Genomic DNA, 72,089 nt, shown 5'->3' with positions numbered 1-72,089 from the left:
TTGTTTGTTCTCTCTGTGTTTGTGTGGGTTTCCTCCAGGTGCTCCGGTTTCCTCCCACATTCCAAAGGTGTATGGGTTAGGAAGGTGTGGGCATGCTATGTTGGTGCCGGAAGTGTGGCGACACTTGCGGGCCTCCCCCCCCCCCCCGCCCCGCCAATTACTCTACACAAAAAGAAGCATTTCAATGTGTGTTTCGATATACATGTGACTAATAAAGATATTTTATCTTCTCAGTCAGCTGAATTTTCCACTTCCCTTGCATCTTCTGATGTTGTCCTGAAGAGTCAGTCTTCAGTGGTCCCAGCCCTAGCATCCATATCCCAACCATCTTTAATATCTTGTTCACAGTGGTCCTTGTAGCAGAGGTATGGACATCAGGCAGGTCGTAACTCAGTGACCAATTCCCTCTACAGAATATCCTTGGGAGTACAGACCTTATCCATTCAATGAGTGTGGCCACAGCATTGTTAGTTTAGTTATGAATGTAGGACTTAATATGGTCAAGGGTCTCTGGGTTGGTAACCTTGACTGGCTTGGGTAAGATAAGATATCTTTATTAGTCATATGTACATTGAAACCCACAATGAAATGCATCTTTTGGGTAGAGTGTTCTGGGGCAGCCCGCAAGTGTCGCCATGCTTCCGGAGCCAACATAGCATGCCCACAACTTTCTATGTCTTTCTGGAGATGCCCAAGATGTATTTGAGGTGACGATGGTGAAAATATTGAGTCTTTTTTAATGCCTTATATCTGTTGTCCAGACTTTGGTATTGTACAAAGGACACAAGAGTTTGTTGCGTTCTGTCAGTTTGAAGAGATCACACTTCGTCAGTCTATGGAAAGGTTTGGTAAGTTTGAGGAAAGCAATGTATTATGGACTTCTGTCTTTACAGCATTTCTCTTGCAACTGAGAAGATTATATCCAATTGTATATCTCCCAATTCCAGAACCACTCTGGAATACAAGATGAATGAACTCAGCCAGGATCTGCATCCTAACCAGGACAACGTGGACAATACTTTCTTCACTATACTCAGCAGGAAGATTCCTTGGTGGTTGTTACAATTGCATGGTCACCATTGTTATTCAAACCTCGCCACCTCTTTTTCTCTCTATCTCGCCTTTAAATCTTTCCCTTTCATCAGCTTTTTTGATCATCCATTCTAAAACCTCCTTACCTGGCCTGGAGTCAAATTCTGGAGACACAAGAGACTGCAGATGCTGGAATCCGGAGCAACAAACAATCTGCTGGAAGATCTCAGAGATCAAGCTGCATCTGTGAAGGGAAAGGAATTTTCAACATTTTGGGTTGAAGCCCTGCATCAGGTCCTGACGTGCTGTTCTGATGCAAAGTTTTGACCCAAAATTTCAACAATTCCTTTCCCCTCACAGTTGCTGCTCTACCCGTTGAGTTCCTCCAGCAGATAGTTTGTTTTCTGGAATCAGATTTTGTTTGTTAGCTTTGCAGTTGCGTATGCTATGTGCACTACACAAATACAATGGCTGATGTCTATCACTTTTCATACTTATAGGATCAGATCCAAAATCTGATTTAATAATGTCCAGAATTTCCTGGAGAATATTGGTAATTCCTTTGGAAGTGCTGGAATTTCCCTGCGTAGATGGGAGCAGCTCTGGGATTTCTAGGGGAACGTGGTAGTTATGATCAGTGAGTTTGTCTACGTTACTCATACTGTGCTCAGATGCTGCTTAACGACTTCATCTAGTGAGTGTGAAATTGCAGTGATTCATCCCAGTGTTTATACTGGGGAATCTGCACAATAATCTGCACCAGGTTGAACCGGTCACATGGAGAGCTTCTCTAGTCATTTCAGTGGAGACAAACAAATGCATCACAGTGGCACAGCTTGTGGAACCACTGACTCACAGCACCGGAGACCTGCATTCAATCCTGACCTTGGGTCTGTCTGTGTGGAGTTTGTTTGTTCTCACTGTGACCATGTGGGTTTCCTCCTGGTGTTCCAGTTTCCTCTCTCATCCCAAACACATGCAGGGTAGCAGATTAATTGTCCCTAATCTGCAAGTGAGAGGTAGAATCTAGGGGGAAGTTGATGAGAATGTGGAGACTGCAATGTATTGATGAAAAAAAATGGGATTACTGTAGAATTAGTGTAAATGGCTGGTTGATGTTCGGCACAGCTGAAGAGCCTATCTCCATGCTGTATCTCCCTATGATTGTATGAGATATTTAGGACTTAGTTGATTCAAAACCCTTTTAATTGTTTGAGCGTACTTAAGTGTTTTGAAATTTTAAACCTTTATTATTTTTGTTTAGAAAATATTTTTATAATAATTTTTTTTTGCATGTTAGAAACATTAATTGTTTTTCTCATCTTTGACAACTGGCTAAGCTTTTTTTGAGGGTGGGTTTATTCTGACCCAACACATGATTCTAGTGTATACTAGAAGGGCTTGTTATTGCAGAAGGCTTCACCTGGAGAGATCAAACTGTCTTTTCTTCACGGGTAGCTGCTTTCTAGATCACATATTAGATTGCATTTATATTTGAAGGATTTAATAATGGGCCTACTGGAACTATCAATGGACATGTTATTAGGGAAGTGGATAAGACAGAAGAGGATAGTGATGAGCAATATGATACAATTACAATTATTCAGCTTCAAGCAGATAGGGTCAATGCTGGAACATGCAGGACTTCAACTTCTCCTGTGGAAGGTTTGGTTTTACAGTTTATTAATGGAATCACGTGACATTAACACCAGCAATCACAGCTTGACAGGACTTTTCCTTCCAGAAGCACCTTCAAGTCTAAAGTATTTTAATGCCATATGTTGCCCTGTTAAAGGTGTCAGTGTTGACAGGTTTATTCTCAAACAGGATCCGCGATCATGCTCCCACAGTTCATGCTGCTTGTTTGTAGAAATGTAGTATAGCATACTTAACAAAGAGAACATTTTATGCTTTGTTTGGCAATAATTGGAAGTTTTCCTGAATTGAGGGGAATTTTTTTTGGTACATGGTTATGACATATTTGCATTCTTACAATCAAAATGTTTCATCAATGGAATTGCTGCCATTTTCCAGTAGCTATCAGGAAACTCTGGAATTCCACACAAAAATGGCATTTCTCAGAGATTCTCAATGATGATATCTTAATTTCACTTTGTCACTGGCATTCTCAGGGATCCAGTGATGGAATGCTAACATTCTAAAGTTTCCAATGTTTTTCCTGTCCTGTTCTAATGTTATTCCATGCAGAGGAAACACTGAAAGGAAGAGATGTAAATATCAGGTCATTTGCACTTTTGAAATTAATTAGGTTAATTTAATTGTATTTAATTGACAAAGTATATTATTATTAAATTATGAAAGGATGAAATGTACGGTATCCAAATTTGTTGATGATACAGCAATAGTGGGCAGGATGGACTTGGCAAAGGATGCAGGGAGGATTTTGAGGGATACCGGGAATGGGTGAGGACATGACAGATGGAATGAAATGTGGAAAAATGTGAGAGCTTGCACTTTGGTAGGAAGTATCAAATGCAGAGTATGTTTTAAATGATGAGAGACTGTAATGTATTGGTGTGCAGAGACTCCTGAGTATTCTTGTGCATGAACCACTGGAAGTTAACATTAAGGTACAACAAGCAATTAGAAAGGTAAATGAAGATTTGAGTGCAAGAGTAAACATATCTTGATTCAATCTTTTACACACCTGGAATATAGTGCACAGGTGTTGTTTCCTCTTCTTTAGGAAGGCCATACTTGGGATAGTGGGAGTGTAGTGAAGGTAAATCAGGTTTGTAATCTGAGGTGAGAGTAAACAGATTAGGTTTATACTTTCAAGAATTTTGAAGAACTGAGAGGTAATCTCATTGAACTATACAAAACTCTTATGGAACTTGGCAGGTTAAATGCAGGGATAATATTTCCCTGGCATGGGATACCTAGAACCTGGGATCACAGTCGCAAAATAAGAGGTCACTCATTCAGTACAGAGAAGAGTAGAAACTTGCTCGGCGAGAGAGCAGTGAATCCTTGTTGTTCTCTACCCAAGAGGGATCTGGAGGCTCAGTTTTTAAGCCAAACGTTTAAGACTAAGGTCAGTAGATGTTTAGATTTGAGGGAATATTGTGTACAGGTATTTCTCTATTTAAGGAAGGATATACTTAGGTTAGATGGATTTGGGTTAATGCTGGAAAGTGGTGCTGAGATAAAAGATAAGTCAGAATCTTATTGAATGCCCTCTCCTGTTGCTGTTTTGTGTTACTCTTGACTGCAGTTCATTTGTAATACTTTTGGCATGTAATGGATTTTTTTGTGACTGTTAAGAATGTCAAATTTTGACAGTTTGCTGACTGTTGAGATTTTTCTATGGGTGACACTTGCCATTTACAGCCAGAAGGCCCTGGACTAATCGCAGCCTCACAGGTCAGGCTGGGATTGTCTTCAGTCAGGAAGTTCCCACTGGTAGACTTGCTCCAGGTAAGTACAGACTGCCTGATGGGACAACAACAGATGCAGGCAGCTGATTGGTTTTGGGAATTCTAGACCATTATTTTTTCATATGGATAATTTTCAACATGGGCACTGACACGTGTGGAAATCGTCTGATATTAATTGTTACACAATAAAAATGGGCTTTTTGTTATAAAGTGCATAGGAGGTCATTCAGTCTATTGAGTCTATGCCAGTTGACAGAACAATCTCATTCCCCCACTAATTTCCTTACAGCCTATTCTCTCCACATTCCCATCAACTTCCACCCCAGCCCCCGCCAAGAATTGACCACTCTCCTGCATATTAGGGACAATTAACCTCCCAGCCCTCATGCCTTTGGGTTGTGGGAGGAAAGTGGAGCATGCGGAGGAAACCCATGCTGTCACAGGGAGAGTGTTTAAATTCCACACAGACAGCACTGGAGGTCTGGATTGAACCTGGGTCACTGGAGCTGTGAAGCAGTAATTCTGTTGGCTGTGCCACTCTATGAAGTGGCTGTAGATAAAATGATCTCATCAGAGTGCATGCTGGCTGAAGTTGTAAATGCGACTCTGAGGCTTTGGAATGAGGCATCTGTTAGGACACAGATTTGCAATCAAGTCAGCAATGCCAGCTAACCTACACACTGGAACTCCAACTGGATTCAAGAGTGAGAGGGCAAATATTTCTGATCTCACCATTTGGTGATCACCCAATCCTTGCCCCATCTGTATTAATTTACAAATAAATCAATCTGATGGCAAATTTAAACTCAAATGTGATGCTTCATATAGTGGTATAGTTCACTGGCACACATGTACCCCATATGGTGGTCACAAACAGGTGTTTGCTCTACATAGAATTACTCAAAGATTGATGACAGAATTTAGACCTCGCTATGGTTCCCTGAAGAGTAAACAAACAAGTTGCCAGAGGAGGTAGTAGAGGCAGATACAATTACAATGTTTAAAAGGCATTTGGACAGGTACTTAGACAGGGAAGGCATAAAGGGAAACAGGCCTAATGCATTCACGTGGAACTCGTGTAGACATTTATCACAGTTGGCATGGACTAGGTGAGCCAAAACGGCCTGTTTCTGCACCGTAGGACTCTATAAAATGTTTGTTTTAGTTTTCAGTTTTGACATACAACATATTCAACATGTGGATTCAGCAAAGCCCAAACCATAAATTCAGCACAAGGTGAAAGCTCTCATTCAGTCATTGAAACTTTCCACTACCTTTTGCTGATTGGGCAACTTCAATCTTTTTTTCCAAAATACAACTAGACATCAATTTATTATTCAATTGTGTAATGTGTTTTGCTGATGTACTGTTTAATGAGAATGTTATCGACTTGTGGAATTGTGTAGAACTGGGCAGAACCTGAGAGAGAGAGAGAGAGAGAAAAGCATTTTTCACCTCCGTACCTGTTCCACACAGGCAAGTTGATTCTGATCTACACAGAGAAAGCTGCAACTCTTAAAGAAGTGCACACCCAATATTACCAAAATTGCTGGAAACACCCAGCAGGTCAGGCAGCATCTGTGGAAAGGGAAAGGGAGTTCATATTTCAGACGAAAGACTCTTCAACAGAACATGAAGTCCCTGTATTGCATAAGCTACATACGTCTCAGATCTGTGTTCCATTTTAATTTGAGCAAAACTTGCCATTTTTATGATTTTTAGTTTTCTCTTTGTCTTATTCGCTTGTAGGATTAATTTGCCTCTGAGTCAGAACTGATATCCTATAAAGAGCTTCAGCAGAATTACTTCAAGACTTCGTGCAGTACTGCAGGAGCATAAATTGTTGGAAATACTGCCCTTTAGATCGCTTACAGGACTGAACAGATCAAGGTCTGGCATGACTAATCAAGGAGACATAAAAGATTCTACCGAGATTGGATTCCTAACCTACATTGCTCCCACAAGCAAACCAAAAATAAAAAATGATTTACCTGAATTTCTGCTGTTTGATATCAACTGCTGCACTGGTTTCCAAAGTACAGCCATCCCTTCATTTATGAAAAGGGCTACGTTCCTGGAAAACCTTTCATATGAAATTTTGTAAACTGAAATTGTGAGATGAAATGCATTGTATTTCAGTAATGTTTACTCCTTTTGATAGAGACTGGCATAGTATTTATTCTCGCAAAATATAGCTTTGTAAATCAAAGCTACCCATCCCAAAGAGACAATGCAACTTTAACAGAAATTCACAAGTTGAATGTAAATCAAGGAATTATTGTGACTGGACTTCCAAGATATTGTAACAGTCATGAACATTTTAGGGTCAGCTAAGAATATAAAAGCCACAAATTTTGCTCATCTTCACAGCAAATCCAGCCCTATTTTAGCCAGAATTTATTGCTGGCTGAGGAATGGAACGGTGAGTTAACGTAATGGGTTTGCACACAATGAACAAGTTTTCTCAGCACAACAGTAGAAGAAATTTGTGTCTCTTACATCGCGAGTTAAATCAACAGAGTAGGTGAGGGAGCAGTTTTGAAAGGGTGCTGTCAACTCTCCCACTCTCCTCTTTCTTCCTCTTTTCCTGCATGCAGTGAAGGATTACTATGTGCTGTTTGTCTTTGAGAAAATGAGGAACCACTTTCATTTCTAGACATGACACACAAGATGGTCTTTATTTATTACAGTCAAAATCTGCAAGTATTGCCAGCAAGATATCTATTTGATCAGCTGTGGTAGAGAATTCTAATGGCTTTATTGCTGACTATCTTGGCGTGTTCAATAATAGGGAAATACAGCATTGAAGCAGGCTCTTCGGCCCACCGAATCCATGCTGGCCATCAGCCACACATTTACCCTAATCCTACATGAATCCCATTTTATTCTCCCCACTTTCTCAAAAACTCCTCCCAGATTCCACCACTCACCTACCTACTAGGGGCAATTTACAGTGGCTAAGTAACCTATCTACCCACACGCCTTTAAGACGTCAGAGGAAACTGGAGTACCGAGAGGAAACTCTCATGGCCACACGGAAAAGGTGAAAATTCCACATAGACTGAGGTCAGGATTGAACCGGGGTCACTGGCGCTGTGAAGCAACATCTCCACCAGTTGCTCCACTGTGTCACCATTCCTACAGACCACATGGCTGCCTGCTTTCATTGTGGATGTGGAGTGCTCTCCATTGCCTGTGACAAAATGCCAGCTTTAGCCTACTTTTAGCGGTAGTACTTATGTCTTTGGGACAATGTTTTGTAGATTGAAGAATCGTTACAGAAATATGAATGAATAATCCAGGCTGCTGCTCAGCATTGAAAAAGTGCTGCACCATTGGAGGTGTCATTCTTGATCTCAAATGTGAAATCACATCCCTAATATGTATATACAAGAATATGAACCAGAGCAAGAATAGGTCACTTGATCCCTCGAGACTGATCCATCATTCAGTAAGATCAGGGTTGATCTGATTGCAGCCTTTGTTCTTCATTCCCATGTACCCACAGCAACTTTTTATCCCTTTACATACCAATATCTTTCTACCTCTGCCTTAACACTATTCAAAGACTCAGCTTCCACTGCCCTTTGAGGAAAAAGTCCCAAAGACTCACAAACTTCCGAGAGAAAAAAGTTTGCCTCACCCCTGTCTGAAGTGGTCTATCCATTATTTTAAACAATGACTCTTAGTTCTCGATTCTCCCAAAGTGGAAACATCTTCTCCATATCCACCCTGTCAAAACTCCTCAGGATCTTATTTATTTTAGTCAGTCCCACTCTTCCAATCTCCAGTAGATAGAAGCCTACCTGTTCAACCTTTCCTCTTAAGAAAAACTGCCCATTCCAGGTATCAGGTGAGTAAAGGTTTTTAGAGACACTCGAGACTGCGGATGCTGGAATCTGGAGCAACACACAAAATGCTGGAGGAACTCAGCAGGTCAGGCAGGGTCTATGGAGGGAAATGGACTGTTGATGTTTCGGGTCGAGATCCTTCCTCTGGGGTAAAGGTTTTTGAACTGTTTCCAACACATTCTTCCTTTAATATGGAGACCAATCCTCTTCACCAGTGCTTTTCAAATGCTTTTTTCAGATGAACCCCTTTAACCAAATGATATTGGTATTGGTATTGGTTTATTATTGTCACTTGTACTGAGGTACAGTGAAAAACTTGTCTTACAAACCGATCGTAAAGGTCAATTCATTACACAGTGCAGCTACATTAAGCTAGTACAAAGTGCATTGATGTAGTACAGGTAAAAACAGTAACAGTACAAAGTAAAGTGTCACAGCTACAGAGAAAGTGCAGTGCAATAAGGTGCAAGGTCACAACAAGGTAGGTCGTGAGGTCATAGTCCATCTCATTGTATAAGGGAACCGTTCAATAGTCTTATCACTGTGAGGTAGAAGCCGTCCTTAAGTCTGGTGGTACGTGCCCTCAGGCACCTGTATCTTCTACCCGATGGAAGAGGAGAGAAGAGCGAATGTCCCGGGTGGGTGGGGTCTTTGATTATGCTGGCTGCTACACCAAGACAACGAGAGGTAAAGACAGAGTCCAAGGAGGGGAGGCTGGTATCCGTGATGTGCTGGGCTGTGTCCACAACTCTCTGCAGCTTCTTGCGGTGCCGGGCAGAGCAGTTGCCGTACCAAGCTGTGATACATCCAGATAGGCTGCTTTCTATGGTGCGTCGGTAAAAGTTGGTGAGAGTCAAAGGGGACAAACCAAATTTCTTTAGCCTCCTGAGGAAGTAGAAGCGCTGGTGAGCTTTCTTGGCCGTGGCATCTACGTGATTTACCAGGACAGGCTGTTGGTGATGTTCACACCCAGGAACTTGAAGCTGTCAACCCTCTCGACCTCAGTACCGTTGATGTAGACAGGTGCATGTACACTGCCCCCTTTCCTGAAGTCAATGACCAGCTCTTTTGTTTTGTTGACATTGAGGGAAAGGTTGTTGTCATGACACCATTCCACTAAGCTCTCTATCTCCTTCCTGTACTCTGACTCATCGCTGTTTGAGATACGGCCTACAATGGTGGTATCATCTGCAAACTTGGAGATGGAGTTAGAGCAGAATCTGGCCACACAGTCATGAGTGTATAGGGAGTAGAGTAGAGGGCTGAGGACGCAGCCTTGTGGGGCACCAGTGTTGAGAATAATCATGCTGGAGGTATTGCTGCATATTCTCACCGATTGTGGTCTGTTTGTTAGAAAGTCAGGGACCCAGTTACAGAGGGAGGTGTTGAGTCCTAGGTCTCGGAGTTTGGTGTCTTTACTGTCCAGATGCTCCAGAGCTGAGTGTAGGGCCAGGGAGATGGCACCCGCTGTAGACCTGTTTCGCCGATAGGCGAATTGCAATGGGTCCAGGTTGTCTGGGAGGCTGGAGTTGATGCGTGCCATGACCAACCTCTCAAAGCACTTCATGATGGTGGATGTCAGAGCCACTGGCCGGTAGTCATTGAGGCATGTTACCTTGCTTTTCTTTGGTACAGGGATGATAGTGGTCTTCCTAAAACAGGAGGGAACCTGAGATTGAAGCAGGGAGAGGTTGAATATGTCCGCAAATACTTCTGCCAGCAGATCAGCACAAGATCTGAGCACGTGGCCCAGGACACCATCTGGGCCAGGTGCTTTCCTCGTGTTCACTCTCCAGAAGACTGATCTTATGTCCTCCACTGTAATCACAGGTTCAGCTGTGTTGGTGGCTGTCAGGGTCAACCCCTGACAGGTTGACAGGGTCAACCGCACAACCTAGTAATAATAATGTACACTGGTCTGTGGACAGGTTTTGAGTTAAAGAGGCAGAGACAGCAAATTTTTTTAACATCCTGCAACCCACATGAGGGTTGCAGCCCTGACTTTGAAAACCACTATTCCACACAGTCCTCCAGATGTAGTCTCACTAATGTCCTTTATAACTAAAGCATAACTTTCCTAATTTTGTATTCATTTCTCCTTGCAATAAGCGTTAGCTTTCTGTTAGCCTTCAATGAGTTGTTCTGTCTGTTTACAAGTCTTTTGCAAATCATCCACTCAGACATGCTGATCCTTCTGCAGCTCAAAGCTCCGTAATCTCTTACCATTTAAATAATATGCTTATTTTCCTTCATGCAAAGATGAACAATTTCAATTTTTGTCACATTATACGACATTTAGCAGATCTTTGGCCTCTTACTTAAGCTCTCCATAAACTTTTGAAGCCTCTTTATCTCCACATATCACCTATCCTTGTATCATCAGCAAATTTAACAACCATATATTCGGTGCCTTCATCTGAATCATTGGTGTGTTTTGTAAAAGATTGAGGCCCCAACATCAGTTTCTGTTGCACCCCACTCATCAGATGTTACCAATCAGAAAAGTACTCATGAATTCCTCCTCTCTGTTCCTTGTTAGCCAGCCGATCTTCAATCCATTACCAATGTTACTTCCTACACAATGAGCTTTTATTTTCTGTAATAACCTTTGATGCAGCACCTTATCAAATGCCTTCTGGAAATTTTAGTTCCCCTTCATCCACAGCATATGTTATTTCTTCAAAGAACTCCAATAAATTGTCCTTTGACTTGGATGTAAAAGAGCCCTTAGGACTCTTGAAAATTCAGTTTCTTGTAAAATATTTAACTTTAAGAATCAAACTCCACCACTAAAACAAATACTTCTGGTAAAATTTTGCTGTGCACAATGGGGCCATCATATATCCCTGCAGTACAAGAATGTATACATGCAGCATCAGATAAATGTCAAATAACAAAGCAATGTATCCGCTGCCCTTACTGACCCCTCATTCATGATGCACCTTCCTCCAGCCTTACAGTTCTTTGGTTGCATCTCATCTTAGGTAGCCATACAAAATACAAGTTTGCTTTAAAAAGGTTGACACACTCACTCATATTTTTTAGTGATTTGAACACACGATAGTGACTAGTGACCTTTTATAGTTTGCTTTAACTGATAATCTGTTTCAGAGATGGCGCACTTGCTTCCACATCAGAAGGTTGTGGAGTGGTTCCAGAGAATGCAGGCTACACTACCGAGGGAATAAAGCATTAAACAAATATCCCATATTCCCTCTCGGAGGGAGATAAATGAGTGCATGGCATCATTTCAAAATAAAACAGCAGAAGAGTTCACAGCAGCCTGACTAATACTTAACCTTTGAATAATATCACTAAAGCAACATATCTGACCATTTTTATGGTGCTATTCATGAACTTCCCCAAACTACACTTTAAGGGTTATTTATTTGACTCCAAAACATTTTGAGATATCCGAAGAGGTGCCATGTATTTACTTTGATCAATTATATGTGAAATGTTAGGTATGACCAATCTATCATCACAATTACTGGGTTCCTGCTGATCCTGTGTTGTATCACCAATGTTATGGTAGTCCTTCCTGCAAATGGACAAATCTTTGTCCTGGTAACCAATGCCAAGCTGAGCTAGTTGCCTTAGGTCCTCAGTTAAAATGTGAACTCATGTCTGAGAATGGGCTTGGATCTGTTGAATTCCCAGGTGATCTCCTTGTAGAAACACAGGAGAATTGTGATTGCTGCTCATTAAATAATGTTGCATTGAACCTTGTATCATATCAATGTGATTCAGTTGCTTTGCAAAAGGTTACACTTTAGTTAACTATAGTGAACAAAGGTTGAGACAGATTAGACTTAGTAAATTACCACAGGTCAACTTAAAGAGAAATGACATTAAAACAAAGTTTTAATGCTTTAAATTCATAAGGACTTTATTCAAATCCAAGTATTTAAAAGGCTGTGGATTTTGAGTCCATTGAAACTTCTGAGAATGAGATCAACGGATTATGACGAAGTAAAATATTCAAGAATAAGTGAAGAAACAGCAAGCAGGTAAATTCAACAGAGGTACAGAGCAGCCTTGATTTAATAAGATAGTGGAATAGGCCAAGAAGCTGACTGTTATTCGGGTAGAAGAAAGAAAGCAATGAGCGTTTGACAAAGAATACCTTTGGGGAATTTTGAATGGCAGGTCCCAAGTTACATACTTGTTGCGAAGCCTTCGTTGTATGTGTAATGTCTGTTTATGTTATAAAAACATAAGGACAGAAGATAATAGGAGCATAAATAGGCTCCTCAACTCTGGCTCAACATTCAGTATGAACATGGCTCATCTGCCCAAGACCTCAACTCTTCTTCTGTGCCAGTTCCCCATAGCTCACAATTCCCTGATCTCTCAAAATATTTATGATCCTAATTGATTAGAAACAGACAATTTTAATTTAGTGTTCAGGAAGCGATATTGATACTGAACCAGGATCAATGTCACAATACTGGCAGTAACTTGGTAGCACTCAGATTTCAACACTTCCTCCATCGACTGACCACTCTAACTCTGCCACAAGTGTTAATAAAGGCTGCATATAATTGTTGGAAGGATCCTGTTCTGGAATAATACGGTTGCAGTGAACTTTGTGACATATTCGATTGAGCTAGTTATGAATCACAAATAAACAGTGATGAGTAAATATTAACCTCAAATAAGGCTATTAGAAATAGAAATAGTTTTATGTAGCAAGAACATGTCTTTGGATAGGCAGTTGAAAGGCTGTTCCAAATTACTACATTTGAATTACTGAATTTACATAACAACATTAGGATAGTTCTGTGAATTGTTCATGATTAACTTGATTTGATAGATTAACAATGAAATCCGTGAGCTCAGATTGTAAGCTAATTCTGGGAGTAAGACACAATTAAAACAGTTGCTTAGGAAATACTATTCTTTTCATCAAATTCCAAATAATAATCGATGGGAGATATAGAAAGAGCCAAGACTGATACATCTGATTATTTCTAACCAAACCATGTACTGCGGAAAGGTGCACGAGAGACAGCAGCTATAAAGTTTCATTCCAGTGATAGATAGAGATGTAAGGCCAATTAGACCCATCCTAAGACAAGAATTCAGAGGCTCCTTAAATTATTCAGGACCTGTTTACAGTATTCCCTGCAGCATCTGCGTGTGAGGAAATTCAACGCTTCATGAATATAAAACATTGAAATTGTCTTTTAATGCAATTTTTAAAAAGGCAGATCCTATGTGGTAATTTATTAAGGTTTTAACCACCTGTCAATAGATTCCTCTGTATTGCCAGTTGAGGAATAAACTTGTGCAAATTTAAATGGGTGACAGTCACCTTGTCGGCAATGTTCCCAGAGAATTTCAGAAGACTGATGTATGATTCATGGAAGATTTTTGTAAATAGTTCATTGTAGCTGTAGCAGGGACCTAACCAGGGAATGATAAATTCTTTCCTGGAGACACGTGCTGAACTGGGACTCAATCAAGCAGGAGGACTTTATTCAAAAGCAAAGGAATTAGGGATTTATTTTATTAATAATGTAAGAGTGCCATCTAAGAGTGCTATGAGGTGTCTTGTAAACAAGCAATTTATTTCTAATTGCATTTTGTCTTAATTGATGTGTACATAATATGCATGATTTTTATTTTGTTTCACCTGTCAAATGTTTGACCTCTGTGTTTTAACTTCTTGTGAGGGCGTTCATGAGATGCATTCATGAACATTTTCTGTTTGCATTAAAAGTCTCTGCACATCAAAAGTAATTCTTTGTGAGGAATACTTTGAGACATTCAGATATTACAGCCTGTTGAATAAATACATATGTCAATAACATTCTTAATATTTTAAAAGCTATCTCCCTGGTAATTATTAACTATGGAAGAAGCTCCTGGTGTGAATTATGTTATATAATGTCCCACTCAACTGAATCGTGTACTGCTTTGAATAAGAATAGGATCTTTAGAAATGTTTCTGGAGTGTCTATGTTCTTGCCAATCAGAGTAGAAAACAGATGAAATGGCAGGATGCTTGTGAAGCAGAGAAAATCTAAAATTCATTCAATTAAAGTCCACTGTTCTGAGGTCCAAACTCTATCCATTTAGCACCCAATATGTATTTTGTACATTGCCTTTACTATCACATTTGGCAGACTGTTTTGAGAGAGCAGAGGTGTCTTGATCTCCTGGACCTCAGTTATTATTTATTTTTATTCCGTCATGGAGTGTAGGAATCATTGGCAGGACTGATATTTTTTTCTCCGTCCCTAACTGCCCTTGCAAAGGTGGGAGTGAGCCATCTTCATGAGCAGTTCTTGTCTTATACTGCCACAGTGGTTTTGGGTTAGGAGTTCCCAGCCAACAAGGAAGGAACTGTGATCGATTCCAAGTCAGGAGTGACTTGTGTGAGTTGGGAAAGTGCAGCCCTTTGCACTTTCCATCCTTGTCCTAAGTAGTAGAGGTGATAGGTCTGGCAGTTACTGTTTTAGAGGCCTTGGTGAGTTGTTGCAGTATAATGTGTAGTGTACCTGTGCATCCTCTCTGGAAGGATTGAGTGTTTAAGGAGGTGGATTGCCAATTATGCACTCTAATTTATCTTGGAGGTTGCAGACTTCTTGAGTGTTGTTGGGGCTGCTCTCATTCAGGCAATTAGAGAATTCTGTCACAGCCTGATGTGCATTATAGTTGGTGGAAAGGTTTTGGAGAGTCAGGAGATGAGTCATAAACACAGAAATACCAAGCCTTTGACTTGCTTTTGTATCCACAGTTACTTATGAGCTTGATTCAGTTAATGATAACCTCCAGGATATTGATGCCAAGGGAATATGTTGAATGCAATACTGTTGGATGTCAAGAGTGGTTAGCTGGACAGACATTGCTTGGCAATTTGTTGAGCAAATGTTACCTGTCACGTGTCAGCCCTTCTCTGAACACTGTCCAGATCTTCTGGCTTGCAGCTGGAGGATGCTTCATTAACTGACAGTTTGCAACTGGAGTTTAACGTTATGAAACGTCCCTGCCTTTGTCGAGAGGGAAGATCACTAATGAAACAGATAAACATAAAGGTGTTTTGCCTTAGAACTTTACCCTGAAAATCTCCTGCAGTGAAGTCCCAAAGCTGAGCTGATTGATCTCGAACAACCCACAGTCCTGTGCTTAGACTGGAACCAGTCAAGAGTATTCGCCAGGTTTCCATTACCTTCAGTTTTATTGTCTGCCTTCATGTCAGACTCATTCAAAATGTGCCTTGATATGAGAGGTGGTCACTCCTCAACTCACTGCTTGAATTCACTGCCTTTGTGCAGGATCAAAGCCATAATGAAATATGGAAATGAATGGGTCCAATGGAACTAAAATTAAACAGTGTTGAGGAAGTTATGAGAGTAACATGTTCATGGGATCATCCCTATTATTGATAGTGATTCAGAGAAAACATTTCAAACAGTAATTGGCCATGTTAGATTTGGCCTACTTTTTGTGGATGCAACCTCACTGGGCAGTTTCACTTTGTTGGGTAGAAGCCGGCCTTGAAGCTATACTAGAACTAGAACTACAGCTTTGTGGAGAATGTCTTCAGTATGACAGTCAAAAGTTTGATGGATCCCATAACCTGCTCTTATCTTCATCCTATCCTGAGTTTCCATCCTGTGCAGCATGAACTGAACGTTTAACAAATTTGCTTTTCTTGTGAAGAGCCAACAAGTATGCTATTTAAGACGAAAATGAGGAGAAAGTTTTTCACTCAAAAGTCAGTGAATTTTTGCAATTCTCATCTGAGAGGGCTGTGGAGTGTCAGTCATTGATGGCATTCAAAATGGAGATGATAGTTTTCTGTATATTACAGAAATGGAGGAAATATGGTGACAGGGCAGGAAAATGGTGTTTGAGGTAGAAGATCAACCATGACCTTGTTGAAAGATGAAGCAGACTCAAAGGGCCAAATTTCTCCTCTTATTTTTTATTTTCACTGGAAGCATCTGAATTTAGATGGAATTCAAATTTCTAATAACTGTTCCTCATGGCTGAAGCTTTTATATTTCCACCCAACATATTGTAAGTGATTTCATGCAATTGTTCTGACAAGATGTATAATTATTATCCCTAGGGCCATAAAGAAAGTAAGATGTATATATTTGCAAAGCTGAGGCTATTCTGAAGTGCTTTGCAGTCAATTAACTTTGACGTTTGTGCTCAACTGCTCACAGGGAGAGAGGTGGAACCTCAGAAATTAATGGATTCCTCTCAGCATCCCCTTAATTCTCTGCTTCCTATCCGACAGTGGGAGATTGATAGTTTGGTTGGGTATTGGGTGAGATGACCAATGGTACTTGGAGACGACTTTCAGAAATCAAGGGTTAGTGGGAAGGAAAGGGTGGGGGTGGAGGGGGGACTGGCAGGTTTGCAGAGTTACACTGGTGAATTGAAAGGGAGATGATGGTTATAAGATCGGAGTTCAGAAGGTCTAGAACTAAAAGTTGAAGGAGCTATGATCAGAAGATCCCAGCAGTAATGACAGACAGGAATAGACAGACTGAAGGTTGACTGAGGTACAAAGACAACTCAGTAAATCACTCTCATCTGTTGCTAGTTCCCCTGCACCTCTCCCCTTTATTTTGTTGCAGATTTTGCAGAGAAAAATGCAGAGAAATCCATCTGGATTTTTTTTCCCCTTCACAGTGAAGTATCGTTCTTCTCCAAAGGAAGCACAATCACACCTAGCTCTGTAAAGATGGTGTAAGGAATGAGGCAGTTAGTTTGCTTACAGCAAGGTCACACAAATAGAACTTAGGTAAAAAAATCCCCCAAGTCTGCTGTCAGTCTGCCTTTGTCTGGATACTGATACAGTTTAATATTTCATTTGAAAGAAGGTACCTCTGTCAGCCTAATGCTCTTCAGCACTGAACAGGATTGTCACTCTTGAAATTATACTCATGCTTGGAGTCAAATGCATTGTGTGAGTTCAGAGGCAGGTTTTGCTGATACAGTTCCACAGAGAAGCAGATCTAATAAATTTGATCTTGCAATTTATGTTGGTACAGCGCCAGAACCTTAGATCTATCAGACCTTGTTTAGGAATAACCAGTAGACTGTTAAAACTGCCAAAGATTAACCTCCCTTGGCTATGGTTTACTATCCTTCATTCTGTTTGGTTTACAGACATTTGTCATATTGTGATGTATTCAATATTCCAAACCTCCTTAGGACATAGAAAAAGCCATTTAGCCCATTTTCTCTCTGCAAATGTGTAGAGCATTCCCATTTCCCCATTATTTTTTGCTATAATCTGTTCTCCCTATATTCACATCAACTGCCCCAGATCCTACCACTTACCTGCACACAGGGAGACAACTTACAGTGGCCAATTTACCTACCAACCCAATATCTTTGGGACATGAGAGGAAACCAAAGCACTTGGGGGAAACTTATGCGGTCAAAGGGAGAGGGAGAATGTGCAAACTCCACACAAACAGCATCAGAGGTCAGGACTGAACCCAGACGATTGGCATTGTAAGGCAACAGATCGACTAACTTTGCCGTGGGTACGTTAAAGTGTTCCCCACATTGCTTGTTCTACGTAGCAAATTTATCCTATTTTCACAGGGAGAAAGAAGGATATATAATTAAGAAAATAACAGCCCTTGGTCATTTTAGAAGAGTTTTCTCATGATCACTGCAAGACAGATCAGACTGAATGCTGGGAGCAAGCACCCTTCGGACTCCCTGAATCTAGTTGATGAACTTGTGATCAATCAATTATGATGGAGAATATAATGACATCTCAAAAGTACGATGAGGAAAAGAAATATGCTGTGATTTTCTCATAAATTTCTGATAAAAATAATGAACTGAAGGAGCCACAGATCAGCAAGTCGTTAAGGGTTACTACCTCTTTGGTTTGGACCCTGAAAAATCTGACTTACAGTTTCAACTACAGTTCAATAAGAATACAAATTATGAAAGTAATAAATCGGAAATTGGAAGTCAAATGTCAGAAAAGACTTCAAATCTATTACACAGCTAAAAATAAACTAACTGTCGATGAGTAATTAGCTTTGGAGAATGATGCATGCTGAGTCAATTCCCACCGACACATTTATGACTCTAAATCCAACCTAAGCAAGGCCTTAGAAAAATCTTCCAACAAACCAATAGTTATGAATCTAACTTGACCATAAGAGAGGCTTATGGTTTGTTTCTATATTTTAAATCAAAGCCTCAGCTCAAATAATCAAAAGAATAGCACAGTGTTAGACCATAAGTTATAGGAGCAGAATTAGACCATTCGGCCCATCCAGTCTGCCTTGCCATTCAATCTTGGCTGATTTTTTTTCTCAACCCCATTGTCCCGCCTTCTCCACATAACCCTTAACCCCCTTAACAATCAAGAACCTATCAGTCTCTGCCTTAAATACACCCAATGACTTGGTCTCCACAGCCCTCTGTGGCAACAAATTCCACAGATTCACCACCCTCTGGCTGAAGAAATTTCTCCTCATCTCAGTTTTAAAGGGACATCCCTTTATTCTGAGGCTGTGCCCTCAGATCCTAGACTCTCCTACTAATGGAAACATCTCTCCACATCCATTATATCCAGGCCTTCCAGTATTCGGTGTTATAAGATCTTTTGACACAGGATAATGGATGAACTTAACAGACAATACACTGAAGCAGCTCACGTAATAACTCACTGACAAGGAACCTTGGGAGGGCTTTCCTGACTGAAATCTGGGTGGGGCACAGCAGCAAACTAGGCCAGCACAAGTGATGTACAGGATGAATCAAAAGATTCCCATTCTCTCATGGATACCCTTCTAATCTCATTCCACATGCCAAAGTCAGATTATTCCCACGTTTTTGATAGATGGCACAAAATTCATGCCCAAATCAAAGAGAGAGTGAGGGGACTGAGTTCAGGAATATTGCAGCGCCACTTCATCACTGCATAAATGCACCGACTGGCTGTGGTGCTGAAATTTTAAAAAGTAAAACTTTTAAAAGTTATAAACTTGAATTTGTTTCAAAACCACTGCAGTGGGAAAGCTGATGGAAATGTCAGTAGTTGCAGCTCTGCCAGGGTCAGGTTATTCTAATCAGGTATGGTCGCGCAGTGCATGATTAGGGTTCAAGTTGGCAGCCCTGGGGCAATTGCATTGTTATCTTATAAGAATCTTTGTTTTATTTCACTGGCAGCTGGACTTTTATTCATCTCCAGCTTTCCATTGCTTTTTATGTCCAGTTTTACGCACTATTATCTATCACTGACTGAGGTTATCCAGGGAACTGGCTTTCAAGGCATATGTCCAATTCCCCAAAAAAATCATATGTATATTTTAAAGAGTAGCTGTGATGAAGATCTGTGATTCATGATGACGATTCTGTCTGAATGCATTTTCAGGTGAGGGTGAAGATTAGGGGTTAAGGGTCGGTGTTGCAACAGAGATATCACAGATAGGAGTTTCAGTGAAAAGCACTCAATCCTGCTCCTGCAAAATTTTTAAGATCGACAACAAAAATACCAATAATTGGTGCACTGCGTTTCCAAAATTTCTCTCCATCCAATCAAAAGGCACAAATTATTTTTCCACACAATAGAGGAATTTCTGGACTGGAGCATCAACATAAATATTCAGTAAGGAATGGAATTGGTAATGTATCGCCAAATGCTCCAGATCATGTTGATTCTTGTGCCTCATATTCTTCTCATGTTTTCTCACTGCATAGAATGAGGCCTTTTGGCCCATTGCATCTATCGCAGCTCTCAGAGTATTCCAATCAGGGGCAATAGAAATGTTCTCTCAACTGCAACTAGCTGGCTTAATCATTGTGTTTTGCAAGTTTTTGTTTTAACCAACATTCTTGCAGTTCTTTAATTTATATTCAGGACCCTGAATATATTTTTGATTGGTTCTCATGGGGATATGATTGAAGCAAACACTGGCCTTTTCTCATTCCAAACTTCCTATAGACATTCTAATAAACTGTAGATATGAATTGTCTGTCAAAGACAAATATGATGAATGTGATAAGTAGGCTTGATGAGATGACTCAGAAGACAAAAAAACCGTAGGTGGATAGTAATCAACTTAAAAATGGCCATTTTACTTTGAAACCTCATGCAAGCTTTCAATGAAAGAGTGAATTTCTAATGAATGCTACTCTAGATTCTTCACTTAAATAAGAGGAACCCCATTGGTTCACTTGCAAATGTCACTCTCCTGTTAATTTTACTTTCACATCTGATTATCTATGCACAAGTGCAATTTTTGTGAACGTTTTTATTCAGAAATGATTCTCCAACCATATTACTCCTTTACTAGTAGTTTATCCTTGGACAGCAGGATTGATGTTAACTGTTGAATTATTAATTTATTGATGCTAATCACGTTTGAGGTGACACAAGGGTATAATTTATTCTGTACCAGTGTTGAAAACAAAGCACCATTCTTACCTGAAATATTTGCATATAATGAATTCTTTTTTTTGTGTATTAAAGATGGTTAATTAGCTACAATTTCCTTGCGTTTTGCCTGGAAGGATTTTTGCAGCAGGTGATAAACAGTTGCTCCTTCAGCTGCTTATCAAATTGACAGCATGTTTCTAAATGATCAGGCCGGCAGTATGCGGGACTGAACATCGACAGGAGTGGGGAAGGGGGATTTGGAGAGGTGAGGGGTGTCTACATAAAGGTGCTGCATGAATGTACTTTGTTGCTTCAGAACGATCATCATTAAGCTCATTGAGCACAGTTTAGAAATGCTTTGAGACAGGACAGGGTCTGGATAATGTCTTCAAACTATTATTAGGGTACAATTCCATGTGCTTTCAGGAAACAAATGGCCCAAGTTGCAGTCTGGGACAAGGTCATATAGCTACCAGGGACAAGCATAAAGCCATACGACATAATTATTTGCCACAAGTGACACATTGGCACTCCTATCAGGTAGTAATATGCAGTGAATTATAATGGATCTAGCTGTTGAGTGTTTATGCATGCTGCTTCATCCCAGTATACCTCCAAGGGGAATGTATTTGGTGCACATGATACCTTGATAAAAGTGTGACTAGTGCAGAGAGTTTTGAATATAAATTATTGAAGTTCGTAAAGAAAGGAGGCATCACGGATGGAGGATAACCAAATAGACTGAGATATTCTTTTTAAATGTAGGCATATCATTAGGCAAACATTTTGTCTGCATCACTAAAGTACAAAAATATCTGTAATTTCATAAATTAATGCTTAACAAAAGAAACCCAGGCAGAAATGTGATTGGGCAAAAATTGGACATCTCTATTCATATACAGTACAATGGTAAATGACTGAAGCTGCTCCTGCCTCTCATCTTCCACAATGAACATTTTTTTCTGGGATAAGGATGCTCATGGTGCACTGACATGCCTGAATTCTTCACCAGCTGTGGAAGAACTGAAGACTGAGAACCATGATGATGCTGGAGGAACTCAGCAGGCCAGGCAGCATCAGTGGAGAAAAACAAGCGGTCAACGTTTCAGGTCAGAACCCTTCTTCAGGACAAAAGATAGGAAAAGGGGAAGCCCAATATATAGGAGGGAAAAGCCAAGCAGTGATAGGTGAACAAAAGAGGGGAGGCGGGGTGGGCACAGGATGGTGATAGGTAGATGCAGCTAAGAGATAGTGATGGGCAGGTGTGGGGGAAGAGGGGAGAGCAGATCCACTGGGGGATGGGTCACAGGTAAGGAGAGAAAGGAAAAAAAAGTTAGAAAAAAGGCTAGAAAAGGGAAGAAGGGGGTGAAGTTGTGGGGAAGGGGTTTGGGGATTACTTAAAGTGGGAGAATTCAATGTTCATGCTGTTATAAGATATCCTTATTAGTCACATGTACATCGAAACACACAGTGAAATACATCTTTGCCTAGAATGTGCTGGGGACAGCCCACAAGCGTCGCCACTCTTCCGGCACCAACATAGCACGCCCACAACTTCTTAACCCGTACGTCTTTGGAATGTGGGAGGAAACCGGAGCACCCGGAGGAAACCCACGCAGACACGGGTAGAACGTTAGGACTCTTTACAGACAGCAGTGGGAATTGAACCTGGGTCGCTGGCACTGTAATAAGGTTACACTAACAGCTAGACTACCATGCCTGCAAGGTTCTAAGATGGAAACTGAGGTGTTGTTCCTCCAGTTTGCGCTTGGAATTCTCCTAGCAGTGGAGGAGGCTGAGGACTGATATATCAGTGATAGTGTGGGAGGGGGAGTTGAAGTGACTGGCAACGGGGAGATGTAGATCACGGTTACATTGAATCCAGCAGGCATGGATAACCGAGGACCTCAGCACAGCTACATAGCTGGGAGGCTATCAGATTTGCTTTTGCTGTTGTGTCTCCCATCAGTGGGCCCTGCCAGTACTGAGGCAGCCCCGGGGACACGCAAGTGCCCAGGACAGGACATTGCTGCAGGACTCCTCCTCACTGACCATCAACTCAGACGCACCTCAGGGCTGCATGTTTAGCCCCTTGCTCTACTCTCTCTATACCTACGACTGCAAGGCTAAGCATAGTTCCAACACCATCTACAAATTCTCCGACGATACTATTGTTGTTGGCAGGATCACGGATGGTGACGAGGAGGCATACAAGAGTGAGATAGGTCAGCTGGTTGAGTGGTGTTGTGACAACAACCTCGCACTCGACGTCAGCAAATCCAAGGAACTGATTGTCAACTTTAGGAAGAGGAAGCCAGGTGAACTAGAACCAGACCTCTTTGAAAGGTTTGAGGTGGAAAAGGTGATCAGCTTCAAGTTCATGGGTGTCAACATCTCGGAGGATCTACTCTGGGCCCAGCACATGGATGAAACCATAAAGAAGGCACGCCAACATCTCTACTTTTTTAGAAGTTTAAGGAGACTTGGCATGTAATTGAAGACTCTGACAAACTTCAACAGATGTACAGTGGAAAGCATTCCAACTGGTTGTATCACAGCCTGGTATGGAAGCTCTAATGCACAGGAATGCAAGAGTCTACAGAGAGTGGTGGCCTTGGCCAGTTCCATCACTGGTACAGCTCTCTCCACCATAGAGGACATCGACAAGAGGCGATGTCTCAGGAAGGCAACATCCATCATCAAGGACCCTCAACATTCGGCCATGTCCTCTTCTCGTTGATGCCATCAGGCGGGAGGTACAGGAGCCTGAAGATCCACACCTCAAGGTTCAATAACAGCTTCTTCCCCACTGCCATCAGGTTCTTGAACCAAGCTGAAAAACCCTAATTCTACCTTACGCTATATTTCCTTCAACTTGCACTAACGTTGTTACGTTATTTTTTTGGTTATTGTGTAGTGTAAGTTATGTATAATTTATTTTAATTTAAGGTTATGCAATTTATGTTTGTGATATCTGTAATGTACTCTGCTGCTGCTGCAAAAAGCTAATTTTCATGACATTTATTCCCTGGGTATGTATGCCCATGACAACAAACTTGGATTTCAACTTGAACTTGAACCGAATGAATTTGCTAGTACCAGAGGAGATGGGAGTCATTGAGGAAGAGAGGAGAAATATCTGACCCACTGAAGAAACATCTTTGTCCCAAAGAATCTTCATAAATTAGAAAACTACTATTTCACTGTAGATTTTTTTGGATTGAAAACAGGAAATTGTGGAGATGTTTGTCAGCTCAGGCAGCATCGGTAAGCAGACATGGTCAAAAACCTTTTGTCAGAAAGGGAGAAAAACACAAAGGTCAATAAGCTTCAGGTAAGAAGTAAATGGAAGGGGAGAAGGCAAAAGATATTTCTGTGGACTTCCCTTTTGCGCATTCCTTTCTCACCTTTCACCCTCCTCTCTACTTACTAGAAAACTGCGAAATTCCAGATTCACAGACTAATGATATCTGAATATTATTCTGTGAACTCAATGTGTATGTCATTGTTCTAAACAAAAAATTACTGAAGTTATTTCTCTCTCCACAGTTGTTGCTTGAACTGCTCTATATTCAGTGTGTTTTTTATTTTCATTTCAGATTACCAACTTCACTGCATTTTGCTTTTGCTTAGCTGTCCTGGATGGGACAGTTGACAATGGCATTGTGCAATGGTCCATACAGACAGGATGGTCCTGGGTTTGTTTGGTGGGCTGGGGTTTCGCTTGGCTTGACAGTCAGGAGATACTTCAATACCCTGCTGGAGAGAGGCAGAAATCAGTCAAGATTCCTCTACTTGACCATTATTCAGTGAACTCCATGTGTATGGGGATCAGTTAACCATAAGATTACGTCATTTCTAATGCGAGTCACATTCTATTTATTTGTCAATGTTCTCTGTACTCACTTGATCAAGAGAACCAGTGCTCATTGGGATAAATCCCTATTGAGGTTATCATTTTTGGGACAGAGGGAGGAATATTTAAGAAAATAAAACAAAGTGTACAATTTAGATGTCAGAAGCATTCATGTCAATGTTCATATAGTTTCCATTTCCTCCCCACAGGTTGCAGGCAATCAGGGTGCTTCCAACGGCAATGGTAATAGTTCATCTAAAGGAAAAGTGTGGAAAACTGGAGAGGAAGTGCAGGAATGTGGGAATAATCATTAGCTCTTTTTGGAGAGCTAGTGCAGGTATGATGGACCAAACAGTCTGCAGAGATCTCATATAACAGCTAAATATTTACAGAAACGAAGAGTTTTATATTTTCATCCAGCACACAGATAGTAAACTGTGTTCCAAGAAGATAACAATTGATATTTTACTTCATCTAATTGCATCCAGGTAGGCTGTGACATTACGATTCTGAACTGTTATGTCTCTTAAACTGAACACTGCTAATTGGTTATTGTAATTCCTGAACTAAGTTATTCCTCTGTTCTTGACTAAAATTAATAATTCTCTTTTCCATTATAATGCAGAGTTAATTTTGTAGAGTAACTTTTAACCATGCAGAGAACTACAATATTGAGTCGGGTAAAACCAAGAGTTAAAAGGGCTCATATAACTGAGTTTGATTAAATGGGATGATTTAATAGCAAGCCAAATTAGGTATTACAATAGATGTAAACGTAAATCATAATCCATTATTCCTACAAGTCATAACTCCCTCAGGCATTTTTTTATAGCTGCCTCAACTTAATAATTTGTCTAATCAGTCATCTTGAATCCTCCTTGCTTTTCTAATAGTCTACCACTGATCAAACAATTAACAGACTTCTGTTAAATTGTTATAGGAGCAGGCAGCTCTTACCAGGCCATGGCTACAAATTGTTGCCTCAATACAACAACAGTTTGTAGCCATGTGTAATGGGAGTGAGATCGGTAGTGGATTGCAATCAACTGATGAATTCTTATCAAGCAAACATTGAGTAATTGGAAGAACTGCTGTCTAGTTCTTAGATTTCTGTAAACTACTTGGGGAAATGTTTATAAATGTTATTGTTGAAATACGTAATGAGTATCGTAAAAGGAAATTGGAAACAAAGAACTAAATGTTCATAATGGCAAGAATAAACTTCATTTTTGGCAGCGCAGAGTCTGTGTCATCTGCAACGTGGCATTTTGGTGATCAAATGGAAATATATGCAAATATTGACATCCTTGACTCATAAATTCCATCCAGTTACCTGTTAGTTGGGATTGTCACTTAGAGCTATGAACAGGTCCCTGTTACTCCTGGCCCACCCTTCCTGACATTGACCCTCTCCTTGAGATTTTCTCCTTGTTTCTATCAACTGAATTAGTCCGCTGGCTATGATTGCACTGATGTTTGTGCTGTTGAAGCTTCTTTGCATTTTAATATTTCTGCCACCGTTGCTTTAAATGGAGAGTCAATGGGGTAGATTATATTTAGCTATTGTTGAGGCATTTTGAATATTTTGTGGAAGGCCCCACAAGCTTTATAGTGCATTTTTAATGCTACGTATGCAATTAACATATATTATAATCTCATTTGTATCATATCTGCATGTCACACACAATTGGAAATACATATGTATACCAAACAGTAACACAAGCAATTAACATGTGCACTCCACTAATTCTGTACAAAATTTATTCCTTTGAAGTTACAAAATGTGTCAAAGTTCTATATCAGTGCATAGATTTGATTAAATCTCTGAAATTTTCCGTTGTTAAATAAAGATTCATCTTTTTAAAATATATCCCAACATCACTCACATGCAGCAGTGACAAGTAAAATAATCAAAATCCCTTAAATAATGGAAGCATCTCAGCCATTCATTACAGCAGTCTACCCTTAAAAAAATCTATTAGTTCTTAGCAACGGAGCAACTGAGTGACACAATGCCACATGGACATGGTTGATGATCTATCTATCCACAGGGATTCTTTCCGTATTTTAATAGCCTGATCTGTGGGGTTGTTGAGCTTCATATACAGTCCTCTGGTGAGAATATTGAGAGTGATTTCTATCAAGAACAAACAAAAGGATTAAAATCCTAATCCCTTGATTGGGGTGTTTCTTTTGCGTACAAAGAGAAAACTCACATTGTAGCTCCAGGGTTCCAGTTTGATCAAATAGCTGTCATCGTTCTGGAAAGTCCATCATTATCATAGTCATCATAAATCCTTTAACCAACACTACCAAAAATAAAATCCAGTGGTCATTTACATTATTGCTACTCTTGGAATTTGCCGTCAGAAAAATTGGCTCCCATATTAAAAGATATTCTACACATTGTAGTGTACTTTCGTTGGCCCCGTTTGAGCAAAACAATTCCAATCAACTGATTCATGTAGAATATGTACAGTATATCTGCTGGTGTTGTGACCTTAAATTGTAAAAGATCGCTGTATACTTCTCTGCAGCTAATAGTGAGTGGAGAAGCCTCTAAGAAGCGTTAAATGCCTAACTTGGAAAGCCAGTGGGATGTTACGATAAATTTCATCTGCCTTCCCAATACTCTTCCTCCATTCCTCTCTGCCTCATGATTTCTTTTCCTCCTTTCCTTCTTTCATTCTTTTCTCCCTGTCAGACATTATCGAATGAGCAGGGAAGTTTTCCTGCTCTGCTGACAATACTTATCATTTAACTAACACCATCAGAAATTGGAGTTTCTTGTCACTTGCTCCTTTCCTATTCTCCAGCCTTGTTATTAATCATAGTATTAGCCATTGCACAGCATCTATAACGCCATTTAGCTGTGAGGTCTTATGAGATGCTCTGTCAGTACAGAGCATCCACTCCAGTTCACGTTCTCCATTCTCACCCGGTTTGCAGCCAAGCCTCTGTAACATTTTGTGGTGCAGTTATTTTTAATCATCTCCATTTATCTCCCACATTATATAATGTGCATAACATTTTAATGATTTATTTAAATAAAACTCTTTCCCTTGTGTTTTATTCATCAATGGGATCACCCAGGCTGCTGAATTTCCAAAAATTTATTCCTTGTCAGTCCAATAATCTCAATGAAGGATGATTGAAGTTGTTCAACAATGGTACTTACACCAAAATAAAGATTGGCATTGACCACTTGATTTCTCAGCTTATATCGAATTAACTTCAACCTTCTATCCCTTCATTCTTTCTGCATATGTTTTCCTAAAATCTAAGCATTGCTTTGGTAAATTGTGTGTGCTTGATGTTTTCTACTATATCCTATTGTGTTTCATCTGCAGTTGAGATAAATGCAGAATCCTCACAGTTTCATTGTGAGTTGTCTTAGCAAAATACAAACAGAAACAGAGCTTAATTTTAATATCATCCCTGTAAAACATATTTTTGTATTTTGAAGATAGTTTTAAAAAGATAGAGCAAAATGCATCAACTTGGAATGGTTTCAGAACAAAAAAAATAAATACTACACTAGAATTCCTCTATCATTTTTCTGATTTCCCCTTATCTTTCCCTTTCCCTTAAATCCTACAAAGTAGAGCTCTGGGATCTAGAATCATCCCTGTTGTCATTAAGTAAATCTACAATGTGACAATGCTCATTTGTTTACATGTAAACAATAATTATGTTTCTCAGTATTAAGAATGAACCAAAATTTGGTTTTCTTCAAAAAATCATCATCATCCTCTGTTTTATTCATGATAACAAGTAAACTTGGACTATGGATCTACTACAAGCCCAGTCACTGATGGTGTCAAACAGGATTGGGCCAACATTCTTCTCAATCTTCCTCACTGCAATCCTTCACCTTACATTCAATAACTCCTGGACAGAATGAACTTAATCTACAGGTTGAACTGAAGTTTTTAAACCTTCATCATTTCCATCCCAGAATCAAGATCATCCCATCTCAGGCACTGAGTCATGATCAGCAGACAAAGCTTGCACTCGTGTACATTCAGAGGCCAAACTCCAAACACTCGCTGATACCTTCATTGAAGCTCATGAGAAAATGGGCCTAGCATTAAATACCGCAAAGATTGATGTCCTTTACCAGCCTGTCCTTGCTACACCATGACCCGAACATCAAAAGCCGTGACAAGATGTTGGTCAATGTGTTTGGGTTTGAGTATCTTATCTGCAAATGTTCCCTTTACATTATGAAGATTTACGTAGTGATCAGATACCCTTGGGACACCTTGAAATGCATTCCAGGATGAGATTAGCCTTATTCTGCAGAGGCAAGCAGCACATTAGCATCTGAGACAGGCAGAAAATACACTAAAGTAATAAAACATATTCAGAGCAAACATTCAGTGAAGGCAGGCATTGACAACAAAATCCACCACTGCCTGCAGAAAAGTCTGTTTCCAAAGCCCAAGACAATCAGCATCAAGTCCTGGTCTATAGGCAACTGTGATCTGCCCGCTTACATAGGTGTAGATGTGGACAACCCACCACAGAAATCTCAAAACACTGGAGAGTGCTAGTTCCTTCCACAAACTCCCTCCAAATCCAATGTCAACATCTTTTCCCAGTCCGTCCAGTCCCCAACTCAACCCGTTCTGATGGACGGGTCACCTCATCACCAGACTCCTGAAGCAAACACTCTACTCTGAACTCCATCATGGCAAGACATTTCCAGGAGGACAGAGAAGTGCTTCATCCCAAACGTGTGTGGGTTACTGGGTTAATTGGCCACTGCAAATTACTCATTGTGTTAGGTGAGTGGAAGAAACTTGGGGAAGAAAACAAAGGATTAGTGTGGTATTGGTGTGAAAGGATACTTGATGGTTCAACATGGAGCACTACCATGGACTGTTTCTAATTATGTTTTTTGCACTTATGTCTTGTTTTGACACAGTCTTTTTCTTCACTGTCTTGTATAATTTATGCATAATTTATGTTCTGTGTGAATCTACGTGCCTGTGATGCTGTTGCAAGCAAGTTTTGCATTGTACCTGTTCCTCACCATCGTTGTGCATATGACAATAAACTTGACTTGACTCGATTTGATTCAGTGGGATGAAGGGCCTGTTTCCATGCTGTTTGACCTATGACCTCCTCGAATTACTGAATTGTTGGGAAATCCTTGTGTGTAACTGCTTAAACTGACATGGGAACATCTTTGAGTCCCTCTCATGAAAGAGGCCAAGATCATACAACAATCCCAACAACCAGCCCATCCACCTCATTGAACTCCACCTACCTCATCCGCGGCAGGGTCTGCAGATCCTGCACAGGATTCATCTGTCAACTCAGAACCTACTGAACTGCGGTGGAAGCAAGTGTTCCCTAAGGGTCTGCTGAAAAAGAGTTAAAGTGAGCACATGCTAAGGAAATTTCCGAGCCCATTGTTTCACTGTGTAATTTAATGAAATCCTCTTGTTTCCAATTTGGTCAAATAAAAGACAAAGGGATTTCATTAATTCACTTGTGCTACTAAAATCACACAGTGTAATTTTACTTCAATTGTGTTTGGGTTTGAGTATCTTATCTGCAAATGTTCCCTTTACAAATGAAGATTTACATGGTGATCAGATACCCTTGGGACACCCTTGAAATGCATTCCAGAATGAGATTAGCCTTATTCTGCAGAGACAAGCAGCACATTAGCATCTGAGACAGGCATAAAATGTACTAAAGTAATAAAACAGAATTCAAGAACCTGACAATCTAGAAGAAATTCACTGTTTACACTGACCCCACATGCAGAAAATCGATGTATTTTGCATATAAATGATCCAGTCAAACAGTAGCTCTAAAATGCAACCGGTTAGAATGCTTAATATGCATGAATGTACCGGATCCCTAATTAATACATTCAGCACATAAGAATTGTTTCTAATTTTGTATGAATTCCTTTCATGTCAGTATATGTTTGGACCTGTGGTGGCTTTTAATGTGTTGAATGACTCTTTGCTTTTTCAGCTTGTCACAACAAACCCAAAAATAATAAACGCTATTGACCTCCATCATTTTGTAATGTAGGAGGATCACAGGAGAGAATGCAGGGAAACAAGAGGAGTTAAGGTTTAAGCCGTCTCCTCAGTATATCCTTTCTGTTGGAAATAGTCACTCTTTCCCCACAGTCATCTGCAGCTGGGAACAGTCTGGACTCCCAGAGGATTTTCCTTCTGCCTATTCCACTTGGGAAGGTGGCTATGGGCCAGAAAGGATGACAGGAGTGGCCCAGGGTGTTGGGGGGAGGGCACTTGAACAAACTACTCTCTCCTCTGGGCTTCATCGAGAAAGAGCAGTAAAGAGAACTAATCCATTTTGGACCATTTCTCCACTGTTTCTCACAATGTTGTTGCAGGAATCACACTGCAGAGCCACTGAGATTCCACTGATGAGAACTGTTTCCTACTGGGATCTGGCAGTGTCAGTGCTCATGTCCCAGCACAGCTGTGAGCACAATCCCAGCAAGAACTTTGCCGTGAGTATTCATGGGATTGACAATATGCTACACTGACCTAACTTCGTGATATAGTCCACTCAGAAATCTCTACAATATATTTGTGAAAAGCAGGCTTTAAGATCAGAATCAGGTTTATTATCACTGACATATGTCGTGAAATTTGTTGTTTTGCGGCAGTAGTACAATGCAAGACATAAAAATTACAATAAGTTACCAAAAATAAATAAGTGAATAGTGCAAAAGAAGAATAACAAGGTAGTGTCGATGGGTTCATGGACCATTCAGAAATCTGATAGCGGAGGGAAAGAAGCTGTTCCTAAAATGTTGAGTGTGGGTCTTCAGGCTCCTGTACCTCCTCCCAATGGTAGTAATGCAGAGGGGGCATGTCCCGGATGGTGAGGTCCTTAATGATGGATGCCATCTTCTTGAAGCATCGCCTCTTGAAGAGTCCTCGATGGTTGTGCCTGTGATAGGGCTGGCTGAGTCTACAACCTTCTGCAGCCTTTGTCGATCCTGCCCATTAGAGCCTCCATACCAGGTGGTGAATCCAGTCAAAAGGCTCTCCACTTTACAACAGCAGAAATTTGCAAGGGTGGTGACATACCAAATCTCCTTAGACTCCTGATGAAGTAGAGCCACTGGTGTGCCTTCTACATGATGGCATCAATGTGTTGGACCCAGGATAGATCCTCTGAGATGTTGACACCCAGGGACTTGAAGCATCTCACCCTTTCCACCACTGACCCCTCAATGAGGACTGGTGTGTGTTTCTCCCGACTTCCCCTTCCTGAAGTCCGCAGTCAATTTCTTGGTCTCGCTGACATTGAGTGCAAGGTTGTTGTGACACCATTCAACTCGATACTGTCTCACTCTTGTATGTCTCCCATCCCCATCTGATATTCTGTCGACAACATGGTGTCATCTGCGAATTTATAGATGGCGCTTGAGCTGTGCTTAGCCACACAGTCATGAGTGTAGAGAGAGTGGGGCAGTGCGCTAAATACGCATCCTTGAGGTGTGCCTGTGTTGATTGTCAATGAGGAGGAGGTGTTATTGTCAATCAGGACTGACGGTGAAAGTACAAAACTAAGGAAAGTCTAAGCAATGCAGAATAAACAAGGATCTAAATCCTGGATTCTCTGCCCTTCTAGCGTCTGCAGGTTCCTGTTTTTATTTTAGATTCCCAATATCTGCAGTTTCTTTTTCATTCTCTGCCCTTCATTTTATTCTGCCTCTGAACTGCAGCCTCATTGAATATGAAATCAAAATGATATCAATGCAGAAAATGCAGTACAACAGTCCAGTTACATAACAGATTCAACTAATCTGAATGACTACCCTATACCAAGACAATAGCACGGATTGACAGAAAGAGACACTGAGATATATGAGCAGTTGACATTTCTTTATGTGAATAGCATACAATTCATGTTCTAACTCCAGGATATTATGCAAAAAACATCAAGTGTGTTAATTCAGAGTGTTGTTCAAGATTCACTCATTTCCCTTCAATTCTGAAATGATTTGAACCATATGATTCGATTCTGTTTTTAAACTAGATAGCTTGGACTAGTTCCCTGTAATATTCACTGGAGTTTCCATCATGCAGAACAATGCTATTTTCCATTTTAAATCGTATGTTTGAATCATGGGAGTTCAGCAATTGGTATTGCTTACAGTGACACCCAACTACTTAAAGTGGACTACAACCACTTCCTGTGGGACTTCATTTGAAGGAACAAGGACTAAGAAATTCATTTACACAGTGCACATTTTTAAGTACCACATGATGATTTCTGGTATAAATTCAATTGAAAACCATAATGATAACATTATACCATTCCAGGGTTTAAACAAGATTTTTGATCCATATTTTGTATGTGTGATATGCTTACACATTTACCCTGCGGAGCGCTCATGGATTGTTATCAATCCACATGCAACAACTAACTGGTGACTCCCCTATGAAATTGGAACATTAGGATATAGTTAACACAGAGTGTGGGCTACACAAAGAAAAGGAAGTCTTAACACCAGGGCCATACTCTACCCCTCACAGTTAAATGTATCATCAATTGCATGTGGGTTGGTTGGGAGCGAAGTTGGATGAAGGTTCGTTTTATTCCATGCAGCTGAAGAGTGCAGGTTGAAATTGTGTTACCAATCTGGCAGAGCTCTGAAGTCTTAGAAGCCTTTAAATTACCGCTAATTGCAGTTGGTTTACTTGTAGTCGTTTAACAGCATGGAATATATTTCATCCCTGTTCTCCACCCTGTTCTCACTTTCACATGGTCCATCTTCCCTTCTCTTTGTGGATTTCTCTGTTATCACCTCAGGGGAGAGCTAGCGACCAATATCCATTACAAGCCCACAGACTCTCAACTATGCTTCCTCCCACCCTGCTGTCTACAAGCACTTCATTCCATTCTCCCACTTCCTCCGTTCTGCTCTGATAATGACACTTTCCACTCATTTGCAGTGAATCAGCCATTTACTTGCCTTTCTTCCAATCTAGTTTATTGCATTTGGTGCTCATGATATGGCCTCCTGCACACTGGAGAAACCTAACCCAGATTGGGTGATGGCTTTGAGGAGCATTTCCCTTCAGTACTCAGGAGCATTCCCGAGCTTCTGGGTGTCCTTCACTTTGATTCTCTATCCCATTCCCAGTCTGATCTATCAGTCTGTGGCCTTCTGCACAGTGCCTTCCTCGTGCAAGGCCCAATGTAAGCTTGAGGAACAGCATGTTGCAGCCTTTGGAAGTCAATACTAAATCCAACAGTTTCAAGTAACTCACTTTTTCTGTTGACCAGTTCGACTATAAGGTTATCTATCTTTAACATTAAAACAATATTTCCTGCCATAGAAACAACCTGATGTGCTGAGCATTTCTAACATTCTTCTTTAAGAAATAGTGCTCAAGGGGATAAAGGCTGATAAATCTCCAGAGCCTGATAATGTACATCACAGAGTACGAAAGGAAGTGTGCCGATATATTGTGGACGCATTGGTGCTGATCTTCCTTAATCTCTGAAGCAATTCCTACAGAACAGAAGGTGGCAAGCAGACCCCCACTATATAAAAATGAGGAAAAATGGGGAATCACAGACCAGTAAGTTTAACACCAGTGGTGGGAAATGTGAGAATCAATAGCAAAAGATGTATAACAGACCATTTGGAAAGTATTAATTGAATTGGGCAAAATCAGCATGGATTGAAGAAAGAAATCATGGTTAAAATATCTGTGGGAGTTTTTTGAGCATTTAACTAGTGGAATAGATAAGTGAGAACCAGGGGACGTGGCATTTTTGGACTTCGGGGGCTTTTGATAAGGTTTCACATGAGATGTTAGTGTGTAAGATGAAAGCACATGGGATTGGGGATAGAAAAATAGGGTGCTATGTGGGAGGGAAGGGTTAGATAGATCTTAGAGCAGGACAAAATGTTGGCAAAACATTGTGGGCTGAAGGGCCTGTACAGTGCTGTAGTGTTCTATGTTCTATGTAAGGAGTGAGAATTGGTTGGTGGACAGGAAACAGAGTAGGTGATGGCTAGTCAGATACAGTCAGGGTCGGTGTTTGGAGGGCATCAGCTATTCACAACATATATCAATGATATGAATGGGGGGGCAAAATGTTATATCTCTGAGTTTGCAGCTGACACAAAGCTAGGGGGCAGGAGTGAGGAATGTGAGCTGTGAGGAGGATACAGGTGCTCCAGTGTGATTTAGACAAGTTGAGTGATCACATGCATGGCAGATGCGATATAGTTTAGATAAATGTGAGGTTGACCATCTTGGCTCTATTATTATCTGAATGGTGATTGAATAGGAAAAGTGTAGCTGCAATGAGACCTGGATGTCCTTGTACACCAGTCACTGATAGCAAGCATTCAGCTGCAGCAAGCATTCATGAAAGCTAATGGCATGTTTGTTTATTGTAAGAGGACTTGAGCACAGAAGAAGGATGTCTTGGCACAGCTGTACAGAGCCACCTGGAGTTTTGTGTGCATTGTTGGTCTCCTTATGCGAAGAGGAATGTTCTTGAAATGGAGGGAATGCAACAGATGTTCACCAGATTGTTTCCTGGATTGCCAGGACTGACATCTAAGGAGAGATTGAATACACTAGGAGGACAGAAGCTCACAGAAAACTATGAAATTCTAACAGGATGCAGGGAGGACATTCCCAGTGGCTGGAGTGCCCAGAACCAGAGGTCAGAGGTGTGCCTTTTAGAACCAAGATCAGGAGCAATTCTTTCACCCAGAAGGTGATGAAACTGTAGAATCCTCTCCCAACATGGTGGTGGCCAAATCATCAAATATACCCAAGAAGGAGATAGATCTATTTCTTAATGCTAAAGGATCAAGAGGCATGAGGAATAGGGGCAGCGATGAATGATCAGACATTATTGTATTGAATAGTGGAGCAGGCAGAAGGGCCAAATGGCCTAATCCTGTTCCGATTTTCCATATGTCATGTTCCTCTGTTAATTTCTGGTTTCAGTCATAGCTCACAACTTTAACACATCCCTTTGTTTTCTATCTAACCTTCCTCATTAACCTGTTAACTAGTCAGCTGCATAAACATCGGATCATCCAGGCAACCGTGGCCTCACCAATCAGAAATATTCCCTTTGACATAAGCATCCCAGCCCCACTCTTTCTGCAACTTAAATCTACCGCTTTAGCTCTTTCCTAGTTCTGATAAGGGTCTGCAACTGGAAACATTAACTCTGTTTCGCTTTCCACAGATACTGACCGACCAACTGATCTGGAGACACAAGAGACTGCCGATGTTGGGATCTGGAGAAACAACAAGCTGCTGGAGGAACTCAGAGGGTCAGGCTGCATCTGTGGAAGCAAAGAGATAGTTGATTTTTCAGTCCTGATGCAAGGTCTTGACCCCAAATGTCGACTATCCCTTTGCCTCCACAGATGCTGCCTAACCTGCTGAGTTTCTCCAGCAGCTTGTTGTTTGATCTCCAGCATTTTTGTTTTTCTTTTTCTTTTATTTCAGACTTCAAGTATCTGTACTTTTATTTGATTTTTTTCCCTGCTTCTGTGTTCAACTTCTCTGTTGTTAAGCAACAAACAATAGCATTGTGTTAGTTTTCCAAAGAGAATTTTAGGCTAAGGGTTCTCCTGCATGTAGTTTAGAAAATCTGTGCCCTATATATCATCAAAGATGCCTTCCGAGTAACCCCTCGTCCTCACTTTGGGAAATCAGACCACAAGGCTGTGCTCCTTCTCCCTACATACAAACAGAAAATGAAATGGGAGGATCTGGTACGGAGAGCCGTGCAGTGCTGTTCTGAGGAAGCAGATGAGGTCCTATGTGACTGCTTTGAGACAGTGGACTGGTCCATGTTCAAAGACTCAGCTGACAGCCTTGATGAGTATGTCACCACCATCACGGACTTGATCAGCAAGTGCGTGGAGGACTGTGTACCAAAGAAGACAATATGGGTGTTCCCAAACAGGAAACCATGGATGAACCAGGAGATCCACTCCTTACCGAAGGAGAGGACTGCTGCACACAAATCTGGTGATCCTGATCTGTACAAGAAATCGAGGTATGACCTTCGTAAAGCTATCAGGGATGCCAAGAGGCAATACCAACTCAAAATAGAGTCCCTGAGCAGCCGCCAGTTATGGCAGGGCTTACATGCCATAACAGGCTACAAGACAAAGTAGGGCTGCATAGCTAACAACAGCACATCCCTTCCTGATAAACTTAACGCATTCTATGCGCGTTTTGAACAAAAGGGAAGTGGATTGTCACCATCCACCCTGACTGCCACCAACGCAGCTGAACCTGTGATCACAGTGGAGGACGTAAGATCAGTCGCCCAGAGAGTGAACACGAGGAAAGCACCTGGCCCAGATGGTGTCCCGGGCCGCGTGCTCAGATCTTGTGCTGATCAGCTGGCAGAAGTATTTGCGGACATATTCAACCTCTCCCTGCTTCAATCTCAGGTTCCCTCCTGTTTTAAGAAGACCACTATCATCCCGGTACCAAAGAAAAGCAAGGTAATATGCCTCAATGACTACTGACCAGTGGCTTTGGCATCCACCATCATGAAGTGCTTTGAGAGGTTGGTCATGGCACGCATCAACTCCAGCCTCCCAGACAACCTGGACCCATTGCAATTCGCCTATCGGCGAAACAGGTCTACAGCGGATGCCATCTCCCTGGCCCTACACTCAGCTCTGGAGCATCTGGACAGTAAAGACACATATGTTAGACTATTGTTTATTGACTACAGTTCTGCCTTCAATACAATAACTCCAAGCAAGCTTGTCACCAAACTCTGAGACCTAGGACTCAACACCTCCCTTTGTAACTGGATCCTTGACTTTCTAACAAACAGACCGCAATCAGTGAGGATATGCAGCAATACCTCCAGCACGATTATTCTCAACACTGGTGCCCCACAAGGCTGCGTCCTCAGCCCTCTACTCTACTCCCTATACACTCATGACTGTGTGGCCAGATTCTGCTCTAACTCCATCTCCAAGTTTGCAGATGATACCACCGTTGTAGGCCGTATCTCAAACAGCGATGAGTCGGAGTACAGGAAGGAGATAGAGAGCTTAGTGGAATGGTGCCATGACAACAACCTTTCCCTCAATGTCAACAAAACAAAAGAGCTGGTCATTGACTTCAGGAAAGGGGGCGGTGTACATGCACCCGTCTACATCAATGGTGCTGAGGTCGAGAGGGTTGGGAGCTTCAAGTTCATGGGTGTGAACATCACCAACAGCCTGTCCTGGTCAAATCACGTAGATGCCACAGCCAAGAAAGCTCACCAGCGCTTCTACTTCCTCAGGAGGCTAAAGAAATTTGGTTTGTCCCCTTTGACTCTTAACAACTTTTACCGATGCACCATAGAAAGCATCCTATCTGGATGTATCATGGCTTGGTACGGCAACTGCTCTGCCCAGGACCACAAGAAGCTGCAGAGAGTTGTGGACACAGCCCAGCACATCACGGACACCAGCCTCCCCTCCTTGGACTCTGTCTTTACCTCTCATTGTCTTGGTGTAGCAGCCAGCATAATCAAAGACCCCACCCACCCGGGACATTCTCTCTTCTCTCCTCTTCCATCGGGTAGAAGATACAGGTGCCTGAGGGCACGTACCACCAGACTTATGGACAGCTTCTACCCCACTGTGATAAGACTATTGAACGGTTCCGTTATACAATGAGATGGACTGTGACCTCACGACCTACCTTGTTGTGACCTTGCACCTTATTGCACTGCACTTTCTCTGTAGCTGTGACACTTTACTCCGAACTGTTACTGTTTTTACCTGTACTACCTCAATGCACTCTGTACTAACTCAGTGTAACTTCACTGTGTAATGAATTGACCTGTATGATCGGTTTGTAAGACAAGTTTTTCACTGTACCTCAGTACAAGTGACAATAATAAGCCAATACCAATATAACACTTACACGAACAATAACCCAGTTAATATTAAGAGGACTGAAATCCTAGTGCTTTTGTGCTTGTCAGAAATTTGCTGACAAATTTGGTTTTGGCTCTCTCAAAGTCAATGGAGGTCACACTCCTAAAAATGCAATTGCCCCTTTTTTAACAAATGCAGCCTTACTTGATGATCTTCTTTTGTATCTGAGAGGACTCAGGCTTTGGAATTCTCTGTTACAGAGTCCATGGAGTATAGATATCTGGATATTAAGGGGACTGTGCAGGAAAATGGTACCGAGCTGGAAGATCAGCCATGAACTTGATGAATGACGGAATAGGTTCAAACTTAACCTACTGTTGCCCCTATCTCTGATCTTCTTCTGTTCTTATACTATCTCTCCTCACAGCTGTGTATGTTTCATGAATCAATGCTGCCACACCCAACTTTTATTCTCTGTGTTGTCGGCAAACTCCCTAACCAGCAACATTAAGCTCCCAGTCCTCCTCTCAAAGTTGTTTTATCTCATCGCAGAGTTGCTTGTTCCAAAGTTTTCCGATGACATTATATTATTAATGCAAGAGAACTATTAACACCAACCTATTGAACAAAAAAGAATTCAATATACAGGCACTACAGATGGTGCTTCAAAGCCATCAGGCAAAATAAAAGCAAGTACTTAATTAATTTTACATTGTTGAACTATGTTTCTTGCCATTACTGTAAAGAGTACTCAACAGGCTCAATAATGTTGTGCAAAGAAAAAAGAAAGAACTTCAGTCAGTTTTGGTTCAGTCTAGTCAGATGGGAACTGTTATTTAACTGCCTCAGGGCACCACCTAACAGGTTAAAGTCTTAGTTCATTCTTGGTGCTCTCCATTGGGATAGCCTAGAGTTTCACACATCCTCCTGCAGATTCTCAATCCAATGTTATGCCAGCTAGTCGGTTAACACTGCCAAGAAAATTAGCACAAATTTCTCTCCCAAAATTGAAGGCTGCACTTGAGCAAATACCATGAGTACCATTAGTATAAATGTATGTCAGCTGAGGCATTCATGCTGAGGTGCCAGATAATACCTGAATCTGAACAGGTTGCAATGAAAATATTCCAATTAATCCACTTCATGATTAGAATATTTTCATATTTGTATCAAGGCCAAATGTAATTTAGGCTCAATGTTACTGTAAAAGTGTGATTGATGATATGATTGGCACAGATTTTATTTTTTCCCTTTTTTGCTGCATTTCTGTACTGGCAGACACATAATTGAACCTGACATTATATGATCAGCACATTCCACACTGAATTATTTCACCAGAGCAGACTTATATTTAAACATGAATGCATCTGGGACAAAATTAACCCATTTTAGGCTTGTCCAGGGCTAGCTCTGTGTTGTTCTTTCATTATGGCAACTACTCTGCCTGAGACTGTAAGAAACTGCAGAGAGTTGTGGACGCAGCTCAGCACATCATGAAAACCAGCCTCTGTCTATACTTACTGCTGCCTCGGTAAAGCAGCCCACATAATAACAGACCCCTCCCACCCTAGACATTCTCTCTTCTCCCCCCCCACCCCCATTGGGCAGAAGATACAAAAGCCTGAAAGCACGTACCACCAGGCTCAAGGACAGTTTCTATCTCGTTGTTGTAAGACTATTGAACAAACACCTTGTATGATAAGATGGATTCTTGACCTCACAATCTACCTTATGCATAGCCTTGCACCTTATTGTCTGCCTGCACTGAACTCTCCCTATAACACTAGCACTATATTCTCCGTTCTGTTATTTTTTTTCCCTTGTACTACCTCAATGTACTGATGTATGGATGACGGGCAAAACAAAGTTTTTCACTGTACCTCAGTACATGTGACAATAGTAAGCCAATTTACAAATTTTCAGATTTTGAACTGACAACATGATGTTTGAACTGTTTAGTACTGGAGGATTTTCCAGCAAATTCCAAAACAGTCATCAACTGATAAGACTGCATTCTGCAGTAGATCTGACTTGAAATATGATAAAAAAGATTAATTTATATTTATGCTGCTCAAAGCATTTTGCAGTCAATGGAGTATTTTTACAATGCAATGTAATTTATGTACAACACGAGCATATGTGGTGCAAGCTTGCATAAACAGAAAAGTAACGATGAGCAGCTAATCTAGTCATGTGATGTTAGTGTTGTGACAACTTTGCCCAGAGATGGAGGAGAGGATACTTGATTTTCCCAGTCTTAATTTGTCAATGGCAAAAGGGAGTTGGTAGGCATGTGTGAGTGAGAATAACTTGCAGGGGTTCAGGGAAATAGAATGAAAGGAATTGTCCCCTTGGGAGCTGCAATGGACGTGATGGACCAATTGAGTTCTTGAGTCATTATAAGTATAAGCAAAGATACCATTTTAATCTGGGAAGACATAACTTTTTTCTAAGTGAAAGACTCATCCAGCTCAAAGCTTCCAGAAAAAAATCTATTTTTGATACAATCTTTCTCTGAGCATACGACTTCAATCCAATGGAACTTGTCTCTCCTTACAACCCAAGAAAGAGACAAGTCAACAAGGTTTCCATATCCTGCTGGGTACACATGTCATGGAAAGAGGACTAATAATTAATGGTAACAAGGAGATAAATTGTTTGACACTGATAAAATTCAGAAGCTGATTTTATTTGAATTAATAAGGCTGGTGGTTTGAATTTGTAAAAGAAAATCATTGTTGACAATAATCATGCTGTGTCTGTACTGGTGCTGCTGTCAGGTAACCAAGATTCAACCATTGATCTCTATCCTTCAGGAGATGAAAGAAAGGCCAATTCAAAAAATATTCGAAGTGAACCAGGATTTGGTCTCCTGCTGAGACTTTTTTCATGATTGCAATGGGGCATTAGGAGCTTAAAAGAAAGTTAATAAACATTTTTGTGGATCCACAAGGTAAGGTTCTGAGATGGTTCTTTACCTGGTGAATTTTAAGTGATGATTCATTCAAATTCAGACTTTCTTTGTAAGTTGTTAAAAGTGAACTATATAAAGAAAAAGACATACAATTTAAGATGCTGCCTCAAGCCACTTGGTACATCACTTGCTCAGGCATCTTGTCTGCTAGTTCACAATATCCAGTCTTGTGTGTCCATTTCTCTCCTCAGTGATAAGAGGCAACAAAAAAAGTCTCCATTCACTTCAGAAGAGTTGAATATGAAGTAAGCTAATAAGTTACAATGTTATCTATAAGATCGAATGTATAATTTTTCCCAATATCATGGATGTTATTTCACCTTCTCCTACTCTTTGCAGTGAGTTTAAACCTTCCTTCATCAGAAAAACACTTATAGTCATAGAATCATAGGGTTACACAGCATGGAAACAGGCCCTGCGGTCCAACTCACCCGTGCCAACCAAGAAGCCTATCCAAGCTAGTCCCATTTGCCTACGTTTGGTCCATATCCCTCAAAAATCTTTTCTATCTATAACTCATGATCTGTATCAAGAAGAACCTTTCAGTTGTGCACACTGAGTGACTTATACCCAGCTCTTATTAAACCAAGGAATATCCCCTAGATGTCTTTCCACTGATGGTGAAGCTTAACTTCATGTAGACTTTGTTGAATACTCTATTTTGCATTAGCATTGCTTGTTTAAGATGAGCAGCACGAAGCAAGATTTTGATTCAGTTCAGTACAAGATATTTGATCCCATTGGCTGACAGTTCAAGAGCTAAAGGGCACAATATTTTTTTAAATGCCAAAAGAAACAAAGAGGATGTGAGGAAAAATTTATACCTCTCACAGAAAGTTGTAATGATCGGGATCGGGAATTCATTATAGGCGTGGCCTGAACAGAATAAGTCAACAAATTGGATAGAGATTTAAGAGAGGTTAATTTACATGGCTCTGGGGAAAGATTGGAGGAATGGGACTGATGGGATTGCTGAATTGGATCCATCATAGATTTGGTGGACTGAATGACCTCTTTCTGTGCTACAATATTTCATTGACTTCTAACTGCGATCTACTTTGTCAATGGAGCTAATGTTTCCCTAAATCATAAACAGTTGCTTCCACACTGGAACCAAGGACATCACACCCTCAGTCATCAAGTTGCAATGCACAGAATGTATTTGCATATACATACCTTCAGGGGCTGAGTTCTGAGTCTGTCATCAACTTGCATCCACAAAAACAAAGGCTCTCTGTCAATTGTCTATCAATCTGCCTCTGCTGTACATCAAGCCCTAGCAATGAAGATTCCTGCAGTGTAGGTCTACCATCATAATCTTGCTTGAAAAGTGCATGTCAATCTTGAGCTGAGGTTGAGATGTGAAGGTAGCAGGTAGCATGCCGAAGGACTGAGTGTCGAGAGGTTGTGAGGTGGATTGTAAAAATATCAGCAAAACTGAGATTATCTTATTTTATCGTATCTTACTTCTTGCAAACCAAGAAGCAACAGGATCATCGAGTGTAAAGGACAGAAGGAGAGGGATGAATCAGGAGTCTCAAGCACAAAATATGCTTGCAAGCTCCAGTAATTAGACTCAGAATGAGACTAACAACATTCTGAGCATTCTAATCATAAAATAAATAGAATTATACTGCACAGAAACAGGTAATTTAATCCAACAGATCTTCATCAACAAAATGATCTTTTCCTGGATACTTGATCAAAACTCTTCCAAATTTTAAAAGGAGCCTCTATTTCAACTCTACAGCCATTATTTTTCATTAGAAATATTATTTATAATTAAAAATACACAGGCCATCAGCCCAAACTACCCACACATGCATTTACAATCCACAATATAAAGTGTCAGTTTTTGACTCTGAGGAGAGCTATAATTCTCCATCCTTGCAATTTGCCTAATCAAGCAGCACGTTGTGCTCTTCGTTCAATATTCTCTTTATAACATGTTCAAAACTGCACCTAATGCCCCAGTTGGGGAAATCTGGACTGACCAATATTTTCCACAAAGTCTTATGTTTACAGATGCAATTGCTTTGCATTTGCAATTGCAAATTAAATTACAATGAAAAGGCCATAGCATGCAAATAAAAATTGCAGAACACCGGGAGAGTATCGGGGTTGTGGGGGTGGGGGTAAGGGGAGGGTGTAGGGAAGGTGGGGTGGGGAGAGATCTTCAGAAGCTTGGTTGATCTATTTTGTGGTCCTGTGGACAATCCTGGTAGCCTATTACAGAAAGGACATCGAGGCACTGGTGAAGGTGCAAAAATACTGGGTATGACACCTGAAGAATCAGGACTAAAGGATGGTTTCCAGATTTTCTTCAGTAATAAAGAAAAAGTTGAATGCTGATGTAATAAAGGTCTTTAAAATGATGAAGGGTAGTCATTAGGGAAGTATTTCACCTCATACAGCTGTTGCAAGGTAGATGTGGAGAAGATATTTTTATTTGCCGGGAGCCAAATGATAGTGTGTCATAAATGTAAGAGAAATGTTCTTTCCCCAGTTCCTTTCTTGCAATCCCTGTTCAGGTATTCATCACACTTGCTTTTGAAAATTACTATTTAATCTGCTTCCACCTGAAATTTAAGCAGCCGATTGAGGGCCGTGGCAATTTGCTGCTTTACATAACTTCTGAAATCACTTCTGTGGAATCACAATGTGGAAATGGATTTGCATGACTTAGATCTGCAGAGAATCAGAGAAGCTGCCACAGATAATGTAAATCTGAGTTGAAGCATTGGATCCCCACAGTCAGTGACCACACTATCTCCACCAACTATCATTCAAGATATAAGAGCGTCTCTAAAAGATTGGCATTGATTGCCCACCTCTTGATAACCATGAGAAGTTGTCAGTGAACCGTCGTTACCTTAAGTTTTGTACAGTTCATGTGATCGAGGCTCTTTCACCATCTTGTTATGTAGTGAGTTCCAAGATTTTGCTCCAGTGGAGAGAAAGGAATGATGATACATTTGCAATATAGGTTGGTGTGCAGCTTGTATTGAGAGGAACTTTGAGGTGATGGTGCTGTCATGCATTTGCTTCCCCTGGCTTTTTAGATAGTGGAGACATGGGCTTGGGAGTTGCCATGAAAGCAGCTTCTCACTTTAGGCTTGCTTCATCATGGACTGCTGGGGAATTATTCTGTATGGGCAAACCAAACAACCCTTTCACAGCGACATCTACTTCACGAGTTACCTTCACCAGCCACCAACGGGGATCTGGAGAGGGAGTAGGAGACACAAGAGACTGCAGGTGGCGGAATCTGGAGCAACAAACAATCTGCTGGAAGAACTCAGTGGGTCGAGCAGCATCTGCGGTCCTGATGCAGAGCTTCGATCCGAAACATCGACAATTCCTTTCCTCCCACAGATGCTGCTCAACCCGTTGAGTTCTTCCAGCAGATTGTTTGTTGTTTCAGGGGATGGAGTGCCTTACCATTCGCTTGAAGTGATCCTTTCCTTTCTTCAACCTTGGTCAAATGTTTTAATGGGTTAAAATGCCTTTCCAAAGATTTTTTTTAAATGCCCTGATGACACTTATACAAACACAGTGTCAACCCTTCAAATTTTAGCCACAACACAGTTTTCAGGTCACTGGTTGAGCTATTTTCAGATGTACAATCCAAGCTTTATGAGGACATCAGTGACTTGTTGAAAGTTGCCTTCAGACAACTGCAGGCAAGTAGCCCAATACACTACAGCCCATCTGTACTTTTCACTGGGATTTAAACATGCCGTATTTTGGAAAATAAGTAGTTTTCTACCTCAGTGTAAAATAATACTGATCTGAAGTAGTTATTGTCAACAGAGCCTGGTCATGCAACCACTGGGAGCAATAAGTCTGTGCTGCAATCTCCTCTTCAAGGCTTCAAGTGGGAACTTCTGTGACAATGGCGATCCATTTGGATATCTTGATAATAATGTGAGGTGATTTGTAAGTACATTCTTCAGCAGGTCTCCCACTCTGGGGAATTAATACAGGGGGACTGAACTAACAGTAAGGTACAGACAATCCCTCCAAAATGTACAAGCTTCTTTCTGTTGGAAATTCTTACTGTCCACATTCCCAGCTCTGATGCTGGAGCACCTTGAAATTAGGGTCCAAGAGTCCAAGTTGAATGGGATCACATAGAAACATGGCTACCCTGCATGATGTCAGTTTGCACTTTCTCCTGGATTCTTTTTAACCTGGTCACCCAAGCAACGATAACAAAGTCACAGAGTTGGATGACTTTGGAACAGTATTGGACCCAGAGTCACTCAATAGACCCAATGGCCCAGAATTTTGCATTGTTGGGTTGCTGATCACTGCCATAGTAAATTTATACTTGCCTCATGGTAATCCTTCCAGTACAAACCTCTGGGAGATGCTGAGCAGAACCCTTTAAGATTAAGCAGAAGAAGCCTGCTCATACCAAGTCCACAGTATATAATTTCATACCCAACCCCAGTTATTGACTGACTACACCAATAACAATTATAATAATGAGCTAAGAAAATTATCCATTACTTTTGAATTGCAATATAACCAATCCTACTAAGTAAAGACTATAAACCAGTCCTTCAGCTCTGTTTCCTGTGGTTCCTCTATCATTCTCCCAGAGGCTCCAGAACTTAATCATCATTTGCAGCTCACTCACCAGCAATATGACTTTTTTTTCTTTTTGGTAGGTCCAATGAGATTGTAAGTGTGATTTTTTAGAACCTACTCATGAGATCATGCGAGAGAAGCCACCTGGAAGAAATATATTCATGTGCACTTGCCAGCAGAAGCACAATGGACCAAATGACATAAATCTGCTTCAGTTTTGCGATGCTTGCAGGGAGAAAGGAGTTTGCTTGGAAATATTTCCCTTGGTATAATTGAAAAGCAAGCAAGGAAACAAATGCATATAGTAATTTGCAATTGCATTGCATAAAGCCCCAGACATACAAATAACTGTAACATAATTGCAAACAATCACAGACACACACACACACACACACACACACACACACACACACACAAGAAAATAGAGCAGGAGAAGGCAGCAGTCCTCTCCCAGCCTGCCCTACCATTCAATTTGACCTGGCTAATCCATGCTGGCCTCAACTCCTCATCTGTGCAGTTCCACATAACCCTCAATTCCTCGATCTTTCAAACACTTATCTATCTCCACCTTAAAGGTAGAAAGAGACACACACACACGCAGAACAAGTAAAATCCACTATAAAACTGCCAGCATTCAAATTAGGTTCCAGAAATATGATGGAAAAGTTCTATAGTTGCTAATAAGTCATTGGTTGCAACATGTAATGCAATCTCTTTTATCTGGGCGGGTTTCCGTGTCAAGGCCAACATTCTTGCTGTCCACATTTTTTTCTTATTAATCAAAAAAACTGAAAAATAATTCATTGCAACAGGTGGAACTGCTGTATTGTTATTGTATAACTGGTCACATTGAGCACTCACTGTTCTTCATGCAAGGGATAATATATTTACAGACATGTGAATTTACTGCTCAATTTATTGCATTATACCTGCGCCTGCTGCTTTTATGGGAGACTAGCTGGAATTTTCCACAAATTTAACAGTAAGACCACAATACACACTGTTATTAATGTATTAAAAATAAGAGCATTTTCCAGCAAGGGAGAGATACACTGCAAAATGTGAATAAGTACAAATTCCATTATCCTTGTAAAAACTGGACCTCTCTGTTACTTTCTCCATGAGTGTAATGAAATTTCTGCACAATGTTGCAATACCTACAGGACGAGCAGGCTGTGTAGGTGGCTATACCGAAGAGAGAGTGTGCTCTACGATCCTAGCTTGCTGAGAGAAAGAGAAAGAGAGAGAGAAAAATGAGTATAAAATCCTGTCAATATTCACAATAGTGTCATAAAGTAGGCTCCAAAGAGTCAAAAAATAACTGAGGCAGAAACTGCTGGGGAATAGACAACAACCTTAGAAAGAACACTTGAGTTATGCAACCAAAATTGTAATATTAAAGCTGTGTGTATGAACAGAAAGCAAATGCTGGGATTTTTTAACATTTTTGTTCCCACCTTAAGCATACACCATTGTGAATGCCTAATTCCATTGAAACAGTTTGAAATCTTATTGTGAAAGAGAAATCCCATTGTAACTATTGGAAGCTGTATTTGGCCACCTGGAATATCATTCCAAAATTATAACATTGCAACATTAAATATTGTATCAAACAGATGGCACAGACATCAGATAGGAGGAGGGGAAGGAGGTAGTGGGGCTTGTTTGTTCGGATGAGAGGGTGGGAGGGATTGTTGCTGGGTGGTGAGGGAAGTGCAAAACTTAGTCTTATATAAAAGGAAAATCTCCAGTTACAATTGTTCATGACAGCATGGTTTTACCTTAAGGGTAAAAGCTCTTTTACTTTTTTTCGTTCTAATTGTGTTCTTTCTTGTAACAATTGTGTGTAATTTATGTTTAATTTATGCTTTTCTTGTGAATGCTGCTTATCTGATGCTATGTGGCTGTGATGTTGCTGCAAGTAAGTTTTTCAGTGCACCTGTGCATACGTGTACTTGTGTATATGACAATAAACTCGACTTCAACTTCAAGGCCATGAAGGTATTAGAGTAAGAGAAGACGACTTGTTCAGTCACCAGTAGATGTTGGCAGGTGGATCACTGAAATATAAGCCACAGACAGGGAAAGGTGACCCCCAGTCAGTCACTGGAAGTTCTGTCTCATTGGATCATCAACTGATTGATCCTTGAGATGGTTGTGAGCAAGCAGGGATGATCTCACATCATAGAGCTGTGAAGAGAAAGTGAAAGGTATCCTAGTAGCAGAAGTTTCATTAGGATTACTGTGATCTCGCAACCTCAAGTAAAGATATTTCACACAGAATAAGAAACCCTGTTCTGTTTTGTCATTTACTAAAAATCTCTAATTAGGATTTCTCCACATCCGGTAGTAATTCAATTACTGACCCAGAAGGAATAGTTCATGTGTTTATTCATGTTTCCAATGCTCTTCCATCTTGAAGCCAGTTAGCAACAATTGTTCAACACCTGCTAAATAAACCATAATAAAATGTAACTTAAACCGTAAGGTTACTCTGTCATGGAAAAAGCAGATCATTAAAGAATGCAACTAAACTGTAGATCTGAAAGGAAACAATATAAAACAGTTTTTGGAAACTGTTTTACTCTGTGCAGATATTGCTAATTGAGAAAACATTGGCTGGTAGCTGAATAGTAAATGTTTCTGACCGGAAAAATGGAGTGTCTTCAAATATGATTTGACAGGAAATGCTTTAAAACATATTGTTTTTGTGTGTAGGTGGCAGCTGGCTTTGGTTCCTGAATCTAATAAATTACAAAGCAGTCTGCAACTTAGGCTGCTTACTCCAATATTGATGTGTCATACTCCATGTCACTTCATGATATATTTTGTGTACATGATCAGTTGTCTCAGCTGCCTCAGAGTTTATCCAGCCATTCAAATCCTTAACACCTATTGTTAACAGAATGAATTTTAGCTCTGTCCTTCACTGATTGACTTCATTGTCAATTTGCACAATTATCAATTTGTTAGACAATCTTAATTGGAACAGGGTAAAAATACTCACCTGAGAACTCACTGCAGGATGTCCCACTCCAGCCCATTCTGATTGCAGCATGGAGTTGAGCTGTTTGAACTTATAAAAGGGGAGACAAATCACAGTATGGTTCTTCACAGAAGTTCTTGGAGTATAGCAGTCTCAAAATTTGGTCTCTGGTGAGTGTGTGGTAAGTGTAATTATTTCATTACTTTATCCTAAGTTAGGAGATGTAGCTAGTATCTCACAGACTGTAATACAGCAGGGAAACAGGTTATTTGGCTCAACTTGTCCACATTGACCATGGTGCCCACCAAGCTCATCCCATTTGCCTGCATTTGGCCCACATCCCTCTGAACTTTTCCTATCCATGTACCCATCCAAGTGTCTTTTAAATGTTGTTAATGCACCTGCCTCAACCACTTTCTCTGGTAGCTCATTCCATATACTCACCACTCTCTGCATGAAGTTGCCCCTTGGATCCTATTTTAATCTTTCATTCTTAACCTATGCAGGTCTAGTTTTCAGTTCCTCTTCCCTGGGAAAAAGACTGTGTGTTCACTCTATCTGTAGCCCTCATGATTTTATAAACCTCTAAAGTCACCCTTCAATCTCCTATGTTCCAAGGAATAAAGTCCTAACCTGCCCAATCTCCCTCTATAACTTAGGCCCTCAAAACCTGGCAGCATCCTTGTAAATCTTCTCTGCAATCTTTCCAGTTTAATGATGTCTTTCCTATAATAGGGTGACCAAAACTGTACACAATACTCCAAGTGTGGTCTCACCAATGTCTTGTACAACTGCAATATAATATCCCAACTCCTGTACTCAGTGCCTGACTGATGAAGACCACTGTGCCAGATACCTGCTTAACTACCCTGTCAACCTGTGATGCCACTTTTGGTGAACTTGTACTCCTGGTCCCTCTATTTCACAATGCTCTCTAGGGCCTGACCATTCACTGTATAAGTCCTTCCCTGGCCTGACTTCGCAAAATGCAACACAATCTTTTACAGTTGAATCTTTGTAGGCTTAAAGCTTAAGCTGAAACTCGCACTGTTCAAGTGAAGCAGGTAACTTGAGAGAGGAAAATAAAAAAAAATGGCAGATGTTGGAAATCTTGAAATTCAAACAGAAAATGCTGGAAAAGCTCATCAGGTTAGGCAGTGTCTGCAGAAAGAGAAACAGTTAATATTTCAGGTCAAAGGCCCTTCATCAATATCTTTTAAATTGAAATCAATTGATTTCAATGGACTAGATCTCTTTGAGTACACCAGAAAGACGGCAGAGAAACCACAGTGCGGTTCCTGACAGTGACTCTTGGAGGGCAGTGGTCTCAGAGTGTGGGCTTTGGTGAGTGAGGGGGTTTTAATGAGGAGGGTTTGTGGATGGTTCTCAACACTGGCCTTTGATTGGGGCCTGTGACATTGGTGCCAGTCACATAAGGTGGCTGGTGAACATTATCACTTTTACAATTTAAGTCTAGAGTGGGAACAGAGATTGGATGTCATTGTAAGGGGCTCTTTCTAAATAAAAGATATGACAGAACAGCTCAGATCCACATGTTGTATGGTTTGCAGCTTGTGGGAATCCTGAGATGCTCATTGTCGTCCAGATGAGCAGATCTGTGAGAGGTGCCTCTGGTTTGTCCAGCTTGACCACTGGATTTTGGAACTTAAGCATTGGATGGAAGCCCCACTGTGCATCCATGAGGCAGAACGTTACATGGAGAGCACATTTTTAGAGGTGGTAATTCAGAGATGGAATGGATGACCATCAGAGAGAGGGTGTGAGGCAGGCAGAGGGTCTGAGCTTTCTGTCATATCCAGGGAAGCTTCAGAACATATCTCGCTCCAGAACCATGTCTCCATGTTGAAAACTGATGGGGGGTGAATGTATCTATGAGGAGTCCAAGCACAGCCAACATCACAGCACTGTGGGTGGCTCAGCTTCATAAGAGGGGAGGAAGAAGAGTGCAAGGGCAATAGTGATAGAAGATTTGATAGTGAAGGGAATAGACAAGTGCTTCTGCAGTCTAAAGGTGAATCCAAGATGATCTGTGCACCCCTGGTTCTAAGGTCAGGGATGTCACAGAATGGTGGCAGGGCATTCTAAAGGGGAAGGGTAAGCACACTCTACACAAGTACTAACAAGATGGGAAAAGAAAGGGATGGGCTCTTGCAACATGAACTTAGGGAGCTATGTAATAGATTAAAAAGCTGGAAGTTTAATATTGTAATCTTTGGATTACTTCTGGTGTCACATGCCAGTGAGCATAGGAATAGAAAGGTAGGTCAGATGAATATATAGCTAAAGTGATAGTGTAGGAAGATTTCTGGATCAGTGGGACAGTTTCTGGGGAAGGTGGATCCTCTACAAGCTGGACAGGTTGCATCCAGACCAGAATGGGTCCAACATCCTTGTGGGGAGGTTAACTATTGCACTTGAGGAAGGTTTAAGAAAAGCGGAATAATGAGAATTTCAGGCCAATGTGTTCCCTGGTGGAAGGCAAGGAAAGAAGAGCTGCACCTGGCCATACTTCTACTCCCGAAATATAGGCAGCGACTGAAGACTGCAGCACCAGTGGTGAGGGTTGTGAAGGGATGGTCAAGGGAGGTGGCAGAGAGTTTACAGGACCGCTTTGAATTGGTGGACTGGACCATATTAAGGGATTCATCTTTAGATCTGAATGAATATGCCACTGCTGTCACCGAATTCTTCATCAAGACCTGCGTGGATGAGTGTGTGCTTCGAGAATATACCGAATTGTCCCAAACCAGAAGTCCTGGATGAACCAAGGGATTTGCTGTCTGCTGAGGGCTAGATCAGTGGCATTCAAAACCAACAATCCAGAATCCTACAAGTAGTCCAGGTCATTGTGAGAATAAAAAAAGTAATCCATGTGAAGTTAGAGACAATCAGATCTACGACAGCTGTGGCAGGATTTACATGCCATTACTTCCTATAAGGTGAAACCTGAGAGCCTAAATGGCAGTGATGCTTCAGTCCCCGATGAGCTCAACGCCTTTTATGCACGCTTTGGAAGAGAGAATGACACTACACCTGTGTGATTTCCCACAACGTCTGGCAACCCTGTGATCTCTGCCTCGGAGGCCAATGTCAAAACACCTTTCAAGAGGGTGAACTCTCGCAAGGCGTCAGGCCCCGATGGGGTATCTGGCCAGGTACTGAAAACCTGTGCCAACCAACTGGAGAAGAACATCGTCAACCTTTCACTGCTGCGGACAAGTTTCCACCTGCTTCAAAAGGGCATCAATCATACCAGTGCTCAAGAAGAGCAGGGTGAGCTGCCTCAATGACTATCGCCCAGTAGCACTCACATCTACTGTAATGGAGTGCTTCGAGAGGTTGGTTATGGCTAGAATTAACTCCTGCCTGAGCAAGGACCTGGACCCCCTGCAATTTGCCTACTGCCACAACAGGTCTACAGCAGACACAATCTCTCTGGCTCTCCACTCTGCTTTGGAGAGCGCTTTAGACAACAGCAAAACATCAGACTGCTGTTTATTGATTACAGCTTGGCGTTCAACACCATCATCCCCTCAGTACTAATCACCAAGCTTCTAAACCTGGGCCTCAGTACTTCCGTCTGCAACTGGATCCTTGACTTGCTCATCGGGAGACCACAGTCGCTATGGATCAGTGATAACATCTCCTCCTCGCTGACTATCAACACAGATGCACCTCAAGGATGTGTGCTTAGCCCACTGTTCTATTCTATCTACATTCATGACTGTGGCTAAGCACACTTTAAACTCCATCCATAAATTTGCAGATAACATCACTGTTGCTGGTAAAATCTCAGATGGTGACAAGGAGGTGAGATAGATCAGCTGGTTGAGTGGTGTGGCAACAACATCCTCGCACTCAATGTCAGCAAGACCAAAGAATTGATTTTGGACTTCAGGAAGGGGAAATCGGGAGAGCACACACCAGTCCTCATTGAGGGCTCAGCGGTGGAAAGAGTGAGCAGCTTCAAGTTCCCAGGTGTCAACCTCTTGGAGGATCTGGCCTGGGCCCAACACTTCGTTAGGAGTTGGAGGAGATTTGGTATGTCACTAAAGACGCTTGCAAATTTCTGTAGATGTATAGTGGAGAGCATTCTGACTGGTTGCATCACAGCCTGGAGTATGGAGACTCATTTGACCCTGGATTGTCAACTTACATTAACTAGATGTTAAATGAAGTCCATTGGAACAACTGTGTAGTCTACACATGCTGCATGTAAATGGGAATAGATGGGTACTCAATAGTTGGCATGGATGTGGTGGGCTGAAGGGCCTGTTTTGGTGTTGGTTGACTGTGACTCTACCACTCACTTCACATTATTCATTCCTTGACTTTCTCTTGCACATTTTATGTAGGATTAGTGTAAATGTGTGGTTGATGGTCATCACAGACTTGGTGGGCCGAAGGGCCTGTTTCTGTGCTGTATCTCTCCAAGACACTATGACTTTAAGTTTATTTCAACCAAAGTGGACATCCTTTGTTACCTCAGACGTATCCATCAATCTTGCCTGTGTGACACAATATTGAACAAGGTGAAGGAAGCAAATCAAGTTAATGGGGAATTTAGGTGATTAGATTGTCTATTTAATATAATTCTATGACAAAGCTCATTATTTGACGAACAATTTTAAAACATGGATTAGAGAAAAGACAAATTTCTTCCAATATGTGTACACTGTTCTTTTTTTTTAATTATCTACTGCATCAAACTGATTTTGACACTGGCCATTTCAACACAGTGAGGTCCTGACAGGTGAAGAGCTTAAGAAGCAATTTGTTCTTCATCACAACCAACAGCAAATACAGTGACCACATTGTTAAGCCACTTGTATCTGTCCTCAATCCCAAATTATGGTCAATTTGCAATGGATGAAGGGCTATTTAGGATATAATTCATAGTCAGCACATACATAAAATGGTAAAATCCCCACCCGGAGTAAAACAGTAGACATATTGCCATGAAAACCACATTTGACAAGGGCAAAGGGAATTTCAGAGGGAAATTTCTAATCTCGCACATCTGGACTACACATTTTAGTTCTCATTTATGAATCAAATTAATGATTTCAATTGATTCTTATTTTAAACTTTCAAGTTTGACATTTAAAATGGGGTAAAAAAGGATTACAATGAATTAAAATAGAAATTACAAGCAGTAATGTGGTTTTGTCATATGGCCACCTCGGGTTCTTGTCAAACATACTCTTAATGTTGTTTATCACTTTGCAGTTCCATCGATATGTACAGCAATCAAAGTAATTAATTAGCTGTGCAGTGCTTTTGGACATGAAAGGTACTACATAAACACCATTTCTTTCTTTCAATAGATTAAGAAGAAAATTTGCATATAATGGTTTATGTTTGTCATTTTACACCAGCACTGTGAATGAGTTGTAAGTTGGTTGTGAAAGACCAAGCTGACCTTGGAGCGTGAAACATGCCCTTGAAGAACTCTAATGCCTCTTGATTCCAATGTCAGTTTGTTTCACTTGGGTAAGATTAAAAATGTCTCTCATTCTACACAATCTGAAACAGCTATTGCCTGAGAGATTACAAGCCACAAGCACAGCATGGATAGGATATGCATGCTAAGTAGAAGGCAAATACCTGGACACGAAAAATTTACCCACAAGAGTAGTGAACTTTCCACAAGATAACTGCAATCTATATTCTTTTTCAGTTGCTAGTTTTATACTGAAGGAAAAAGGAGAGATCTTCTATCCTGCATTTTTTTGAATACTTTTTGCAAGTATTGCATTCAGGAACTTGGAAATAGTTTTCCATAATTTGGAAATGTGCTGACATAAAGATGTAAACAAAATGTTAAAATAAACAAAGACATTTTTAAAAAGAGTTAGAAACATAGAAAACCTACAGCACAAGTCAGGCCCTTCAGTCCACAAAGCTGTGCCGAACATGTCCCTACCCCAGAAACTACTAGGCTTACCCATAGCCCTCTACTTTTCTCAGCTCCGTGTACCTATCCAAAAGTCTCTTAAAAGACCCTATCATATCCGCCTCCACCACCGTTGCCGGCAGCCCATTCCACGCACTCACCACTCTGAATAAAAAAACTTACCCCTGACATCTCCTCTATACCTACTCCCCTGCACCTTAAACCTATGTCCTCTTGTGGCAACCGTTTCAGCCCTGGGAAAAAGCCTCTGACTATCCACACGATCAATGCCTCTCATCATCTTATACACCTCTATCAGGTCCCCCCCTCATCCTCTGTCGCTCCATTGATGAACCATTTAATAACACCTGATGCCTTAGATCTCAATCAGTACTGAATTTTTCTGGTTGCACCCACAAAACAAAATGTTCATCAATGCACTCCTCCTCAACTTTTTAACATGCTTTGAATGGTGGCATATTATTTCTCGACTTGTAAATTTGCCAAAACATGTTAGTTATTAAGCATCAGGATATTCTTAGTCCATAAGTACAGTAAATGTCACAACATTTTCAAATTTAGCCTCACTCCTTTAGTCTGCCTTCTCAGCACTTCTCATAGTTGACTCCATTTTATGATCGGAAGATTATACCTTATCTACATGTTCCCATGTAGGAGGAAGTCTTCACTGCAAGGAGTATACAAAGTCTGTCTCCATCTTAGCCACTGCTGGGAGTCCAGCATTAATGTGACAGTTAGAATCTCCAAAGATGGTTCCAAAGTTAAACATCTCCAATGGAAGTACTTCTTTGAGTCTTTAACTACACACTGACAACATGCCACTGTGGACTTGTATTGTCTGTTCCCATTACTCACCCTGGAGTCAATGATAAACGTACAATCTGCAATAGGTCCCATTATGGCAGGAAATGGTGCAGCAAAACTTGCAACTTGGGAATCTTGTCACCGTGCACAGAGGGTCCATGGTCATGACTTTCACACACACAGCACTTTGCTGGAATATCACACCCACAATTTTGCATGAAAGTGCCACGTACCTTCCTGAGCCCTGCCATTTAACATGCATATTGGTGCCTTTTTGAATTGTCTTATGATGAAAGGTTTATGTGTGGACTGATTAATGCACAAATTCAGTCAAAACTTTTGATTATGCCCAACCTGGCATTCAAATTTTTAGATAGATATTTAGATATTATTAGTCAAATGTACACCAAAACACACAGTGAAATACATCTTTTTGCGTTACTGAGAATGTGCTGGGGGCAACCTGCAAGTGTTGCCAGTCTTCTGGTGCCAGCATAGCATGCCCCCAGCTCCTAACCTGTATGTCTTTGGAATATGGGAGGAAACCCATGCAGACACTGGGAGAACGTACAAACTCCTTACAGACAGCGGCGGGAATTGAACCCGGGACTCTGGCGCTGTAATAGCGTTACGCTAACCGCTACACTACCGTGCAGCCCCAATTTCCATGTGAAATCACTGTTGATCCAAGAATGGTGGTTAATTTTCTCCATCACAGGTAACTGGTGTAGCTGTAGTCCACAGTCAGAAAGTCATAGCAAAGTCTAATTGCTTTTTTGTTGCTTATTTCAACCTTGGATCTGCAGACTGTCAAAAGTGAGCTCTTTTTGCTAACTGAAACATCTTGATTTGTCGAACATGATTTCACTTCCATAGAGCCAACATTGGTGCTGCCCAATCCTACTATTATTTTCTAAGTGCCAGATTACCACTTCCTTAATGATCGGTTCCAGCATTTTTCTGACACATTATGTCAAGCAAAGGAGTCAGCAGTTCACTGTTTTCTCTCTACCCACTTTCTTAAATAGTGGAATCTCCTGTTCAAAAGTGATGTGAAGTGGATGTGTAGCAAGCAGCAGCAAAAGTACCTATGATGAATGTGAGTAAAGATTAGCAAGTGACGCCCTCCTTGTTCACTCTGATGTGATGTTGACGTGTGATGCACCAATTCATTTTATAGGTGCAGTAACAAGCCACACTATGGGTAATGGGGAAAAGAAACCCATTGCTTTCGCTTCTTGCACTTTCACACAAGTTAGGAATGAAGATGATATTCAGAATCAATAAATTACAACAGGTTTTACAAGTTAGTATTTCTACTCTGTTAACAAATCATAAGCTACAACTAGAGATATTAGGTTTCAAGTATGAATACCAATTGTGGGACCATCAAGGGTGCTAAAATAAGCAAATCTTTCATTACGGTATGACTATACAACTCAGTATGGGAATTCCAGGCTGATGCACCACATGACTTTAGTCCAGTAGGGTCACATAACACCAGGCAGAGCACAGGTTGACAAGTGCACAAGGTCTGGTTAGGTAAGGTGGGATTGCAGTGGAGAGCATGCAGAGGAGATTTTTGAGGATGTTGCAGGAACTGGAACATTTTAGCTTCGAAGAAAGATTCGACAGGCTGATGTTGATTCTTTGGAATGGAGGCTGATTGGAGGTGGAATTGACAAAGGGCCAAAATAGAGGAACTGGGAAAGATCTATTTCCCTTTGTAATGGAATCAAAAACAAAGCAGCGTAGATTTAAATTCATTTGCAGAAGGACTAGAGAGGAGATGAGGAAATAACTTTTCAGCCAAAAGGTGGCAGGGGTCTGGAACTCACCACCGAAACAGTGGGAGAGGCTGGGAGAGGCAGAAACTATCAATTATCATCACATTCAAAGCGTACTTGAATGTGACTTGACCCAATGGGCTTGATAGCGGGATTCTAGGCTGGCTGGCTCTTTCAGGTTGGAATTAACATGATGGAACAAATGACTTCATTTTGCATCGTAATTTTTCTATGATTCTCTGGTTCACATAGGTACAAGGATAACATCCTGTTCAAGCTTAAAGATACATTGCACATCCAATAATATAACTGTGTGATCTACTGAATTGCAACACAGCTGCCTTGTATAGATTCCCAGCTCAAGTTATTGCATGGTTCAATACTTCAATGTTGAAACAAAAACCTCTGAATTATCAGGACTGCATTTCTCAACTGTGTAGCCTCTTTGTAACTGAAAAAAGCATCAATTTGGGTTCAACCATCAGATTTTCATCAACAAGATTTGTTTTAATGCAGTTTACAACAAAACCTACAACATTGTTCTTAGAAAAAGCTAGTTCTTTATTGATTAGTGCCTCTTTTACATTCTGATAAATTAAAATTGCACTGATCAACTTATTTCAAGGAGTATTGTCATTATAAATTTATGGATTTACCAATCTCGTTCCTCTTTAATTAGTTAATGTGACTACCTAAAAAAGATATTGTTGGCTTAAATCACAATGAACAGGTTACGGTCTGAAAGCAGGGTCGTCAGTTGACTGAAATTGTAGACAAGATCTATGTGTTCAAAACCATTTTCACATTTGAGATTAGGTTTCTCTGTTTAAGATTGTGGTGGTTTGCTTATTCCCAATCCTGTCATTACTCATGAAAGAAAGAGTGAATCCTAATACGTTCCCACTAAGTCCAGTAGCACTATGGTTTAAAGCCTGGAAAATTGGACGAAATCTAGCATTTTCCAAGGGAGCTCCTTTGGGGGACAATCTTTCTCCCGTGGTAGGAGTATTTAATACAAGAAGGCATAGTTTTTAGAGAGACTAATTTTAAATGGGACCTGAGGGGTAAGTTTTTTATTCAGAGGGGTAAGTTTAGTCATACATAGATGACTGTATGTCTCTGTGATCTGTACTAGATGTTACTAAGACCACACCAAGGGAACTGAATATCCTTATGTGAGGAAGATATCATTGATTTCAAGATAGTGCTAGAATGATCCCAGATATGAAGGAGTCATCAAATGAGAACGGTTTAAACAGATTGGGTCTAAATACTTTGGAGTTTAGTAGAACTGGATGTGATCTTATTGAAATATATAGAAGATCAGAAAGTTGTTTAGAAAGGTATAAGGGCTTTTCATTCTGTGGGGATCAAGAACTAGAGAAATGCATTCAGAAGGGATTGCCTATTTAAGACAGAAATGAGGAGGAACTTCTGCTGTGAAAGGAATTTTCTCTCCCAGAGAGACTTGGAAGCTGGCCTGTTAAATATATTCAAAGTTGACATCAGTCTGTCTTTTGACTTCATGGGTACCAATAGTTAGGCAGGAAAATGGAGGTGAAGCTAAGGATTAGATCACCCATGGCTCTAAATGAAAGGTAAAGCAAGTTCAAGGGACCATTTTGCCTACCACTACTTCTAGTTCTTATATTCTTATGAAAGTAATCTCCACTAGAGATTCAAGCCTGAATTTTGACTTGGACTATAAAGACTACGAACAATTCTTGGTTTATTTTGAAGCCTTATTATAAAAGCAGTGCTTTGGCCAACATATACCTTGGAGACTTTCAGCTCTCTGAGGGGGAGGGGGTATCAGGGTTTCCTAAATTTGGATGGTGTGGCATTCTCCAGGTGCAGAAGAAACAAACAGGCTCATCTCGGAATATGTCAGAATCGTTCCTCATTTCCAAACTTAAATTGTGGCTGAATTTTCCCTGGGCTGCCGTGGTGGATGTATTCCCTTGAAGTTGCCAACCATCAGGCCAGTTGTTTTTTTGCAGTACAAATGGCAAGTAGCGTGAAACAAAACACACTTGTTTACACTCAAGCCTTCAGTATAAATATCCAACTTTGCTTCATTATAAAGCAAACCATATTTTTTAAGCTGCTGTACACAGTTACAGGCCATTCAATTAAAAGATGCATTTGCAACAGTTCCTTCTAACAAGAGAGTTACTGCCACAGTGCTGTTATAGGCTTTCAACTGCTGAATAATGGCACTGCGTGATATTGACTGAAAACTCAAAGGATGAATACCACACACGCTGCCTGGGCAGCCATTGTAACATCCTGTTAATAGGGAAAATTCTGGGAAGTGACAAGTCGTCATTGAGTCACTGAATTATATCAACATGTTTCCATGTTGCTGGACGTGCCAAGGGAATGAAATGGCATTCTTTGGAGCACAATAACTACTCTTTTATAATAATGGTAATTTAAAAGAAAAGTTCAGGACCCAGTTGAGTGCACAATAAAGCTTCTCTTCTGTTTCCAGTATAAATTGTTAATCCTATTCTTCTGAGTCTAATCAGTAGTAGCCTCCTATTTCCTTCAGATATGGACTGAATGAGGAATCAAAATACAAAATAAATTAAGTACATATTACAGCATCACTTAAAATATCCAAAATATGCAAACTATATGAAATCAAAGGTTTATAGATGAAACCAAATATTTTCAATTCTTTCAAAAGGGAATTGTAGGCTCCACTGAGATTGGACCTTGGTCATATCATTCAAAGAGCTGTGAACACCTGTCTTCTCTATATTATAAAAATCTCTGGAGGCACTGATGCAATAAGGATAATACCAGAGCCATGATGTTAAATCTATCTGGAAGAGATGAACAGTCTGGGTCTCTCATCACTTGAAGGTGGCATAATGGAGGTCTTTAAAAGTGAGTAGTTTTGGTAAGAGTCAATATGAAGAGTGTTTCCATTTGTGGTAAACAACACAAGTAGAAGTCAGCAGTTCTTTGCCAAAGAACAGTGGGAGAGCAGACTCACGGTGTTTTGATATACTTAGATGCCGACAAGATGACAATATGAAATAAGAAAATGTGGGGTAAACGAAGGTAAAATGGAAGGTGGATTGTGTGGAGCGTAAAAGGCCTGTCACTGCAACAGAATAAACAACCATTTTCCCAAATATTACTTGATTCCATCTCGATCACCGAGTAAAGCACCACCTGGTGGGCAGAACTAGTAACAAAACCAAACTGAATGTACCATATTCACTGAGTACTATTTAAAGAACAAGGAAAACAACAACATAATTTAATTTCTACTATATAACAAATTGTAAAGCATGTGTTCCCATCATTAGAAGAGTTGATTGTTACTGTAAGTTCACAGCAAGCATTGTGTGTCAGCTGGGGTCATCTGGGTGATTTTCTGTGCAACAGATTTGGGGTTGTGTTCCTCTTTGGTACTGATGCAAAAGTGTACCACCTAGACTAGAGACATGATCCCAGCCTCTCTGTTCACTTTCTGTGGGGATCTGCTTCGGGTTGCAACATCTGTCGGCACAAACTCCGGAGACTCGTATGAAGCTCACAGAGTAAACAGCATACACAGTAGTAAAAAATACAACAATAAGTACAATGTCAAGTACAAAACAGCAGAATGGTGCAAAGATTGTCCATTGGTAATCTTCATTTTCATCTTATTAACTTTACCTTTAAGAGGATTTCTTGTTAGTAGTACAGAGTGGAAATGACTTTGAAAATGTCATAAAGTTATAGAATCATACAGCACTGAAACAGGTGCTTCGGTCCGACTCGTTCATGCCAACTGAGATGCCTGTTTACACAAATTCCATTTTCCTGCATTATGCCCATTTCCCTCTATTCCTTTCCTATCCATGTGCTGGGCCAAATGTTTCTTAAAGGCATGCATCTGCCTTTACCACCTCCTCTGGCAGCTTGTTCCATATACCCACCACCCTCTGTGTGAAAAGCTTAGAACTCAGATCTCCTTTAAATATTTCCCCTCTCACCTTTAAACCATGCCATCAGTTTTAGACTTCTTTACCCCTGGAAAAAGACTGTGACCATCTACCCTATCTCTGCCCTTCATAATTTTATAAGCCTCTATAAGGTTACCCCTCAGTCTCCTGTGCGCCAGTGAGAACAATCTCAGTCTATCCAATCTCTCCTTGTAACTAAAACCCTCCATTCCAGGCAACAAAATGGTCCTCCCACATTCCAAAGATGTATGGGTTAGGAAGTTGTGGGCATGCCATGTTGGCGCTGGAAGCATGGCGACACTTGCGGGCTGCCCCTAGAACACAATGCAAAAGATGCATTTCACTGTGTGTTTCGATGTACATGTGACTAATAAAGATATCTATCTTATCAGCTTATGACATCTTCTCCCTCCCCCACCTATTACCTTCCCCCCCTCGTCTGGACTCGCCTATCACCTGAACTTACCTATCCCTTGCCCATGTGTATTCCTCCCCCTCCCCCGACCTTCTTATTCTGGCATCTGCCCTCTTCCTTTCCAGTCCTGATAAAAGGGTCTCGGCTTGAAACGTTAACTGTTTATTGCCCCCCATGGATGCTGCCTGGCCCGCTGAGTTCCTCCAGCACTTTTTGTGTATTTTTCCAGGCAACAATGTGGTGAATCTCTTCTTCACTCTTTCTGGCCTTAGCATTTCCTTTCTAGAGTGTAATGACCAGAACTGCACACACTATTCCAAGTGTGACTGAACCAATGTCTTGTACACCTGCAATGTGATGTCCCAGCTCTTATACTCAATACCCCTGCTTAGGAAGGCAAGCAAACTAAATGTCTTCTTCAATTCCCAGTCCAATTGTTCACCGTCTTCAGGACGCTATGAACTTGCACCCCAGGGTCCCTCTGTACATCAATGCTTCTAAAGTCCCTGCCATTTACTGTATACGTCCAACCATTATAGGATGAACCAAAATACTTCACCTCACACTTGCTGGATTAAATTTCATCTGCCACCACTCTGCCCAACTTTCCAGCTGATCTGTGTCCCCCCTGTTTCCTCAAGCAATCATTCTTGGTATCTGCATCTTCATGTTGTCAGCAAACTTACATATCAGACCACAGACATTCTCTCATCCAAGTCACTTATATATACGACAAACAACAAAGGTTCCGGCACTGATCCCTGCAGTATAACACTGGTTACAGACTTCCAATCAGAAAACCAACCCTCCACACTATCCTCTGCCTCTTATCAACAAGCCAATTTTGGATCCAGTTTGCCAACACACCTTGGACCTCGTGCTTTCTTGATCCAGCCTACTATGTCAGACCTTGTCAAAAGCCTTGCTAAAGTCCTTGTATGCCATGCCTACTGCCTTGCCTTCATCAATTTTCTTAGTACCTTCTCAAAAAAACTTAATTAGATTTATGGTAAACAAAAATCAATACTTGCCAGCTCTCCTGTCAAAAATCTGAAACTTCTTAACCATGGCAGATTTGCATAGTGTGGAGACACTGTTTTCAGAGGGTTGTTTGTTGGTTTAGGATGTCCGAAAGGAATCAGTGTTGAGAATTAGAATATTTTGGCCTAAAGTGCTTGAAGTGTGATATGGTGTTAATATCATTCAGGTAAATGTAAGGGCCAAACATGCATGGAGTGGCTGTACACTTAAGACTTATTGAGTGACTTACCTGTCGCAACATTTGCAGAGTTCGACAGCAGGACACTGGAATTGAAGAATTCATTCATTTCATCGGGGATTCAACCTTTAGAACAGGCGTTACTTTTAATTATCTTACTATTTTAGTTTAATGATTACCAAATATTTCAGATGATCTTTCAACATTTTAAAAATATTTACTTGTAATTATTCACATCAATAGATATTCATAGATTCATCAAGTTATAAAACACAGAAACAGGCCATTTGGCCTAACTCATCCATGCCAACCAAGATGCCTATCTGACCTTATCTCATTTGCCTACATTTGACCCATATCCCTCAAAACCTTTCCTATCCATGTCCCTGTCCAAATGCTTTTTAAACCTTGTAATTGTACCTGCCTCTCCTACTTCTACTGACAACTTGTTCCGTATACCCATCAACTGCTGTGTAAAAATCTTGCCCCTCAGATCCCCTTTAAATCTTTCCCCTCTCACCTTAAACCTATGCCCTTTAGTTTTAGACTTCCCTACCCTGGGAAAAAGACTGACCATCCACCCTATCTATGACCCTCATAAACCTCGATAAGCTCACCCCTCAGCCTCCTTCACTGCAGAGAAACAGTCACAACCTATCCAATCTTTTCTTCTAACTCACTTCCTCCAGTCTGAGCAACATCCTCGTGAATCTTTTCTGTACCATCTCTAGTTTATTCAAACCTTTCCTATAGTGTGGTGACAAGAACTGTACACAATACACTAAGTGCAGCCTAACCAATATTTTGTACAACTGTACCATGACATCCCAACTCTTGTACTCCTGGAATGAAGGCAAGCATGCTGTACGCCTTCTTCACCACTTTCAGGTAACTATGTACTTGTACCCCTGGTCACTCTGTTCAGCAACACTCCCCAGGGCCCTTCCATTCACTGTGTATGTCATGGTCTGGTATAACTTGCCAAAATGAGTCAATTCACACTTATCTGAGTTAAATTCCATCTACCATTCCTTTAGTCCACTTGCCCAGTTGATCCCGTTGTAACTTTAGACAACCTTCTTCACTGTCCGCCACACCACCAATTTTGGTGTCATCTGCAAACTTACGAACTATGCCACCCACATTCTCATCAAAATCATTCATATATATGACAAGCAACAGGGAAGCCAGCACGGATCCCTGCAGCACACCACTGATCACAGACCTCCTTTATGAAAAACAATCCTCACTACCGCCCTCTGCCTTCGACCACCAAGCCAATTTTGTATCCAATCATCTAGCTCACTCTGGATCCCATATGTTCTAAATATCCCTAAGTATCAAAGACATATTGAAACCATTAACAAGTCTCATTGCTTTGCCAGAACCCAATAATCTGACTCCAGCTTTGCCTTCTGTCAGGGGAGTTCTGGAGGGCAGAGGGTTCTGCCCTACATCACCTGAGGCCCAGTCCCTGCTGAGATCCTGTTGTTGGGTGTGAGGGTCAGTGAGATCAGTCCTCCACATCCATCCAAGTAAGTGCAGGCTGGTGAGGACTGCAGGTTGTGACAGTGGGCAATGAGCCATGTCCAGGATCTCATACTCTTGGGAGAAACAAACAGGAACAGGTGATGTTAAACCAGCAAGTTTTGTGCTCAGTTCAACCGTTCATCTGTTTCTCACTTATTTACTTCAGTCCATTGCTTACGTGGACACTGCTTATTGATTCATTCTCACTTGAATTTGTGTTGTTGTGTTTGTAAGTCAGTTAAAACATCCACTATTAATTAGTTTCTTGCAACACCATGTTAGAGATTTCCAGTTGCCGGCTAATTGTTGCTTTGATGAATTTATTCTATTGGCAAGTAGCTACCCAAGTAACTTCTTAGATTTCATGCAGCTTCTTTGTTACAGCTGAAATGAAAAATTGAAGTGCATCAGGACACCTGACAAAGTTTCAAATGGCTCTAGCCTCTGGAAGTCAATATTGCAGTAACAATAGATTTAAGTTGGATTAAAAAATCTATGTTTTATATCTTTACCCATTCAATGTACTATAACTTCAGCCAACAAGGTTTTGTGGAATGTAAAACATAAAAATTATGAGGACATCCTATATTGTATGGCAGAAGTGTAAAAGAAAATCTGACAGACTTGGATACCATGCTTCAGTATTCTAAAGGAGAGAATAACAGATAAAAACTCAGCTATTTGATGCTGGGTTCATCTGGAACTGTGGAAACTCTTTCCAGTCTCTAAAATAGCCTCATGACTATTAATTGTAGTTAGTCTCAGGTATTAAACAGCAATAAGAGCTTCAGTCTTGCCTATTCTATGGCATGCATCAACAGTAATGTTTAGAAACATCTGGTGTGGTGAACTTCTCATCCACAGTATGAATGTACACTAAGATCTCCTGCAAAAATCTGTAGAAGGGGGAAAAGGAGATCAGAGAGAGCACTATGATGGTTTGCACACAGAAATGGATGTTAAAACAGGATCTGTTTGGTTCCCATAGGGGGTTACTTGAAATTCTCACTGTCACATCATTCCACATCATTCACCAGGAAAGGCATCAGACCCAGGAGGTAATTTACCAAGACATCCACAGAACATCTTCATAAAAGACTGCCATGGAGGTGAAGGGAAATGGGTGGGAAAGGAGATGTGGCCATCTTCTGGGCACTCCCCCCACTGCATGGTGACCTGACCGATCAAGTCTTGTGTCACTTCTAGCCCCATTTCACTGTGGGCTGTGGGATGATCCAGGGGGAGTAGAGTTTTCTGTTCTGATGCAGTTTGTACAAATAGGCTCTGAGCAATGAAGTGACAACCACAGATGTGCTTTCCACTGTATTGACCATTGAAAATTAAGGCTGGAAGATGCTGTGTAAAAGACATCAATATCACAGTGTAGATCTTTTAACTGATGTTTTGCTTGAGCTCATGGATTTTTATGTTAAATAAAAGTCATGGGTTATACCAAACTCTCCAATTTATCCTGGCAGTGGAGGAAATGTGTGGCATGCACCTCATAATGTGACTAGGTTCATGGCTGATGTTGGGAAATTATCAGTTGTGCGAAAGTGTGTCAGACAGTCTCCACTGGGTGCGATTTGACCCAGAAATGATTGCTGGCATAACCAGGGTAAATAAATGTTTGCATTATTTCCACATGATCCAATTTGTAATACAACATGTCCAATTCAAGCAAGGCAACAAGAGAAATGCTGGTTTCATGTTAGGTCATATGGAATTTAACTCAGACAAGTGTTCCACTGTTGAAGGTGCTGCTTTTTGGATGAGGGGTTAAACTTGGCACCATGCCTGGTACTGTGGTCCAGCGGGGAAAGAGAAATGCAGTGGTTATTGGGGATTCTATAGTGAGTGGTACGGATAACAGATTCTGCAAAACCGACAATGAATCTCAGATGGCGTGTTGCCTCCCTGGTGCCAGGGTACGGGATGTCACGGACCGGGTCCAGAATATTCTGAGGGGAGAGGGTGATCAGCCAGAAGTCTTGGTACATGTAGGTACCAATGACATAACTAGAAAAAGAGAAGAGGTTCTGAAGGAGGAATACAAGGACTTAGGGAGAAAGTTGAGAAGTAGGATCTCAAGGATGGTAATTTCAGGATTACTACCTGTGCCACGTGCCAATGGTAGAAAGAATAGAAAGCTCTGGCAGATGAATGCGTGGCTGAGTGACTGGTGCAGGGGGCAGGGCTTCAGATTTCTGGATCATTGGGACCTTTTTTGGGGGATGCATGACCTATTCACTAAGGATGGATTACACCTAAACTCCAAAGGGTCCAATATCCTGGTGGGAATGTTTAATTTATCTGTTGGGGAGGGTTTAAACTAATCTGGCAGGGGGATGGAAACCAGAATGTTAGGATACAAGATGGTAGGGTAAAGGAGGAGGGTTATAGAAACAAGTACAAGACAGTGTGCAGTGAGGATGGCAAGAAGGACAGGCAGGTGAGAAGTCAGGATAATTGGCTGAACAATAGAAGTACAACAATAGATACTGGACTAAATGTATTATATTTAAATGCACATAGCATTAGGAATAAAGTAGATGACCTAGTGGCACAACTACAGGTTAATAAGTACGACATTGTTGCAACCACCGAGTCATGGCTTTATGGCGGATATGATTGGGAACTGAATGTCCAGGGGTACACAGTGTATAGGAAGGATAGGCGGATAGGCAGAGGGGGAGGTGTGGCCATGATTGTTAGTAATGATATAAAATCAATAGAAAGGAAGGACATTGGGTCAGAAGAGGTGGAATCATAAATGGAGCTAAGAAATAGCAAAGGTAAAAGGACAATAGTAGCAGTTATATGTAGGCCCCCTAATAGCAGTTAGGAAGTGGACGATAAGTTGCAGTTTGAAATAGAAAAAGTGTGCCAGAGTGACAATGTGAAGATAATTATGGGGGATTTTAACATGAAGGTGGACTGGGAAATCCAGCAAGGCAAGACATTTTGTGGAATGTCTACAGGACGGTTTTTGGAGCAACTTGTTGATGAGCCCACCAGGGGATCGGCTGTTTTGGATTGGGTGCAGTGTAACGAACTGGAGGTGATTAGGGAACTAAGGGTAAAGGAACCATTGGGAACCAGTGATCACAATATGATTGAGTTCAGTTTCAAATTTGAGAAGGAGAAGCTGATAACTGATGTATCAATATTTCAGTGGAACAAAGGAAATTACAGTGGTGTGAGAGAGGAGTTGGCCCAAATTGATTGGAAGAGTAAGCTAGCCGGAGGGACGGCTGAGCAGAAATGGAAGGAATTTCTACAAGTAATAAGGAAAATGCAGGATAGATATATTCCAAGAAAAAAGGTTTTGAATAGAAAAAAGGCACAAATGTGAATAACGAGAGAGGTAAAGGCTAAAATAAAAGCAAAAGGGAGGGCGTACAAGGAAGCAAAAATTAGTGGGAAACCAGAAGACTGGGAAACTTTTAAAAACCTGCAGAAAGAAACTAAGAAGGTCGTTAGGAAAGAAAAGATGAATTATGAAAGGAAGTTGGCAGATAACATTCGAAAGGATATTAAGAGTTTTTTTAAATATATAAGGAGTAAAAGAGAGACACGAGTTGATATTGGACCAATCGATAACAGTGCGGGAGAGATTATAATGGATGATAAAGAGATGGCAGAAGAACTAAATGAGTATTTTGCATCGGTCTTCACTGTGGAGGACATCAGCAATATACCAGTTAGTCAGGGGTCTCACGGAAAGGAACTGAGTTCAGTTAAGATTACTAGAGAGAAGGTGCTAGGAAAACTAAATGGGCTAAAGACTGATAAGTATCCCGGACCAGATGAGGTTCATCCCTGGGTTCTGAGGGAGGTGGCTTTAGAGATAGCGGAGGCATTGGTGATAATTTTCCAGGAATCGATAAACTCTGGCATTGTTCCGGAGGACTGGAGGGTCACAAATGTAGTTCTGCTGTTAAAGAAAGGTGGGAGGCAGCATAAAGGAAATTACAGACCTATTAGTCTGACGTCAGTGGTGGGAAAGTTATTGGAATAGATCCTCAAGGATGAGGTTATGGAATACCTGGAGGTGCAAGCCAAGATAGGTCCTAGCCAACATGGTTTTGTGAAGGGAAGATCCTGCCTGACCAACCTATTGGAGTTTTTTGAAGAAATCACAGGTAGGGTGGATAAGGGAGAGGTGGTAGATGTTGTGTATTTAGACTTACAAATGGCCTTTGACAAGGTGCTGCATAAGAGACTGATTAATAAGATGAGAGGTCATGGAATTACAGGTAGGATAACAGAATGGGTGGAGCATTAGCTGGTTGGCAGGAGGCAAAGGGTGGGAATAAAAGGATCTTGTTCTGGTTGGCTACCGGTTACTAGTGGTGTTCCGCAGGGGTCGGTGTTGAGGCCGCTTCTTTTTACCTTGTATATTAACAATTTGGATGATGGTGTAAATGGTTTTGTGGCTAAGTTTGCGGATGACATCAAGATAGGTGGAGGAGTAGAGAGTATAGAGGAGACAGGAAGGTTGCAGAGAGACCTAGATAGTTTAGGAGAATGGGCAAGGAAATGGCAGATGAGATTCAATGTGAAGAAATGTGCGGTTGTACACTTTGGAAACAGAAATAAACGGGCAGATTATTATCTAGAAGGAGAGAAAATTCAAAGTACAGAAGTACAAAAGGACTTGGGGGTACTCGTGCAGGATACCTTAAAGGTTAACCACCAGGTCGGATCGGTGGTAAAGAAAGCGAATGCTATGTTGGCATTCATTTCTAGAGGTATAGTGTATAAAAGTAAGGAAGTGTTGATGAGGCTCTATGGGGCACTAGTGAGGCCTCATTTGGAATACTGTGCACAGTTTTGGGCCCCATATCTTAGGAAAGATGTGCTGATGTTGGAGAGGGTTCAGAGGAGAGTTACTAGGATGATTCCCGGAATGAAAGGGCTTACGTATGATGAGCGTTTGTCGGCTCTTGGACTGTACTCACTGGAGTACAGAAGAATGAGAGGGGACCTCATAGAGACATTTAAAATACTGAAAGGACTGGACAGAGTAGATGTGATCAAGCTGCTTTCCTTGGTGGGTGAGTCCAGGACCAGAGGGCACAATCTTAGAATTAGAGGGTACAGGTTTAAAACAGAGATGAGGAGAAATTTCTTTAGCCAGAGGATGGTGAATTTGTGGAATTCCTTGCCACGTACAGCAGTGGAGACCAGATCATTGGAGGTGTTTAAGGAAGAGATAGGCAGATATCTAAATAGTTGGGGTATCAAGGGATATGGGGATAAGGCTGGAAATTGGGGTTAGTTTTTTTTTGCCCCCCCCCCCCCCCCAATTTCTCATTTCTTTTCTTTTTTCCTTTTCTTTGGAGCAGACTCGATGGGCCGAATAGCCTACCTCTGCTTCCTTGTCTTGTGATCTTGTGAAACTGGCACCCCATCTGCTCACTCAGAAGGGTGTCAAAGATTCTATGGCACTGTTTCAAACGGTGGAGACTACAGCTGCCTGTAGTCTCCAGTCTCCTAACTCAAAACCGTTAAAAATACAGACCATCTGGTCACTATTGCATCACTAATAATGGGAGCTTGCCACCAACAAATTGGCTGCCAGGTTTCCAAAGTTGCAATAGTGACTTTACTTCAAAAGCTGTCCACCACCTTTGAGATAAAGTCATAGAATCATACAGCATGGAAACAGGCTCTTTGGTCCAACTCATCCATGCTGACCAGTGGGCACTCTTCCATATTAATCCCATCTCCCAGCACTTGGTCCATTGCCCTCTCTGCATAAACAATTCAAATGCTCATCTAGACACTTCTTAAATGTTGTCAGCAACCCAGCTTCAACCACTGTCTCCAGCAACAGCTCTCTGGGTGAAGAAGGTCCCCTTCAGATCCCTTATAAATCTCTCCCCCCCTTATCCTAAATCTATATCCACTCATTTTATCTGCATATGATATAGGAAAAGTTTCTTGCAGTCTCCCATATATATGTAGTCCTCATGATTTTATATACCTCAGTCATGTTCCCTCTTAACCTCCTCCACTGCAGGAAGAACAGACTTAGCTTTTCTAATCTCTCCTCATAACTGAATTGTTCCATCCCAGACAACATCCTGGTGAATCTCCTTTGCACCTTCTCTGATGAGTGATGCATCAATGGAAGTCTTTTATTTTTAGATTAAAATCAGTGAACTGGAAGCAGGAACTACGCTCAAAATCAGCCACATTCTCCAATATTTTAATCACCACAGTTACTTTCTACTCTATGTTTGCATTTACAAGCCTTTGAGGAAGATTTTATAATTAAATTTTAATTTAGGTGCAAGAATACATTTAAAAGTATCTAAATTTTTTTTCAATGTAAATGAAGAAACTGAGTAGTGAAACTAATAAATGTTTCCTTTTATAATGTTAGTCTTTCGGTGACTGAAAATCAAATTATTCACAGGAAATGGATTTACACTCTTGTATTAAAAATGCTCATATTGTTCCAATTAACCCACTTTAAACTGTACTAATAAAGATGATCCAATTTACTTAAATACATCAGGGATATTCTTTAATGCAAGTAAAAAGAATATGATGTTCCATCATGCTGTCTAATTGTTCCAATTAATGGAGGATTTTATGTTTAGTGAAAGGGAATTGCATTTCAATGAAAGATTGAATAAATGTTTCAGTGCCAAAATAAGCTTCAATGTTGTGCTCAAAATGGTAGTTCTGTCTCTTGCAGCTTTAATATATGGTCAGGGTTGATTGTGGACTGTTGCTGATTTGGCTCATTTAATTTTTTTAAACAGGATCAAGGTTACAAAAATCTCCATATTGTGATACCAAATGATGATTTTCAATGTTCAACCCTTCCACCTCCTCCATTTCCCCACCTTCACCTCTTCACAAGTACACACCTCTTCCTGCTCCAATCTTCTTTCCCTCCTACCCTCCTCCTCACCTTCCCTCTACCTCAGAAAATTATTTCTCTCGGAACCACTTCATTTTGCAAGGATGCTTGAAAACCTTTTGGTTCATGTATCCCAACAAAACAGAATTCAGATTAATTATTTGAGGTGTTTTGAGTCTCCTGATGTGCTGAGTAGTCTCCTGTCTATTAAACTAAAGCTTGGATAATATGCTTTTTCTTCACTCAGTTCTTCAGGCCATGAATTTCAATGTTCTTCAATTACTGAAATCAGTGGTGTGAATGTTGTGTTCTTTCTATTAATTTCACTGAAATCAATATGACATTCTAAATTTCCATCCCTCTTTCTTCAGTGTGGTGATGAGTAAGTGGATTTCGATTTTGTTATTCCACCCACAGTAATGAAGTTTTTGGAGATATTGTTTCACTTGATTATAGAGGATCCACGGCAACAGTATATGTTTACTGAATAGGCTCATCCTCTCCCAATTTAAATTTGTCAATACTTGAGGTACTGGACTTATTTTACATGCTTAGTTATGTGGAGCAGTTGGAGATGCT

The sequence above is a fragment of the Pristis pectinata genome, chromosome 27 (assembly GCF_009764475.1).
Source record: "Pristis pectinata isolate sPriPec2 chromosome 27, sPriPec2.1.pri, whole genome shotgun sequence".
In the NCBI taxonomy this organism is placed as follows: domain Eukaryota; kingdom Metazoa; phylum Chordata; class Chondrichthyes; order Rhinopristiformes; family Pristidae; genus Pristis; species Pristis pectinata.
The sequence above is the reverse complement of the archived record's forward strand: the minus strand, read 5'-3'. Positions refer to the sequence as shown.